This window comes from Acipenser ruthenus, chromosome 8 (assembly GCF_902713425.1).
Source record: "Acipenser ruthenus chromosome 8, fAciRut3.2 maternal haplotype, whole genome shotgun sequence".
In the NCBI taxonomy this organism is placed as follows: domain Eukaryota; kingdom Metazoa; phylum Chordata; class Actinopteri; order Acipenseriformes; family Acipenseridae; genus Acipenser; species Acipenser ruthenus.
Genome location: NC_081196.1, coordinates 41,805,473 through 41,877,561, shown reverse-complemented (window position 1 = coordinate 41,877,561; position 72,089 = coordinate 41,805,473). Strand labels below are relative to the sequence as shown.

The following is a 72,089-nucleotide window of genomic DNA, read 5'->3' as shown; positions in this document are numbered from 1 at the left end:
AGAACTTGCTTGTCCTCCCATTCTACCTTTGAGGTTACTGAGTCTGTAGCATCTAGATAGAGATGAATTGGTCCTAATTTTGCACATGATTTCTGCATTAATATTTGATCTTCAGTAAAAGCTATCACCTTGAAAGGTAGGTATCCAATGTCTGTTTTGGATTTTTTTTTTCATTTTCAAATGCAGCTTTATTCAAAATGATATCCATAAACGAATCACTGCTTAAGTTATCTTTTCTCATATATTCACTGGAAATGTTTTGATTAACAAACAGACGTTTTGCATAGGTCAGATTTCCAGCCTCTAGTGACTCCACATCTGCTTTCCTTAAATGTTTAAAGCGGTAGGATGATGGAGTATTGTGTTTTAAACTTTGACCTATTCATTTTCTGTTTGATTTACATGTGTGTCTGGTATGCTGGATGTCTTTCGAGTGGCAGAATGAACCGTAGCTGCTGACATCAATTAGTACTGTTTCCCCACATACAGGTTCTTTGGAGATTTTAAAATTGAATTTTTTGCATCCTGTAAATTTACATTAAGCTTGAGCCTTGAAAAAGAGGCATTTTCTTTTTCATGATTGGTCTACAGTAACATGGCTGTATGTGAACACAGGAACACATGTTTTATTCACCTTATAAAAATGTTCATATAGCACATCAGTCCAGCCTTTCTGCAGGAAACGGTTCTGAGAACCTTTCTTTTGTTATTTTTGGGGATATCTTTGACCATTCAGAAAAAGTGAGTTGGATAGTAAACTTAACCAACTTATTGGCAGTGAAACTATAGCCACCATCTCCACACTTTGTTTTTTCCTCCTATATACCAATAAATTCATCTTTAGATCCATTGTCTTTCAGGCTCACTGTGTAGAGAAGATTGGTCTTTACAATCAGGACAAAAAAAGGGACTGATATCCTTAACTTCTTCAAATATGTTATATATGTATTCAAGATGAAACCAATTTGTGCAGTTGTCACAGAAAATCATTTGTTCTCCATGCCATAGCATTTTACACCAGCAATAACAAGCACCATGTTTTGGCGTTACATTTTCACTTGCTTGATTTGAAACATTTGTTTGTATTAGGTGATCCTTTATTGCTTTATCATTTGAACGCATAGACATAACAGATAGCGGAATTTCTAGAGAATCCAGACTTTTACCTTCTAAATTGTGAGGTAAGGCATTAAAGTTATTTGCAGTGTGTAGTGTTTTGCAACTTTTTGGTGCTGATGTAATGAGGTCATGGACATTAAAATCTGTCACTGAATCTGTAGGTGAACATTGTTCATTTTCGAAACCATTAAAACCACTTTCATCTTCCTTCTCGTCTATTACAAATCTTTCAGAATGAGTGTCGCAGTCTGTTTCAACAGTGTGATTACTGGAGTCCTTCTCTTTGTTTTGCTTCTTTCTTTTATTTTTTTTAGCGACTTTTATTTACCCAAGAACTCGCTCTCTTATCCCTTTACGATTATAAATATACAGCCACAGGCGATTGTTGGCATTGTTTGCTAGCAGGGTCTTTGCTGCAACCTCCCATAATGATGTTGATTTCTTCCAGCCACATTTAAAATCTTCATGTTTTCCAATTGTAATTAAACACGTGACTCTTCTATCAGTAGTTATTTTGCACAAATGGTTATTTGTAATAATATTTATTATTATTATTATTATTATTATTATTATTAATTGTTTATTTAGCAGACGCCTTTATCCAAGGCGACTTACTGAGACAAGGGTGTGTGAACTATGCATCAGCTGCAGAGTCACTTACAATTACGTCTCACCCGAAAGACGGAGCACAAGGAGGTTAAGTGACTTGCTCAGGGTCACACAATGAGACAATGGCTGAGGTGGGATTTGAACCAGGGACCTCCTGGTTACAAGCCCGTTTCTTTAACCACTGGACCACACAGCCTCCATATTTGATTTATTACTTGCCGTTCTGCTTATTCTCCACCATTTACAAATTGTGCGTACAACATCATTGAGCACAAAACATCAATTTTGTTGACATGCTGACAAAACGTGTTCTCCAACAAGAAAAAAACAAGTAATAGGCCAACTGTTCTTTGGACTAAACTGTGTCAAACTAAACTGTGGGGTAACCGTTTTGGCAAAAATCTGTTTGCAATAGGTAGTCCTTGATGCTGTACTATTAACAGATTTTGTAAACCTTGCACGTTCCTTTGATTATCTTAACATATCTAGATACCCACCCGAATTTCGATGAAACTTTTGCAATGCATGTCACGTTACACACTAAATACTTATCACAAACGTTTTTGACCTAAAGTATTAACTTAATGATTTTTTATTTCAGTAAACTTTTGTTTCGACAGGTTATTTATTTATTTATTTATTTTTTAACTTAAAAAATAAGTACAACTTTCAACAGGAACTGTTTAAACTATATTGAAAGCATACTGCAATGGGACACTAAAATGGAGTGAAGGAGTTTGAGGAATCAAACAGTCGTGGTTTATTAATTATATTTGCAAATTAGAACAAAGCACCAGACGTGCACTTGTATTCAACAACTATACACAAGCTCACTGAACAACACTACTTCATAGAACACAGGCTGCCAGTCCGCGCTTCTATTCTATAATTACATATATCAACCGACATTCTTCAATTTCAACTCCCCCCTCCCTTCAAGGACCTGGTTGTGAAGCCATGCGCTTTTCGGCTTTCTGAGATGCTCAGAATCCACTGTCACATTATCTTGCATCTTCCCTGTATCAGGCATCCATTGCTGCAACCTCTTCCTGTTCCCGGATTTGCACTTACTCATCTGGCTCCACTCCTCCAAAAACCGACAGCCTTCATCAAGGCACTTTCAAAGTCATCATTTCATTCAACATGAGCCGCCAGTCAAATACGGAAACTATGTCCTACGATTAGCAACGTTTCAGTCAAAGTGTCCTCCTACCCCGCAATGGACAATACACTCATAGACTGCTCCTGATCAAATCAATAGGTTTTGCAGCAGCCTCAGAGCAACACATTTTCCATCCGCTCAGGTTCCGCAGCGGCCTCAGATCTATGGGAGCCAAAGGCAGCCCCATCTCCGGCTCCATCTAAACTGTCTTAACACTCAAAGACCAACATCCACCGCATTCAGCAGATCTCTGCTCTCTACAGCAGGCCACTGCAGACTACTGACAGCACTCCTTCGTTTACTTCCTCAGTAGTTTACTTCCTATTGCAGCATGCAAAAGTTGTTTTAGTTCACTGTTTAAATCTGCAACTGCCCTCCTCCAGAGCTTCCAACGCTCCAGCATTCCTCCAATACTCAGATCATGGCAGCCATCATGGCAGATGGGGATAGCCATCAGTCAAGGCTAATGCTAATCCCCATCTAATCAAAAAATATGGGATGCTTGACTTCCTCAGCAATCTAGTCATATGTCCGCTCATCCTCTCACATACTACAAGCATTAATAAATGGTGAGAGACGTGGTACGAGACTGGAAATCTGTCTTGATTATGAGTTAAGGTGTTCTACTATTAGGAGAATGACTGGAGTTATGAAACCCAAATCTCTGAATGCGAGTTCCATTCCAAGCAGACATGATGGTAGCAAACCGCTGATCGATCTTGTATTAACTAACACATAGGAATGTCGGCATCTCATCTGTCTGCCCTTGTTTCCAGAATGGGGCGCAAAGGGTGCTGAGTTTCCTCAGCAGTCGATTCATATATTCGTTCAGCTCCAGCTGCCACCTCAGCCCTCCTCAACCTCTGTAACACCGACATCTGTTGTTAGACTAAATACAACACTCTGCACTAGCCCCAGCAACCAAATCACCGTACACTACTAGATGGAAAACATTTACAACTTTCTGCACTCAAAACCAAACACATCCCATCCCGTTTAATGAGCAATGGATTCTAGCCTTCATCACCCATGCAAGGGATTCTCTTCACTTAGCCCCCACTACCATTAAAGCCTACATCTCCGGAATTCAGTATTTCTACCGCCTCAACTCCGTCCCTTCCCCAACACTCCTATCCATCTCATCAGTTCGCTTGACACTCGGAGGGATCTTCGAGCTCCCCCCTGCTACTCTCTCCCGGCTCCCTATATCAATAGATATCCTTCACTCCTCAACCTCTACCCATGGAAGTACTGTGTCTAACTGCTTTTTCAGATTCCTCAGATGCTCTGAGTTTATTGTCTCATCAGCCTCCACCTTCCCAGCGGCAGGATAGGAGCAGCAACCTCAGCAGCCGGCGCTAACATCAATCTCCACCTAATCAAGAGTATGGGGTGCTGGACTTCATCAGCAGTAGGGGTGTAAATCGTTTAGAGTTTAAACGTTTAAATGTTAGTAATGTGTCAAACGTTTTTAATTTTGCCTAATTGTTTAAACTTTGTCAAAAATGTGCAGGTCAAATATTAAGAAGCAGGTGTCTACAAATAACGGCTACTCAGTTTTTTTATTATTATTATTATTTTTTATTACTTCCTACCTTTGTCACTGGATATTCACCTCCCAATGTCCAGCATGCTTTTGGTCATGTGACTAGTCTGTTTCTACTGAAGCTGGATCTAGTGACTCTGCACGTCAGAGTTTTCTTATGTTTTCCGATCCCCAGGGCCGCAGCCTTCAAGATCAAGCCCTCTCTTCCACATAGGACTGCTCTCTGCTGGGGATCTCGTTTCTAGCCAGACCACAGTCTGTTCAGAAGTCTGGGCCACAGCACACTTCTCTCAGTCGGGCCCCCTTTGCCCATTACTGTCGCACTAACACCTCGTTTCTGCTTTCTCTATACTACCCTATAGTCCCGGCAAGTGCCCCTGTGAATGAAGAAACAGTTGCAAATATTTATTTATAAACTCAGAGGGTTTAAAGGATTCTGGTAGAAGGCAGTGCCAACTTTTCTGTAAGAACTGTATAATTAGAATGAGAAGGTTAATACCAATTACATTTCTGCATTCTTATTTAAGCTCTCATTTCAATCATGACACTCTTATAAGTTCTCATTTACTTCATATTCCAGGGTTTGGATTTTTGGAAATTGATGTGGAGTGAAATTGAAGGGTAAAAAAAAAACACACCAATATTTGCATTATAGGGCAACTTCAAGCAGTGGAGACAAAGTAAGTTAGTTGTATCTGTCTCTCTGTCTGCCTATCTAGCTGTGACAAACTTGAACAAAGGTAACATTTAACCATAAAAAAGCTTCTTTGCTAATATATCTGCAGTAAAACAAAACTGTAACTTTCATGCTATTAGAGCAACAACTGGATAGGGGACATGTTTGTCTCCAGGTAAACTACATATAGTTGTACCTATTATATAAATACCTTTTTGGTCTTTCCTTGTTTTTAGGTGCTGTTTCTTTAACCTCAATAGAATTGTAAACTTGGTTGCTTTTCTGCAAGGGAGAATCCGCCCCTAACCAATACGTCATCAGCAACCGCATAAAAGCTCCCTGTGTTATTCTTTCATGTCGCTTCTTTTTGTTTCGGCTGCTCAGTCAAGTGCTGGGATGCCGAAACAGGAGTTGACTGCTTAGAGCCTGGAGGATGGGCTGCCTTCAACCACGGATTCCCTGAGGTTTCACCCTAAAAAATAAAAAATATGGGAGTACTGTTTTTTCCTTACCTGAGTGCTGAGCGGTTCGTATTTAATTCTGCGGGGTGAGTGGTCAGGTTGGAGAGGCTGGGCTCTCTCCCCAGCACAGTCATGCTCTGGGGGGCGGGCCGTGTCTCAGCTGCTGATTTTCATTAAATACAATATTTGGGGGATAGGTGGCAGGAGCCACTGTGGAGTGTGTTAATTATTTATTATTATTCATTCATGGTTTGGCGGCCTCGTCTTTTCGGGGGGAGATGGCCACAGCCACTTCCTATCTGCAGCACTGGGATGCATGTAACTGTTCATGTTTTCCCAGCCGGCCTCATACAGGTAGCCGTCGGGCACCCACGAACGAGCCTCCGGCCAAATTTATCTTTCACTCAGACCCTGAGTGCCCACCACAGACATCGGGCCTGACTGCCCTTCACAGTTCATAAATCATCTGCAATTGCAATCCTCATCATTCATTCATTGCCATTCATTCATAGCGGATTCTCCGTGCTGAATCAGCCATTCAGCTCGACAATTTTGTAGTTGAATTACAGTATTCGGAATCACTAAGAAGAGGGGGAGTAGAGAGATTCTACTTGTCATGTAATATATATTTGAAGCGATATCTACAGTGTCTATCAAGTCCAGTCTTCCTAGACAGCAGTAATATGTACCAAAGATTAACAGTAAATAGATAACGAGAATGCATTTTATACTGTATCAATTTCTTCTCTAATCAAGCAGCATGCACATGTTTTACAAAAAAAAAAAAAAAAAAAAAAGGTTTAAAGTTCAAAGGAGTGTTTGGTAAAAAAAAAAACTTTCAATATGTATTTCAAACATGGTTTATGTGCTTCTACAGCAACAGCCTGCTGTAGCTATGGACCCTTTATGACACGTTTATCCATACTGTACCAGGATTTGGAATAATAGAAAGCATATCAGCAATATTCAATAGCAAACATAAATCATTATGCAATAAAACAAGCAAACGCTTGTCACGTATTTATTGTGTCTCATTGGCACGTTTCTAAAATTCTGTCGATATTTCTATTCCATTCATGCTTTATACACTTCTAAAAAACAAAGCAATGACACTGTGTATCTCAGTAAATCAACAAAAAGCATTCAGCTCTTAAAGAAACCTTAGTAAACCCTTTTATATGATACATGGCTTTCAGTGCAGATACATTTTTAGACAGTAATTAAATATGATCTTACCATTAAAAAAAAAAAAAAAGAAAAATTCTCCACAAAATGTGCCTTATAAATGTGCCTTTATTGCTTCAAAATAGGTTGCACAATCTTCTTGTTAATGTTTTAAACAGTCAGCCAAGAAAGATAAGATGGTAACAGACACAGCACAATTTTGTTAATATTCAACTACTAATGAGAAAGCCTTCTTGTCTTCTTTGAAGTCTAATCCTTGAGTAACGTTGTATCTTGCTCTTAATTGTACTGTAATTCTTGATATGTATTTTTTGTATAAAACTGTAAGTCTGGGTAAGGGCGTCTGCTAAGAAATAAATAAATAAATATTATTATTATTATTATTATTATTATTATTATTATTATTATTATTATTAATAATAATAATAATAATAATAATAATAATAATAATAATAATAATAATAATATAGGGGAGTCAGTTTGTTGTTCACCCAGAATACATCTATACAATCTATTATGCAACATATGATCTGTAACATCAACATTGTTTGGAGGGCAGGTAGTAAATCATAGGAGAGGAAGCATAACCTGCCATGCAGTACTGTTTTATACACATTTTTAAGATCTGATCCCCAATTTGTGCTTTATAATTACATCGATTTCTATAATTCTAATGTTTTATATAATAGCAAACTCCTTTTATAACTGCGATTAAAACAGAAATTCTAAATTAAGAAGTGTGTAATTTTCAGCTACCTGTATTAAATTTAAAAGGGACTTGTATTCATCAGTTATGAACTGAAATAATATGTACAGTGTTCGATTAAAATCTTTTAATTTAGTAATTTAGATCAATTGCAGGTTAACTGTTTACATTTTTAAGATTTTTACCTGCTTTTAACAGCTTAAAAACACACACACACACTCACACATATTATGTGTGGTTTAATTCTATTTAAGGACAAATACACAGGCAGTTGCACCTTGCATACCAATAGACCTTAAAAGGGTAGAATGCCTAGGCTTTCATTTATTACTGTCAACCTTAATGTCTCCATGTTACATGCTGCCTCTCCCCATTACAGGAATGTTCATCCTTATCCCTAGAGATATTCCTGCCTAAGCAAATATATTCTGACATTTGATTTATTACTGTAATCGTCAATACCCTTCACTTGTTTTGTGGGGGACTGTGGCAAAGTGGTGAGTGAATACAGGTGAGTGCAGTGCAGAGTGGATTCAGAACAGACAGACAATGATTTCCAGGTGCAAGGGTGTGTATTGATTTAATTAACAATGTCCAGAGCCTTATGGCGAACACCTGTAAATAATAATGATGGAGTGATACAGCGGCGTGTATCACTCGGTATTTGTAAATCCCTGGGCTTGACCCGCAACCAAAAGTCCAGTTTTACACACCAACGCTAAACACAAAACACAAATACAGTTCCTAGTGATAGTGAATAAGTACAAGTGGTGTATTACAGTTCTTCGTGAAATGCAGAGGTGAAAGTGATGTCCGGGTTTATGCTGGCTTTCGCTACAGCTCCGGATCGTGCAACTGGTAGTCTATTAAAAAACAGACGACAGTTAACAAACACTAACAAACACAAGCCAAAACTCATGGTTCACGATACTGCAACACAGACTCCTTGTAGGTTTAAAACACTAACCATTTACCAAGGACCAGTTCACTTACACTACACCCCCCTATTTATACCCTCGCTCATGACCCCTAGGTTAACGAGCGCATCCGCTCCACCAATCCTCGGATGCCACGCCATTTCCCGTCCGAGTCATTGAGTTTGGGTACCGTAGCTCCGCCCCCTTCCTAAATGACTGACTTCCACCTACCTGTAGGGACTATTGTAGGCAGTTAATATATTCTTAAAAGCAATAAATTAAGGGACCTCCAAAAACTGTAGGTGATAAAGAGGTACCTTCGAATGTCAAGATCTCGGTGGGACCTCTACAATAAATGGCGGATTTACATGTTACAACAAGCCAAAAACAGACCACATTCCAGACTGTTCAAAGTTCATAAATCGTGCTTGTTCAACATGAGCGATTGACTCAATACTGGGAATCTCAGAAAGATGGCATTTATTAAGCATGCAACAGAATCAGCTTGAAAATCACACAAAACAGTTACACAATTAATGTCACATTAAAAGCATTACAATGAAAACTAGGTTTAAAACAACAATTTACCAAATAAATATTAGTACATACTGACACAACAACAAGGGGTCACACAATACCTGAATAGATATTTAAGAGTATTATTACCTAGCCTGGAAAGCAGTCACTTTCAGCGTTCTGTTACCTTGTGTTTCTCTGAGTGTCAGGGCCCCCGACCTTGATGGATAAATACTGAGAGCTGAGAGCTGAGGGCTCCAGGTGCAGTCTTGTAGTTTCCTTGAATCTGAGTGAGCAGGGATCAGAGGAGCGGGTATCCAGTCAGGGCTCAGCGGAGCCGTCAGGACATAGTGCAGGGGGCATAGCACAGGGGCATAGCGCAGGGGCTTAGCATAGGGGGCTAGAGCAGGGGCTAACGCAGGGGCATAGCACAGGGGATAGCACAGGGGTAAGGAGCTAATGTTTACAGTCGGTTTTATACTTTTCAAACAAAGAGATTATTTGAATTCCCCACTGTATGCTTCGATTGGCTATTTTGTGGCTGAATGGGCTTGAAACCTTGATTGATCGCTCCCCCTTTCCTCTGTCTGATTAGTTCATTATCATAAACTGGAAAGGGGAAACTTTTAAAACGTACATAACTTTTGCTAAATAATTCTGATTTTATTCTGAATTTCTGTTATTTTTACCATAAGAAATTACATTTCTTTAGACACCAAATATGTCGGGTTGCGACTTTGGTTAGACATTGCAAAAAGTTTAATTCTCTTACAGATTTATTACCTGGGTTATTCTATACTTGTTAGGCAATTTAATAATAAAAACGCTTGCATCTTGTACTCATAGTGGTATTAAATCAATATGATGTGATACTTGTCTTAAATCTCTAAATCTATTAAGCTATTTAAAGTGGTCATTTTTCTCTCTTTCACACTCCTTTGTTAAGCCACTCTTCTCTCACTAGACTGGGTAATTCAATCGCAGAGACGGGTTTGATTAGCCTTTTGTTTCCTGAGTGCCTGATGCATTCAAGGTGTCAGGTTGATCGTTATCGCTAGGCAAAGCTAGACAAATTATATTACAGTTTATTCAATGTAGATTCCTGTTAATATACAATATTCACAACATTTGCAATATATTTGTGATGACAATGTCTATATAACCTACATACCCTAAGGAATAAATTGTTGTGCCATTTAGTTAAGGGTACTCTGTTCCTTTTATACAATGCCCTCACAGGTCAGGAGGGAGATCTAACACCAAGAATCATTCGATCTCTGTCACAGGGATCAAGCTGTTACATAGCTGTACTCCTCGTCAATTAAAGTAGGCTTTACAACAAATACTCTATATCAAACAAGCAAAAACAAATAGATAATAAGAATGCATGCTGTACTCTATGAATTGCATCTCAAGAGCTTGCGCAAGAAACATTAAAAAAATAGTGTCTGTTACTTCAATATGTATTTCAAACATGTTTCACATGGTTTTGTGTTAAAGAACATCTGTTTTTTTCCCCCCGCTTTCAGTGTATAATGTTTTGTTTTGTAGTGGTGACAGGTTAATGAGAAAGTAATTTAATGCTACAGTACACCACTTTATATTCATTTATTGCCAAAGCAGAACGACAAAGTGAGATTTTTGTTTTCCTGTACCCAAAAAAGGTGATAGCTAAAACTGGTTTGATCAGTCACCTGTAAAGTAAGTTGACAAGACCAGCTATAGCTTGTGCCTTTATCCGTGTAAGGCACTAAACAAAACTTGACTTACTTTATTATGTACAAATTGATAGGCGTTGTGTATATTTATAAATGCTTTTTATATAAAACACAACTAAGGAAAATTGCCAAATGTGAACACTAAAATAATGCAATTTTTGAGTGTCAAAAAATGTTTTCCTGAGACCTTTCTATGGTCTGAGAGGGGCAACTGGTTCATCCTCGTGGCCGTGGATTATTTCACCAAGTTACCCGAAGCATATGTTGTCCAGGACCAGAGCGCCACCACCTGTGCAAAGGCGCTCCTGAATGGCACGTTCAATCTGTTCGGGGTCCCGGAGGAGCTGAAAAGCTGCCAGGGGCAGAACTTCAAGGCGCAGGTGTTCGGGGAGGTGTGTTGGCGGATGGGCATTGGGAAAACCCGGATGCCGCCGCTCCATCTACAAAGGGACGGTCTGATGGAGTGGTTCAGCTCGCCATGTGGACCTCCAAGCACCAGCACGACTGGGACCAGCACCTGCCCCTGGCCCTAATGGCCTACCGGACACAACTTTCCAGGCCCAGGTCTGGACATCTTGCTTCTGGCAGAAGAAAGGATTGTCCCAAACTGGCCAGTCACTGGGAGGGCCCGTGTGTTGTGCTGGAGTGGCTGTTTGAGGTGACCTACCAGGTGACGCTTCGGACAAGGGCTCGGGTGGTCGTCCTCCACCAGGACCACTTGCCCCTCTACTCGGGCTCCTTCAGGACCCATAGGGAGCCAAGCCCTGGGCCACACAATCCTCTTGGCACCATTGCCAGACTCCCCAGCCGATGGCTTTGTTACGGACCTTGGACAATAGGTGTAACAAGCATGGCCGAACCAGTTTGTAATTTGCATTAATAACTGTTTAATGTTTATCAGATTCTCAACAGCAGGCACTTGAAGTTTTACATTTTAGGTAATATAATTAAAATTACCTCTTATTCACCTTCAGTATGAAATTAAGTCATCTCCTGCTGCACTGCTTATATTGTGTATCCCTGTAGGCTCTATCCTGTGGTTTTATTGTTTTGTTGAACATTTTCTAGCAGCACCACTGTTGGGTAAATTATAGATTACATGTCATTGGAGCCTTTATTATTTTGTACTGTAATTGTCCTGAGTTGCATTTGTTAAATTAGATTTTTATTCCTGTAATTCGTCTAAAATCCAGTGGGGAGTTCTTACCAACACAACAATATACTGTGACTTCAGCTACAAAAGTCTAACTAAAGTGGCTGCATGCCTGACTATCATGCTCGCAGTTGTCTCTACTACTGCAGCTGTAGTTTTCTGTCACGAAATTGGGCAAGGACCTGGACCAGCTTGTCATGTTATAAGGCCAGTGTTTTGTGAAACAAGTGTCTCTGTAAACTAAGTTCCCTCACACACCTCAGTACTTCCAAAATGTAGATTTTGGGGTATTATAATTAAGCACATTTTTAAAGGATGGTTATATTATTCATTATTTTTAAAGGATGGTTATATGATCAATTATTTTTAAAGGATGGTTATATGATTAATCACATAGGGCCATGTTGTGTAATGCACTTCTGCGGACCCCTGATGTGATAACAGGATAAAGAGTGTATAAATTTCTCGGGATTTACATATTAATGACAACCTAGGCTCGGTGCCCACTTTGAACAGATTTGGGAAAATGGTTAAAATCTCTATCTTGACTCATTTCAGCAAACAATTTTCTAGATAAATAACATACACTTACGTCAACAATCTTATCCTAGCCTTCGTCGCTGACAACAGATGCCCATCTTAAAGTCATTGTCAATGACTCATTCTGAATCCCAACTGACCCATATCAATGATCTAAACATATACATAGGTTGAGGTATTTTAGCAACATTTTGGCATCTTTCTGGCAATGCATTAATTATGTCAGCACCTAAATGCAACATATTAATAATTAGTGCAAAGGACAGCATGTTTTATTCCAGTGTGAGAGAGAGCACGGCCATCTCTCGAAGTATATGTGCACTCAAAAAACTCTCATCACACAATATGTGAATGTGCCACTTAAAACAAATAAATGTGTGTCTTTGTTTCTATTCCATCTCAAACACAAAAATGAAAACTTGAATACGTTAAAACAGACAGATTAGTCCCATGGAAAGGAATGTATCGATAATCATGTTTCTACATTTTGGTTAATTTCCCAAATAATGACATTTGATGTTTCTGACCAAACTGTTAAACTCTGGTGTACTTTTTATACGGTATACTTTTTAATGAATCTCAAAAAACAAATCGATGAGTGCAAGACCGCACAAGAGTTGCACAAGCACGTTGGTAGGAAGAGATCAGCAGCGCCTCTACTTTTGAGCTTCTAACTGCTGAGCCCCTCTGGATACATATTTCCAAAAGCTCCGTGTTTGGTTTCACATTGTATTCCTTAACTACTGACACAAAAATAAAACATGTCTTAATCACAAATTGATTTTCCATATTTATTTTAGTTAATTTTTATTATTTTTGCTGACTGTTGGCAGGCCACTTGGTTGTCCCTTGCGGGCCGGACATGGCCTGCGGGCCACCAGTTGAAGAGCCCTGTCCTAGGGGATGAACCCAATCACGCTCTGTTCACCCACCCGACTGCGACTACTAAATACCTGAATCCGTATTCCGCAGAAACAGTGCAAGGCTCTCGCCAGTAGAATGTGGTTATATAGGTTGTTGTTAATCCACCCCGGACTTTCTGGAACTGCATTGTCTTGCAGCAAGCTGATGGTAAGCCTTGTATGTGTCTTTTTGAACAAAGCCATGGAAACAACAGGTTTTCTTTTCTTTTTTTTGTTAATCTAAAACAAATCTTTCTCAATGAATTAGGTTTAAGAGATTTGACTTCAACATATATTGATTCCAAGTTATAAAGTTTACATGTAGAAAGAACCCATTAACATTAGGCATATTTATACAGGCAGGTTTTGCATATAAATTTAGGTTGAGGCAGTCAAACAACTCTGTTTCCATTTTTAAGCCATCACAAGGTCACCTATGCACTTTCCACCTGCACCTCCTGGAGTTTTAGTCTAATTTGTATCAGACTTTGACCACATCTAAGTGTTTTCAGTCATTGGTTCTCTATTGCTTTTACAGCACTTGACCTTTGTGTCACCCCTGCAAATAACTGTCACAATATTTCTCTACAACAGAAATATTTTAACCAGAAAACAAAAAACAATCAAACAAACAAAAGATTAGAAAGCTGATGGTAAGCCTTGTATGTGTCTTTTTGAACAAAGCCATGGAAACAACAGGTTTTCTTTTCTTTTTTTTGTTAATCTAAAACAAATCTTTCTCAATGAATTAGGTTTAAGAGATTTGACTTCAACATATATTGATTCCAAGTTATAAAGTTTACATGTAGAAAGAACCCATTAACATTAGGCATATTTATACAGACAGGTTTTGCATATAAATTTAGGTTGAGGCAGTCAAACAACTCTGTTTGCATTCTTAAGCCATCACAAGGTCACCTATGCACTTTCCACCTGCACCTCCTGGAGTTTTAGTTGTTTCAAGCTAATTTGTATCAGACTTTGACCACATCTAAGTGTTTTCAGTCATTGGTTCTCTATTGCTTTTACAACACTTGACCTTTGTGTCACCCCTGCAAATAACTGTCACAATATTTCTCTACAACAGAAATATTTTAACCAGAAAACAAAAAACAATCAAACAAACAAAAGATTAGAAACACCCTAAATCAGTTGTTAGTGTTTTTACAAATGTATCTTTTAGCAAAAAAAGGGGGGTTTCCTAACATTTTTTTGCTGTTTTAATTTGTATTAAATTGTGTGTCTGCTGACTGTACACAGGCCCTGGTAAGAAAACATTATTATGGCATGAACCTTGTTGATTATAGTGTGGCAGTTTAAATCATGTTAGCCTATAGTAAAAAAGAAAGAAAAGAAAAAAAACACAACAGTGAATGAACCACATTACACAATAGATTGTCTCTGTAAACTGTTTTAACAGATTCATGTTGGAGCAGTGATATCTTCACCGCACACATGGGCATAATTTGGCAGGGACTGCAATGCACAATGTTCCATTATGTTGACATTCACTAGCTGGAATAATCCAGCAATGCAGAGGCTATGTGGGACAAAGTAAAGATAAACAGACAACAGCATCACACAACTCATTTTCTAAAAATAAAATTGATTATCTGTCCAAAAAAAGGTTTCAAAAAGACATCATCAGCAAAGGGCAACAGTGGGCAGAAGCGCATACTCGAGGATCGTGATATCCGTGCATTAATTCAAAGTGCAAGGCAAAACAGGCAAGCCACTGCAGATCAATTCAATTACTGCAAATTTCAACCTGGGGCGCGAGCAGCCAGTTTCATCAAAAATGGTCTGCCGAGAATTCCACAGAGCGGGAAACCATAGTGGCCCAACGCCCTATTAAGTGACTTTACATTGGTGTTTCCATTTTTTGTCCACTACCTGTATATTTGAAAACTTATTTTATATGTGACCCACATTTTAAATCTTGGACAAAGGCATATTTTTGTAGGGATTCAAATAATTGTGAAAGTATTGTCAGTTGTAGGTATGAGCAGTTCATTTGTTGTTTTGGGTAGTATCTTTCTAGTTTCATATCATTTAAATCATGTTATTCTTTTAAAAAATATATTCTTTTAAAAAATAGATCCCTGTACTGTGTCTTACTGTACTTAATTTTGGGGGCAGTAATCCAGATTTTTGAGACTGTACATTAAGAACACATCTTACTGCTCTTCTTGACAGCTGTAGAATGTAAGCTTTTGGTTTAAAAGCGAGTTAATCTGTTCATTGAGCTTTAGGTCCTGGTTGTGATGATGGGGCAAACCTCTAACGCTGGGGAAAGCATAGCTTCCCCTGATTTTGAACCCCCCCCCCCCCAAAAAAAAAATAACTTGGTGACTTATAATATTATCATATTTTAAACAGTATGTAATTAATAACCTTTTAACATTTTTATGACATCACTTTTCATAACTTTTTATTACATTTTTATTTTTAATTTAAAAAAATATTTACTGATTCATACATTATATTGTAGATATGTTTATCTTTTATTTACTTAGATACGTTCAGAGGGCTTGGTTTGCCCTAGCTGTTTTATAAATCGTAAACAAGCTTCATATTGCAACCATAATTAATGTTTATGAATATAATAAAAACACTGCAATAACATATTCACATTAACAAATGGTGTTATGGTAAGACAATCGCTTGGGCTTTCGTTGTTTTACTATGTCAGTTTCTTCATTGGAGAGTGTTAAAGGAACCCCGCCCAAGCTCAAACTCCCTTCAAAATCACAAAAAGTGAGGGGGCACAAACGTAAAACGCTTTGCCCTTACATTAGCGTTTTCCTATGTTTCATGAAAACCGGGTCCTTAGAGTCTTATTTAAAGTAGGCTTGTAAACAAACCAAACCATTTTTAAGTAATCAACCATTTTGCGGTTATGCTTTCAATATTAAACTGCCAGAAGTCTGTTCAAAAGCTATTTTTACAGCAGTCTTCCATTTCTCTCCTTGGTGTGCAGCTTCAAGTTCTATTAGAAACAATTAATTTGTGATTTACTTTGTCGCATTAAAAAAATAAATAAATAAATTTTAAAAAATCCAGAATGTCCTAACAAATGGAACTCTCAAGGGCAATAGGCTACAATAAATGCTGGAACGCTTTTAGATTATGGGATAAAGCAGCCCACAGGATTATGGAGAAATCAGTTTGGACTGAAAATTCTAGCTAACTTGTTAATGACTAAATTGGCATTTGTCTGGTCTGGCCTGAGGAACTGAGCATGCTGTAAGTCTCTTTAATGGCTAGTTTCATAGACCCTGATTAGCTTGGACTACCTAAATTACCACAGAATAGTCTGTGAAACTAGCCGGAAGTGTCCAGATTGGGTTGATTATTAAAAAACAAAAAGCCAAGAAAAAAAAAACCAATGTGTTTACTTTGCAAGAGCAGGGTGATTTATTATAGTTTTAAAGTTAAGACTGCATCCACAAACTTCTTTTGTTAAACTATCAGATCCATAAATATTCCCTGTAATGTCAGAAACAGTTACTGTTTCTTTACAAATTCACATCTGAGTTGTCTTTATCACAAACACATAACTCTGACAGGGAAGAGCAACAAGGTGGTTGCCAAGGTTTCCAGATAGCATTACTCAACGACAGCTGGTTTGGAACATCACTCAGGGTTTTGGTGTGATTGGCAACAGCTTGCTGAACTACAGCCATAATTAGATGGAAATTTGGCTGTCTCTGGTGTTAAAGGGATCTCCTCAGACGGGTCCTTGGAGAGGTCAAAAAGCAGAGGCGGATCATGGTGAGTGATATAGCCCTTCGTACAAAGGCACAAGTGTGTATGGAGGCAGCTGTTTGAATTTTCTGGATAGAAATTGGGAGTGAAAAAAAATACTTTCCAAATGCTGTCACCTGTAAAAGAAAAAGGGAATAGAATAGGGTTAGGACTTGGATGGTGCACAGTTTTTTTCAGTTGGATCTAACGCCTCCAACAAGGGAAATAAGAACATAAGAAAGTTTACAAATGACAGGAGGCCATTCGGCCCATCTTGCTTGTTTGGTTGTGAGTAGCTTATTGATCCCAGAATCTCATCAAGCAGCCTCTTGAAGGGTCCCAGGGTGTCAGCTTCAACAACATTACTGGGGAGTTGGTTCCAGAACCTCACAATTCTCTGTGTAAAAAAATGCCTCCTATTTTCTGTTCTGAATGCCTCTTTATCTAATCTCCATTTGTGACCCCTGGTCCTTGTTTCTTTTTTCAGGTCGAAAAAGTCCCCTGGGTCCACATTGTCAGTACCTTTTAGAATTTTGAATGCTTGAATCAGATCACCGCGTAGTTTTCTTTGTTCAAGACTGAATAGATTCAATTCTTTTAGCCTGTCTGCATACGACATGCCTTTTAAACCCGGGATAATTCTGGTCGCTCTTCTTTGCATTCTTTCTAGAGCAGCAATATCCTTCTTGTAGACGAGGTGACCAGAACTGAACACAATATTCTAGATGAGGTCTTACTAATGCATTGTAAAGTTTTAACATTACTTCCCTTGATTTAAATTCAACACTTTTCACAATATATCCGAGCATCTTGTTGGCCTTTTTTATAGCTTCCCCACATTGTCTAGATGAAGACATTTCTGAGTCAACATAAACTCCTAGGTCTTTTTCATAGAATCCTCCTTCAATTTCAGTATCTCCCATATGGTATTTATAATGCACATTTGTATTGCCTACATGCAGTACCTTACACTTTTCCCTATTAAATGTAATTTGCCATGTGTCCTCCCAGTTCTGAATGCTGTCTAGATCATTGTGAATGACCTTTGCTGCTGCAATAGTGTTTGTCACTCCTCCCATTTTTGTGTCATCTACAAATTTAACAAGTTTGCTTACTATACCAGAATCCCAAGAACACAAATTCCTCCTTCCCAGTTTTGTTCCTTTCCCCCCCCCTTATTAAATGATATGGTTAAAATGATTGATTCCACTACCTTTAGAGATCTATCTATCTATCTATCTATCTATCTATCTATCTATCTATCTATCTATCTATCTATCTATCTATCTATCTTCATTAGAATAGCAGTAAATATATGAAACTACAGTTTTATGAATGTATCTCTTGATCTGGGCCACTGTAACATGTCTGTTGCTTGTCACAATAAGTACCACATATCTGCAAGCTCAATCTGTCATGACCTGCTTGCAAACTGAGAAGTGGTTTTCTGCATATATTTTCAGTGCTCAATGCAGCTACTGTGTTAAGAGACCAGCTAGTTGCACAGGCACCCGCTATTATGCCCCTTAGTAAGTCACTAAGGTACTCGGAATAGTTGCAAATTAGGACAGAATTGATATGGGCCTAGTGGAACACTACACACGACCCCATACATCTGCATACATTGCTGACAAGTGCAATTTCTAATTTACTTGCATTCAGTAGTTGTTTGGCCAGTCAGTGTAATGCAGCATTTGAAGACGTAGCTGTAAGTAGATAAAACTATCTTTATAAATGCCATTCCATCCACCATGAATGTCACCATTGATGGAGGATATTTCCTCAAGGCGAGCACCCTGGTCTGATGTAAAGTAGACAAGTGTCCTCTCATTTAGATTTAGATGATCCAAAGTATTCATTATTTGACCTAACAGACACAGAATTACAATTAACTTTAATTGGATGTACAAGCAAATAATTACAAAGAAGTACAGGATTGTTGGGACATTTATTTCATTTTGAATTAAATTACAACTAATCTGTACATATATAATACTCCACATTTAATGCAACATTGTTTGTTGCTTTCTTTGGAGTGCATATATATATATTCTTCCAAACATCCGAATTACTCCCTAACTGTGTAATTTAAGGGGATATCAAATACATAGAATAGAAATTACTGTTCTTCAAAAAAAGTATTACTACTTACTACATGGTTAGTTACATAATCTTCTCTGATGATGATATTTAGTTATTAGTTATTACTGTAGGTGCTATTAAGAGTATTTTTTAAATATATATTTAGAAGGACGACTACATCATTTTCATATGTTCTCCATATATTATAAAATACAGTTCAGTATTTATAATGATTTTACAAATCATTAATAAAAAAACATATTTTTACCCCTAAATTAAAATGTATTGCATTTTATAACAGGTATCCAAGTTTATGCAAAATTGGTGGAGGTATTACTATAAAATGCATGCATATTGTACATTTAATGTGTACAGTACCTGGCTACTAACAGTCGTGGTATAGTATATGTGATAGTCAAACTTTGTGAAAAGCAATCTGATAACAGCGAACAATATGAATGTAAATAGCCTCAAATAACAAGAGTGTCACACGTTTACCCCCCGGGTGCTGCTGTCAAATAAACACTTGTAGGTAACATGCTTTTCAAGGACCACAGATTCCATGCTTCACAAACATAGCCATCAATTCTCCTGACTGCTGTTCAGATGTCTTTAAATCATGCCATAATAGCTCACAAGCTACCCGACTGCTAATGCTGCTGTGCATTCAAAACCCCACAGGGCATTTGTCATCAGTACACATCACAGGCTACGAATATGTCTCTTCATGCAACCCGACGATGGGGGTGAGAACTGCAACGGAAGTGGCACGTGTCCTTGCGGGCGACTTGTGATTAAGGAGGTAGATTTTAAACTTTACCCTTATGTGAAATTGCAAACACAATCTGCAATTTGTGAAAGTGAGAAGTGACTGGTTTCTAATTAACAAACCAACACATGTGTAACTGCTGCACAGATGGAGCAATCCTTTTTAAATACTGTATATACTTTTGACTTGAATGACCCAAATCAAACCATGAGCATGTTTCTTTTTTCTTTTTTTTAAGCTTTTAGGGCCAGCACTTTAACTTTATGCTTAATAAGGAAAACTGTTATATCATTTTATACTATCTAGTTATTTTACCCCTGTTTTTCACCCCAATTTATAATAACTAATTACACTCCCTCAATGCAGCAGTTCCCCACAACAGTTCAGGAGAACTGAAGGTCCTACAAACAGGACAATTTAGACCCAGGAGCTTGAGACAAATGGAAGAATCATCATCTTACTGGGACAAAAATACACATTCTTATCTCCTGTAATCCTGTTACAAATCTTGTGTTAAGAAATGCAAATAGCACAACTTCAGAACAAAAAATAGAAGGCCCAAAGAAACTCGGTATATGTCCTCCAGAGGGGTCGGTAGATCGCTGACGTCCACTCTCAAGTTCCTGGGTGGATAAGGAAGCTGACTTTGTCATGGGATCGGAGGATACCCACTGAACCAAGCCAAACTCTATGTAGCTCAATCATACAAAAGCCTTACCTTACCTTAAGATCATAACATGAATCCTGCTGTTGGGAAGTATTTTAACACAAAACTACTTCTCTTATAATAATTATAGTCATTATTGCATTTTTTGATAATTGGTTTGGAGATAAGAATCATATATCTTTTACTTTACATATTTTGTTTTTACTTGAAATTCATATTACAGTGAAGCTATTGATAATTACGGTCACATTGCTGAGTGAAGAGGGGTATAAAACATATATTAATAGCATGTATCGTGAATCGTATTTTGTCATACTTGTACTTGCTAGAACCAAAGTCATTGTATTTATCTTGCTCTTAATTGTATTATTACTTGTACTGTGATTCTTGAAATGTATTTTTGTTTACGACTGTAAGTAGCCCTGGATAAGGGCGTCTGCTAAGAAATAAATAATAATAATAATAATAATAATAATAATAATAATAATAATAATAATAATAATAATAATAATAATGTAGTTCAACAAATAAACGTAAATTGAATTAATAGTAGCGGTAGCATATTGCCACAACTTTTGCACAGCATATGTGCTGTGAGGGAATCTTAATAGGAACAGTTAACAAATAATTACAATTACATTTAACCATCATCTGAGTAAAAAATGCAAAGATGACAAGTAGAATGTCCAGTTACAGTAGTTGTAAATCTGGATGGCCTCGATTAGGTAAATAAAATTTGAACGTTTCTGTAATATAATTCTAAAATCTTACAAAGTCGGTGTAAACCCCCTTTTTAATGCAATGTCCATTTAATTAATAGTATAGTTCTTAAAATGTGTGACAACCGAAATATTAGCATAATTAATTACTGTACAGTGACAGATCACTGCGCGACACAGAAATTTGTTGTAAACCCCACGTCAAAATAAAAAAAAAGGACAGGGGCAAGGTGATTTTTTTCAGGAATAATAGCACCACTGTCATAGTGAGCTACCTCTGTTTTGTTTGTATTCTTGTATTCATAAATTCATTAACATACGTTTGTCTTTTTAATGGCCTTTCTTGCCGGATATATGCATACAGATGATAATGAAGAACAACCAATGTGTATTTAACTGGACATTCTTGCCTTTTCTTTCAGTAAATTGTGATTCCTTAGAAATATATTTTATCCCAAACTATAAAACACTCAAATGTTAGATGTGTAGGAGTACTAAAAGAAACGAGAAAAAACATTCGCATTTGTTGTGGTGGCAGCAGATTTACATGGACAATGGCTATTAACCACTAAAGCCAGATCTGACCAGCATAGCAGATGCTCTTACCCCATGCTTGCTTTGCTACAGCATGCACAGATACTGTCCAGCTGTCCCAGAGGAATGCAATATTGAATTAAAACCACTGGGGAAATACAATTACTTCATTCTGTGTGACACAGTACATGCCACACTTTTTTTGTTCATTAATTAGAAAATGCATACCACTACATAAGTAGTGGAATGGAAAATGTTGTAGGGATATATTTACATTGACCTCGAGGGACATTTAACTATTAGGTTAATAGTCGGCACCCCATACATTACGATATGCTGAATTTCTCTTACAGTATATAACCCATGTTACCATGGAAATGGAACATAATATTGAAAAAATATATCCTTGCACTTTGTATCCTCATGACAAAGGATCTTGTACACTCCACTAATTTACTAGATCCTACATCATGATGCTCCTCTATCGGCAGATAATTTGTGATCACAGTCTCTACAAAACAAACACAGTACAACAATACATTCAAAATAAATATGTGGACATTCAGCCAAACAACACCATATACAACCAATACATAGGATAAACCTCACACATTTGTATTTGTGTTTATTGAAGAACTCGAAGAGACAATTTTGTTTTGTATTGCTCATATCAATGAGGTTTTTTTTAATGATTTGTTTTCAGTGGTAGAATGCTGAATTTTACTCACCCTTTTAAAAAAGTATTTTTTCAAGAAACACAAGTCACATTATTCTTTTAATTTATATATTTGTATTTTATATGGGTGGATGGATTTATACCATACTATAGTCCTGCATTTCAAAAGAGCGTAGGTCTACTCTCTGCAAAGGTTCTTCACACATCATAAAACCACAGACTCGGTTATCAGATATGCATTTATTAGGTGCTTTGTTAAGGGCTGGGTTGAGTTTGCGATCACCATATATTAAACCACAGTAAAAAAACAGTGACAGCTTAAAATAGAATTCATTAGAATGATATTACATTTTACCTTTAATGTATTATCATTTCTTAAAAGGTCCCACAAAATGGTACGAAACACAGGAGTTTAAACTAAGCTACCAGTATATGAGAACAGATTTACTTGTCATGGATGTATTTAGTGTATGTAATAATATTGATCTGCATATTAGGGTGAGGCTCCATACAAAACAAAATATATGCATGGATCCTTAAAATAAATAAAAGATCACTGTTGACTATTTATTAAATGTATGAATAAAAAAAAAATGAGGCCAGTAATAAATTGTTAGCCTTGTTAAGACAACTAGGTACCTAAGAAGCATCTCTATGTGCCTGTGGCAGGGTGAAAGCCCTGCCGATGCACAGGTGTAATATGTGTGTGGGGGGTGGGGGTTAAATTCCTCCCGCTAGAAAACATGTGGGAATGTCACAGATGTATAAAAAGGGTCATCACGGGTGTTGATGTTAGAGATAATGTGGAGAATTATTATTGTTGGTGAAGGTGAGGTAAGTGTTTGTTGGTGTTTGTGGGTATAGTTGGTGTTTAGGCGTATTTACATGAAAGCGACAGCTCGGCCTGAAACCACAGGGTGTAATTAAAGGTGTTTGTCCTGTTTTGTTCAACTGTTTATTTTGCCAACCGTGCCTCTGTTTGTTTGTTTTTGTTGTTTTCTTGTTTTTGTTTGTGATTATTTATTATTAAATATGCACACTAGCACTTAAACCTGCAGCTTCTGTGTTTGAGTCTCCCTTCCTGCCAGTAACAGCTTGGGCTTTGACGCCACCCTGTCACACTTGGAGTCAGCAGTGGGATAGCGCCCCTGGAGACTCAAAACACAACTGCAGGTTTAAAAGAAAGAAAGAAATAGAAAATGGACCGTGGTGGTGCCTTGCCTGTGGAGAGCCCGGGCACTACACCAGGTCCTGCCCCTTTCAGGGTGAAAAGGAGTTGCCACCTGCTCAAAAGAAGAAGAAGGGGAGGATTGGCCATCCCTGGAAGCGAGCAAACAAGCCGGTGCCATCTTCAGAGCACAAGGGGGAGGAGCCACAGTCCCCACAGCCGGAGTGTTCAGCGCCGCCAGCCCGAAAGCTGGAGGCGGGCATGTCTGCCTTCTACGAGGGAGGTGAGGGTAGGTTGAACGCCCTCCTCAACTACCTCAATGGCCAGGAATGGTGCCTCATCTGTGGACAGCTTGAGCACTAAACGGTGTGCTATCCCCTTCAGGATGAAGAGGAGGGGCCAGCATGGTCACTGCCAGAGTGCCCAGTGCCGCCACCGCTGCCGGAGTGCCCCGCGCTGCTGTCAGCATTGCCGCTGCCAGCGTTGCCACTGTCGGAGTGCACCGCACCGCTGCCAGCGTTGCCATTGCAGGAGGGCTTTGCACTGCTGCCAACATTTCCGCTGCTAGCGTTGCCAGGACTGGAGTGTTCCCCACTACTGCCAGTGTTGCCACTACCGGAGTGCCCATCGTCGCCACGTCCAGAGCAAGGGTTGCTGCGGCCACAGCCGGCTATAGAGAGGGAGGAGGAGGTGTCTGGACCTCCCATTGCTGGGCCTGGGTCCCAGGACAATGCTCCACCACGCACAATTGTTCATGTGGTCTCCTACTGCGCTCCCCCTGAAACCTCAGATGTCACTGGGGTTCCCCCGCCTCCTGTTTGGTCCCCCCTGATGGTTCAGACATCACTTCGCCAGCTCCAGGACTCTCACCTCTGCCTGCTGGTGCAACAGAACGGTCACCGGCCTACGCACCAGTCGCCCCTGCCATGCCGTTTGGGTCCCCTGTTGCCAGTTCGCGGTCCCTTAGCAGAAGTGCTGAAAGGTTGAATGACCCACCCACCAACCCGCCCACTAGAATCCCTATGGGGAAAGACGGACATGAGGGGAGGGGGTTGGTGTTTTAAGGGGGGAGGTGGCTGATTGCAGCCATCTGTGCTGCACACAGAAGGAGAGGTATGTGGCAGGGTAAAAACTATTGCTGGAAAGCTCTCTTTGTGTTTTATGGTAGCATTAACAATACAAATGTTATTGATACTTGTATGTCATTGGTCCGATCTGGGAGCCATTTCGGGTCAAATATTTGGTGACCTCTCACATAAAAACCATTTGGCCTACAGACATGAAACTTGGGGAAATCTTACATCTCTATAGCACCAACATCAAAATCCAAGAACCTTCGGTTTCAAGGGTGATTGACCTGACATGGACTGACCCAAAAGTCATTTTTATTTTTACATTGAATGTTCAGGACAAGGTGCAAGTGCAGTTAAAAGTGTAAAGGTGCAGATGTTTCAGTCATAATCCTCAGTGCTATGGGAACATGTGTCACAATTTAACAGACAAGGCAATTCATGCACGTGTAGCATCCCAGCTAAAAATAATTAGTGATTAGGTTCAAACAATTTAATGCACCTGAAATCAGACCAAATAGTTAATACATGGTTTAACCAAAATTTGAAGCATTTAAGACACTTAAAATACTGGAATAGGCAGAACTGAGGAGAACAAAGGTAAATCACAGCCAAGATACCTACAGACATACAGTAATATCTATCAATTGAAAATACAGAGAAGGGGATACTGCGTCCTGCGAGCCAGGCTGCCCCTCTGAATACATGCAAGTGTGCTCACAGGAAACAAGACAAGCCTCGTTCTTCATTTATACCATCAGGTATGCAGCGTGATTCACATGGTAAAAGCCTTTGCTCAAGATTACCACCCCTACGGATCTGTGATAGTCATTCAATGGCACAGAATCTTTTTGAAAATATATTCTGAAATACTTTTGCAGACATTTCAAATATAAACCAGTCTAAACGTTTTAAAATATAAATATCTACTAAGCTACCTCACAAGTCAATCTACACCAGCTGTCCTTGGCTTATTAGCAATGTCATTTATTCCACCTGTGCAACTGTTGTAGTAGTCAGGCTATTTAGCTCATTAACATGGTAAGTTTTGAATATACCAAAATCTAAATGCTCAGTTATTGGTACTTAAGTCCTGGCATTTATTAGAAGGTGCTATGTTAAAGTTATTATTTTTTTTTCAACATAAAAATGGGACCCTATATTTAGGTCTTTTACTGTATCTATGTGTGCAACCAGGTATAGTGAAAAGTCACAAACTGGAAAACCATTACATTGATAGGAAGCAAAAACTTGTAATTGAGTTTCTTAACACTTGCTTCTGACATACATGCATTGTACAAAGGAAAACTGTCTGAGGTAACCACAACTAACTAGATGACAATCTTGAGGCACGATTACTCTCAATGCTAAACACATCATTCTGCTTTCATACTCCCCCATAGTGTACTATAATTTTGAAGATATCATGGAAATGCTTACCTTTGTAAGAACTCTATAGCTCCATGCGTCATCCTCGGAGTTTGATTTTCAGATGAGAAGGGCTGCTGAACTATCTGATGGTTTTTCATTAGGAAACAGTTCAGATATGGAAATGTCACAACAAAGATTGCAAAGAGAACCAGACCAAGTGCAATAAGCAGAGCAGCATACAACACAACCTTCCTGGGTACAATGATAATCCCACAAGAATGAAAGACCAGCACTGTGATACTTAGAAAGGGTATGTGACCATGCACTTTTGAGAATACAGTGCCATGGTCAGGCTCTCAAATTGGTCACTGTAATTCCGTAAAAATAATTAAAACCATGATTGAGTGGATGGTGACAACAGTCATTGTTGCTTTCACAGTTCAAACCCAGGTGTCGTTTTCCTAAGGGGAAAAAAAAAACAGATTATACTTCAGTTAAGCAAGGAATATATATTCTTTTGGACAAGGTCAGAACATTTGTAATTTACTTAAAACTTTGACAACTGTATACAGTTCAATCAAATGTCCAAAAACAATATGTTATTTTCATCACAGTATTTTTTTTTTGTACTTTTAGAGCCATAATTGAAGTTTAATCACAGGATTAGTATTACTAGCACTGACAGGTTTGTAGCTCCTCAACGATATCCAAATATCATGACACAAGTCACTTTGAAAGTGTTGTAGGTAAATGAGCTCTCAAACTCAAGCTGTATTCATTATAGACCTTTTAGCTTTCTAAGTGAAATCATAAATAACACAAAGGTTTACCAGTATTATCACAAATATAAGGATACATGTAATGTAACTGTATTAATATATTCCTGATTGTAAAGTTGCTCCGTTATGAATCGTATTTTGTCATACTTGTACTTGCTAGAACCAAAGTCATTGTATTTTCATCTTGTTCTTAATTGTATTATTACTTGTACTGTGATTCTTGAAATGTATTTTTGTTTACGACTGTAAGTCGCCCTGGATAAGGGTGTCTGCTAATAAATAAATAATAATAAAGTACTGTATATAGAAATACTGTGTTTTCAAGCATTACCTACGAGCGCTGTGGAATAACCGTTTTGTTTTGGAAGTTTAGAAAATGTTATCTCCTCAGTTGGAAGTCCTGAAGCATCAGCAACTATATAAACGCCTGATCTGCCATAACCTGCCATTCCTAGAATACTGTGGTTATGAAACAATCCTCATTACTGTAGTCTTCTAGGATACGGAAAACATAAAGAAATACTCTATACTGCATAACAAAAAATTAAAAATATAACATTTATCCCCATAGAATTATGTGGGGCTTGTTGAAAAAATTACTATCTAAAATATTTCAAACTTTTAAAAATGGCTTTATTATATTGGAAATTCATTTGTTCTCCACTTGTGTCCAGTCCCATTTTTAAAACTCAAAACCCACAGCATTTACTTCTAGCTTAATCAGAGATTCTAGTGTTCACAGATACTGGCACTGGCATAATTGCAATATCTTTAGGGCTGGTTGTGCGTATCTCTGAAAAAACATCTCCCTCACTTGTATAAATAACTCTCGACACTTAACCAGCCCTAAAGTTATAGCTTGCTTGTATGACATGTGGAACTCTTTCAATAACTTTCATTTGGATTCCAAGTATGTATATACTGTTCACATTTGACATATAGAGATGCCATACACTGACAGCGTGCCATCTCAGCCTGTCACTGATTTGATTACCAGATGCAGCGCTTAAATGACTATTTATTATTAAAATCCAGGACCTTAAATATAAAGACCAAAGCACGAATGCACTGTATATAAGCTATAACTACTGGGAATGTTGAGTATAATTGGAGACAATGACCTCCTGCATTCCATCTTGGAAGTTATCCACAGAAGAGTTCTATCATCTCCTCGTACACTTGATATCCGCTGTAATTATCCCTTAAATATACCTTTTGAAAATGAGAAAAATATTAGGCATCAGTGGTTTATATGTTTTAAGATGTTTTGCATGAGAGGCTCCTATATACAACATCATTTTTCAACAGTGACATAGAACTGATTTCTTCCCTGGCAATACCTGATCGGATGGGGTATCTGCCTGTCATGAAGGCAGCTCTGCTGGGGGTGCACAATGGACCTGCAGCGATGTGCTGGGTCAGCTTCACTCCCTCCTGGGCTAGCTTGTCGATATTGGAGGTTCTGCAACAAGAAAAGTACTGTATTAATCTAGTCATAGCAATACAGAAACATACACATAAATAGTTTCTTACGATTTTTAAATCATGGGTGACATGTTTTTTTTTTTTTTTTGTCTAACCCAAGCAGTTTTGTTTAAATAGCAGTATTCATAACTGATTAAAATGTGGGTTTAAAGACAAAATTAATAACACACAAAACAAAATGCTGCAAACAAAATACAGGAACGATTGCAGCACAAAAAAACGAAAGAGAGAGAGAGAGAGAGAGAGAGAGAGAGAGAGAGAGAGAGAGAGAGAGAGAGAGAGAGAGAGATTCTATACATTGGTCTTTTTTGGTTTAATGCTATTTTTTCCTGTCAAAGCTGCAGCAGAGACAGCCTGGCACTGTGACGCCATTGGTCAGATGCCTAATTTTGGGAGCCAGGGTGTCGCACTGGATCTGGGATGTTATGCTCTCCCTTAAACTGGAAAAGTAAAATAGCTTCAAATGTAATTTCTTATTTAGCACACCTTTCCCTTGTTATGATATTTCCAATCATTGACCGTGCTCCTGGGTTCTGATTCTCCAATACTTATTATTATTATTGTTTTCAATATCTTCACTGAGTTTGAACTTGCTTTCATCTTATCTGTGGATAATTCTAAGTGCCTAACACTAAACAGACTTCCTGCTGCCAGTGAAACCATGTGACAATGTTACCTTTTAACTCTACAGGCCCAGCCTACTCTACATACTGTATCTAAAGAGGCTGAGTAGGTGGGACCAGCCAAGTTAAAAGACAATTGTGTCACATGATTTGAATAAAACTTGTGCATATATGTTGTAGTATTAACATAAAAGATAGATGCCACATATTTGTAACTTAAAAGGCTGGAGAAAAAATCTGCTCTAGGTTTTATAAAAAGTGTTTCCAGTACGCAAAAAGAATCAAGTACACTTGACATATTTTTAACTGCTTCTACAGTACTTTACTCAATACATACAATGGTCATTAAATAGTATACTTCCACACCCTCTCTTTGCCAGTGTGTCCTTTTTTGGGCACCCCAAAGGTCAGCATTCTAATAAAAGTGGGTAAGATTCTAAGGTTTTTGCCTGAAGGTGATAGAGAATAAACAACACGTCACACAAAGATGCAAAGTTAACAGTCTTTACTTATATATAACAAATAAGATAAACTCGTAGTATTGCCGTGAAAGGAAAGCCCCTAAGAGCAAATCTTGCAAGTTGTCTATTTTTTTCCTTCTCAGCCAGTGGTTCCCAAACCTTTTCTGCTGTGCCCCCTTAAGATATTTTTTTTTTTGCTCCCTACCACCCCCCACCCCCCCATTAACAGTAAAATACAAATATAATATGTATTTAAGACAGATACACCATATTACAATCACTATTCGTAATTGTATTAAGAACATAAGAAAGTTTACAAACGAGAGGAGGCCATTCGGCCCATCTTGCTCGTTTGGTTGTTAGTAGCTTATTAATCCCAGAATCTCATCAAGCAGCTTTTTGAAGGATCCCAGGGTGTCAGCTTCAACAACATTACTGGGGAATTGGTTCCAGACCCTCACAATTCTCTGTGTAAAAAAGTGCCTCCTATTTTCTGCTAACACCAATACAAAAAACTAGTCACTCAAATGTCGCGCTGTCATTTTCTCGTTCTTCATTCCACTTGAGAAAGTAAGGACATGGAGGACTTAAAGCCCATTTACTTGTTTCACAGCAAAACCATGTAAATTAAACCGATTTCACTATTATTATTACAGTATTGCTATTACATTATACCTGTTACGAGCCTTTACATGTTAATACAATTGCAAACAGTAATTGTAATGTTTATCCCACTTATTTTTTTATTATAACTTTATTAAAGATTTTATATAAGATTTGTTGAATAAAATGTTGTACCCTCGTTTGCTCGTTTTCTACATTCTGCACGCAAAAAAAATCACGTAAATGAAACTAAAAGCCAAGATACCCCGCTCTCCCATTTATAAACTGAAGCTGTATCTATATCTAGATTTGTATTTTATTTTATTGGAGCACAAAATGTGTCTGATATTAAAACCCGCCACTGCTATACTTTCAAATGAAGGAGGGCTGGTACAATCCTATAGGTCTGAAACGACACAAGCTCTGTGGACGGGGGTTGGTCAGATTAAACGTGATCCCTGCCTGGAGCTGATAAAGTCAGTCATCCTGGAGACCAACTGAGTCTGCCATTTACCGTGGAGCTTTTACAATCGCCAAGAAGTCTAAAAAAAAAAAAAGAAATTCCAGTCAGGTCTTGGCGCATCCCTAATAACATCTGAAAAACACTGTTCTGAGCTATGGCAAAATGTTGGTACTCTCCGCCATCTTTCAGATTTCTTTCGCATGCACTGCTTTCTGCTACAGCACGTGGGTAGACTAGATTAATCGATCAATGATTTTTTAATCGATCAACACCCACAGGCATGATTAATCGATTAATCTTTAATCGATTAAAGCCCCTAATTGTAAACCCTTGTCAAGGGATTCAGGGGACACACCAGGAATAAAAGAAGGGGGGCAAGGGTGGGAAAGTGTGTTTCAGTGTTGTAATGTTGTTGGTGGGCTGTGGGCTATTTAAAGGAAGCCTGCGAGCTCCTCGGGGCAGAGTGTGGGGAAGCTTGTGGTGAGATTGTGTACAGCTGTCAACTGAATAAAGAATTGCCGTTCTGGATTGAAGCTACTAGTTCTTCTGTTTCCTGAAAAGCTGGTACGCTACATTATAACAGGGACGTGTGTTTTCTTGATTGATCAAGTAATACTCAACATAATAATGTTGGCATTGGTATTATTTCAAAGGAATCTTGCTGCAAGAATAAGGTTACACTGTAGCTCTTTACCAGGAAACAGTTCATGATTGGGTGCTGGACAAGTTGCACTGCCAAAGCCTGTACTTACTGCAATTTCCTATAGGCTGTGCTTCTGTCTGTAACAACCAGCTGTGTCTGTGTCTGAACAGCAGAGTAAAGTGTTTCAAGAGCAACTTTAGATTTTCTTAAAGCATTTCAATGCTGTTGTTTTCTTATAAACTGGCTGATTTGTGCCAGACTGCACGGGTTCCCAGATCCAGTACCTTTTTCAAGGTCAACCCATTGGGACTAGAAACAAAACCCCTGCTAATTAGTATTGGGAAATTAACCCCTGCTAATAAGTATATTGGGAAAAGACTAAGTTTGGTTGATGGCTCCACATTGTTGTCAATTATTGTGCCAATAAGTGTAAGTTGTGATAAAGTTTGCGGTTTTGTATTATGTTATGGCTTCAATAAAGTGCATTCTCAAAATATTTGATCTTTATTTTTAGTGCAATGTGTTGCCCGTTGACACTGAAAACAATTAAACGTGCATACATACTGTATATTTATCCCAATGCAATATCCGTCATTAAAATAAGGACAACAAATATATACAAATAAATAATACATTTCAAAAAGCGTACTTACAGTACTTGTCAGAAGGCGGTAAATTTAGGAGCAGTCTAGGTAACATTGTAACATTGTAACATATTACAATACCATACCTATGACAGCTAACAGCTGTCAACTTGTCAACTGAATAAAAAATTCCTGTTCCGAACTGACGATACCTTCTATTTCTGTTTCCTCCGTTGCTTCTGGGGCGATTGACATGAAACATGTTAAAATATATATATATATATATATATATATATATATATATATATATATATATATATATATATATAACAAATGAGTAGCTGAGTTTTCACATATAGCAGGTATACATATATATATATATATATATATATATATATATATATATATATTAGATAGATAGATAGATGGATAGATATACTGTTTGTGTGCTTACAGCTGTTCCTGTATGCTTACATAAACTCAAGCAGAACAAGACACTCCCTAGTGTAAAAGGTCAAAAGTAGTCTCACGTGTTCTGGAGTTGCCCGTCATTATTTATTGTCTACAGGGAGGTAGCGAACCTTTCATTTTCAACATTAAATACTTTAGCTATATTTATCCTTTCTGAAAGCACACACGTTTAGTTACCAGATGTTGCGAGAAAACAGGGATTGGACCAATTTTCAGCCTTCGTTTTTTGTCCCAGTCAGTAACATTGTTTAATTGTCCCGGTTTGCTTTTTTGTATTCAAAATTTTTATATGTACAAAACTAGTCGTGTGCTGGGCAAGTTGACAGCACAGTATGTATTATACAAAAATAAAATAAAGAAACTTATAGATTACTTGTTTAATAATTCTGCTGTGTGTTTATTAATTAAAAAAAAAAAACACCGGCCATTTCTTGCTGGGGTATATTTTTTTTACTCTTTCCGCCCGAAGGGGTGGGGGCAACGTAAAGTGTCCTGAGGGCATCAGATGATTCTAGGGCATTTGCCATTTACTCCCACCTTTCAGTTCCACAGCTCGGCAACTCTACGAAATCAAGCCACCCTGTCCCTAACCCAACCCCAACCCTAACCTTAACCTTAAGCAACCCCTGCCCTAAAATCTAACCTCTAACCATTAAGAATCATCTGATGGGTGGGTGCTGATGAGGTATGAAATAGGTGGTGGTGTGTGTGTGCAGGGGTTGCATGGTGGTGTGTGCGTGCAGGGGTTGCATGATGGTGTGTGTTCAGGGGTTGCATGGTGGTGTGTGCGTGCAGGGATTGCATGGTGGTGTTTGCATGCAGGGGTTGTATGGTGCTGTGTGCATGCAGGGGTTGCATGGTGGTGTGTGCGTGCAAGGGTTGCATGGTGGTGTGTGCGTGTAGAGGTTGCATGGTGGTGTTTGTGTGCAAGGGTTGCGTGTTGTGTGTGGAGGTGAATTGGGGTGCAGGTTTGGCACGTAAGACGTGGGGGGGTGGGGGGAGACCAGGAGGATTGGGGAAGATGAGCGTGTGAGAGAAGGTTGTGTTCGGGGGATATAGAGAGATAGTGAGAAAGGGTAGGGTAAAAAAAAAACTACTACAATCATTTATTTTTGTTTTCAACTCCCAGTCCCCTTTCCCTCACTTTATGATTTTATTTTGTGATTATTTAATTATTGTAAAAATAAACAGCCTTCATCTACTCACGGTTGTAGTCTCATTTCTGTCCCAAAAAGAACCTGAAACGCTACAGTATATTGACGGGCATTACATAAGAAAATGAGATGTTCTTTATTTGGAATACCATGTCCCTTCTCAAAAATGTGTTTTAATATTAGCCTTTAATAAAGGAAAATGACTGCTTTAATGAATTTTCATGTATCTATTTCAGTGCAATGTAGTTTCTTCATTGTAATAAAGAAATACATTTTTTTAACATTTACATTTTATTTCTGTTTCTTCATAAAAAAAGAATGTTTTCTGGAGAGAGTAAAAAATACATTAACTTTGATTCATTTACTAAAGGTTACTCTTAAATGAATTCACGATCCAATTTATGGTAAACTGTGCATGCGTGACTTAGAAACTCGGCTGTCAGCAGAATATCCCAGAAACTGGGCTGAATTCAAAAAAGCAAAGCGGCCTAGAATTTTGGACGTTATCTGAAAACCAAAGCGGACCAGAATTTGGGATATAAATGAAAACAGGGGCAGTAAAACTGAGATTACATTAGAGATAAACTCATGTATCCTGTACCAAAACTGTAATAGTGTGGAAGATTGTGATGGGGTGCCAGCTCACCCCTATAATTTGTGTTATTATCATTTTTACTGTTGTTTTCATTATGATTTGCATCATAGTTATTGTTTGTTTTGGATTGGCAGGGAGGGGGTTAAATTCCCCCCTGCAAAATACATGTGAGTGTGGCTGGAGCCTTAATTGTTAATTATTGGTTAAATGGGCTCCAACCATAGACCATAAAAGGCAGGTGAAACCCTTTGTCAAGTGGAGTGGTTTGGTTTGGTTTGGAGAGACAGTAAGTGTTACCTCTAGAAGTGTGTGTATATAGATATAAATACTTGTTTTAATTTGATTTATTTTGTTCTGTGTTTTGTTGAGGACCTTTGTTTAGTGTTTATACCTTTGTTTGGCCCTTGTGACTTTCTATTTTGTGTTTTTTGTCAATTAAAGTATTTTGTTTCACTGCATTTTCTGACTCTGAGTTTTCCAGGGGGCGCTATCCTACTCTCACACCACTTGTGGCAAGATAGCTGCAGAGGAAAACTCAGTGTCAGAAAATGCAGTGAAACAAAATGCTTTAATTGACAAAAAACACAAAATAAAAATTGTGGTAATCTGCTTATTGTGGTAATCATTTACATACATACATACATACATACCAGATTATATATATATATATATATATATATATATATATATACACAGTGCCTTGCATAAGTATTCACCCCCCTTGGACTTTTCCACATTTTGTAGTGTTACAACCTGGAATTAAAATGGATTTAATTGGGATTTTTGCCATTTGATTTACACAACATACTTAACACTTTGAAGGTACAAAATATTTTTTATTGTGACACAAGAGTTAATTAAACAAAAAAAAGGACATTTGTTGGTTGCTAAGTATTCACCCCCCTGAGTCAATACTTGGTAGAAGCACCTTTGGCAGCAATTACAGCTGTGAGTCTTTTTGGGTAAGTCTCTACCAGCTTTACACATCTGGATCCTGCAATTTTTGCCCATTCTTCTTGGCAAAATTTCTCAAGCTCTGTCAAATTGGATGGGGACCGTTGGTGAACAGCAATTTTCAAGTCTTGCCACAGATTCTCAGTCGGATTGAGGTCTGGGCTTTGACTGGGCCATTCTAAGACATTCAGGTTCTTGTTTTTAAACCACTCCAGTGTAGCTTTGGCTGTGTGTTTAGGGTCATTGTCCTGCTGGAAGGTAAACCTCTGCCCCAGTCCCAGGTCTCTTGCAGACTGAAACAGGTTTTCCTCTAGAATTTCCCTGTATTTGGCTCCATCCATCTTGCCCTCAATCCTGACCAGTTTCCCAGTCCCTGCCGATGAAAAGCATCCCCATAACATGATGCTGCCACCACCATGCTTCACCATGGGGATGGTGTTCTCAGGGTAATGAGCAGTGTTGGCTTTGCGCCACACATAGCGTTTTGCGCTAAGGCCAAAAAGTTCAATTTTGGTCTCATCAGACCAGAGAACCTTTTTCCACTTGTTTGCTGTGTCTCCCACATGTCTTCTGGCAAAATCCAGCAACGGCTTTCTTTTCGCCACTCTTCCATAAAGCCCAGCTTTGTGGAGCGTCCGGGTTATAGTTGTCCTATGGACGGTTTCTCCCATCTCAGCTGTGGATCTCTCCAGCTCTTTCAGAGTTACCATTGGCCTCTTGGTTGCTTCTCTGACTAATGCCCTCCTTACCTGGTCACTGAGTTTTGGTGGATGGCCTTCTCTAGGCAGAGTTGCGGTTGTGCCATATTCTTTCCATTTTTTAATAATGGATTTAACGGTGCTTCAGGGGATGTTCAAAGTTTGGGATATTTTTTTATAACCCAACCCTGAATGGTGCTTCTCCAGAACTTTATCCCGGACTTGTTTTGATAGCTCCTTGGTTTTCATGATGTTGTTTGTTTAGATTTGCTCTCTAACAAACTCTGGGGCCTTCCAGAAACAGGTGTATTTAATCAGAGATCATGTGACACTTTAATTGCACACAGGTGGACTCCATTCAACTAATTAATTATGTGACTTCTGAAGGCAATTGGTTGCACCAGAGCTTATTTAGGGGTGTCACAGCAAAGGGGGTGAATACTTATGCAATCAAGACTTTTCAGTTTTTTATTTGTAAATAATTTTGAAAAATATGTAGATTTTATGGACAATTTTGTGTAGATCAGTGACAAAGAATCCTAATTAAATCCATTTTAATTCCAGGTTGTAACACTACACAATGTAGAAAAGACCAAGGGGGGTGAATACTTATGCAAGGCACTGTGTATATATATATATATATATATATATATATATATATATATATATATATAATGTTACACTGAGAGTCAGGATTAAGTCAATCATGATAAAAAATAACCATTTTGCGATTTGAACATTTAGATTAAAGAATGAAATGAAAGGTCTTATGAAATTATTTTATGAAAGGTCTTAAGAATTAAATGATTTTGGTCTTTGAGCAAATTATTTTGCTCAAATTGCAAAATGGAAAATATCAAACAAGCAAAGAAAAAAAACACAAAAGAAGAAACAGCTTCTTCGGTCTTTGAGTAAACAATGTAATCAGTTGCAAAATGTGTGCTTTGATAATTTGTAAATGCTCAAATTGCGAAATGGTTATTTTTGTCAGTGGTTGACTGAACCCTGACTTGGAGTGTAACATATATATATATATATATATATATGTATATATATATATATATATATATATATATATATATATGTGTGTGTGTGTGTGTTACAATACATTTTAATAAGGTCTACTGACAAATGTCATGCCAATATACAATATTACCACCTGGTTATTGTGCAGTATACAAAATTATGTCAATCTATGTTTTTTTTAACAAACTTTACCATGCTTCTCTATTACTTACATTATACCTGTGCTTTACCATGCTAATATCATTCTTAAATGCTTTTACTATGATATACCACAGTAGGGTTTTATAAATGGACCATTTTCTCTGACCCTATACTATATCTTAAAGAGTAAGAGGTTTCACATTTGAATATGTATTTATAAGTATTATTTTATCATCCCCTCGCGTTTGTTGTTGTTTGTAGTCATTTTGACTGGTTCTTATTTCAATGGATTTCTTATAAGTCTCTGTTAAGGTTCTTTCTATGAGTTCAGGATCTGTTCTTCTGCTCTGGTTGCCTGCCATAGAAATATGTTCTGTAGGCTCTACAGACCAAAGTGTCTTTATATTAGTAAACACCAGACCCTCTTGTGCACAGCAGTGTGATCGGAGCAGTTTGTGATCTGAAGCAAAAACACCTTTAGAAAGAAAACAAAAATAACACAGCATTTGAGTAATTCCAATAAGAACTTTACCATTCAGAACTTAGTATCATCAATGTATACAACATGCCAAGTAGTTAGATTTTTACCATTAGAACTGTGCCAGCTGAGCGAGTCTGCTGTGCTAAAGCAGAACAGTCGTACTTTAAGCTTAAGAGAATGCATTTTCATGGCATTTTTCATGTGATTTTCTATCTATCTGTTTCAGCAAACTGTTTTCACTGACAAACATCATGGCAAATTGAAAATCCTTCCAAAAATGAAACAGGATTCACCTGGCGTTTCTAATTTGAAAGATGCATTTTAACTTCAAACTGATCTCAATATCAGGTTATATATTATTTTTCTGACGAGAAAAGAAAATGAATCCTTTTTTCACCTTTCAATATCAAACGTACATCATCTGAAAATGAAACGGTGATCTTTGGACTAGGGCTTAATGCTAATATTAAAAAACGAGAATGACTTTCAGTGTAGGGAGGTCAAATTGCTTTGTAAAAAGGTTTCACTGTTTCACTTGAAAGGTCCCCACAAATCAATCAAAACGTGTAATCCTGAAGGAACAAAGCACTGAACATTATGTCTAAGCTGTTTACATTTCGGCGAGGTTCTAGAGGATCAAATCATTGAAGAAGCCACTAAAAAGTAACTTTCCGCTAATCAGATTTTCAGTCTTCTCTTCTCAGTGGTTTCGAACACATTGTTGATGGTTTCTGTGTACAACCCCCCACCCCCCACAAAAATAGTTGTTTTGTTTGGTTACACGTTCACAGTGTAATAATACAGTAATTGCACAAATGGTTGTGTAGTTACAACACAACTACATGTTTAAGTACAAAATCGTCTGTTGCTGCTGAAGTTGTCTGTTGCCGTTGTGAATGGCTTTTGTATGACACTGTATTTAGTATTGTGTATTTTACAATGTTAATTTTTACAATAACATGTTACAATTCTACAATAACTGTAGAATTGCAGTGTAGTTAGTGACATTTAAAGTAAATTGTTTTTTTTAATTTGTTTTCATTTCTGTGGTTACCAAAAGATAATACAATCTTTAAATTGTACAATCATACATAGTCCGCAAAGCCTACTTCGAGAGGAGGTGAGAAATTCAGTCTCCATGCCCATCCAGTTCTTGGATTGAGAATAAAGTACGGTAAAAACGAAGGGCCTCATTTATGAAAGGGCACTAAACATTATCGTGCACCACGATTGCAATTAGTGTGCATGTTCATGATTTCTGTATTTACTATTGCAATTGTATTGGAATAGTAGTGGGCTTACGCTGGCAGCAGAAATACTGGCTCCTCCAGACGTGTAGCTAGCTGTGGCAAGTGTGCGGTGCACTCCAGCCCTGGCGAGCATTATTTTAATATCTTACTTCTTACATTCCTCCTCTCTGAACAACCAACCCTGATGAGTGGCTGAGCAACTCTTTATATATACGTGGCCATCTCCAAATTGGTAATCACATAATTAATTTGGAAATGGCCACATCATGCACGCGTTTAGATGGATGAGGAATTTTAACCCCATCCATGCTGTAAAACAATAATAACAAAACATCAAACAATACATTTAAATCAGGATAATACAACACAAAATACAAATAAAAACAGGGGTGGGGTGTACCCAGTCACAGACTTAAATTAGGTTTTCCTTTTATGAACAAGAAGGCTTTTTCCCTGTCTGGCAGGTTAAAGTTACTGACAGCAACTATTCTCCCTGTTTTAGATTATTGTGGTTATATTTACCAGTTTGCTTGTAAGCAGTCTCTACATACAACAGATGTACTCTATAATTCATGTTGTTCTGGAGTGTTACCCTTTGACACATCATTGTCACGTGTACATAAAACCAGCCTGGCTCTCATCTGAACCGGAGGCTTTTTCATTGGTATTGTTTTGTGTTTAAGGTTTTTTAAGGCTTGGTACCTCCTTTTTTCTGGTAGAAAGGACTAGCATTGGCTATAGTTTACGTTCTCAGGATGTTAGTCGTTTGGCTGTTCCAAGGGTTCGAACACGTATGGGAGACTGATCTTTTACATATCAACTCCCAAAGACATGGAATTGTTTCCATTTATAGCTTGAAAATAGAATTTGAAAATCTTTCTATTATCTATTAGGGAATTGCATAGAACCTCCTGCCATTGCTTCTCCTTCAGTCTGCATTAACAAATAGCTATGTCTTATTTATTCTATTCTTCAATCTCTTTTAATAGAACATTGTACTATGACATTTCCCGCCAGAAGACTAGTCTGTCAAGTAATTTATTTTTAAGGTATTAAACAGCTCACAAAGCATTACTTATGCAATTATGTTTTTCAGTATTTATACATTGTATAGTAAAAATGTTAATTATTCCTAAAAAATAATTTATTGAATGTTAACCAAGGTAATAGTGATCAAATATTCAGTAACCATAAGAATACAATGTTTTGAATACTTTCAGAATTGTGTTATTCCTAAGATCTGACAATTCTTCTGATATGTAAATCAAAACAATAACACATGTTTCTTAAAATCTCCACTCGCACCTGAAGAAGAGACCTTGGACGCCTTGAAACCTAGTTATTGTGTATCATTGTATCTACTCTTCAAATCTAAAAGTAATTTGTGATGCAGGTCTATTAAAAGTTTAACAATATGAGCTGTCCTTGCCTGTAATTATTTAAATACTACTTTAACATTCAATTTCACCTCAGTTCTAGGTATCTAAGAAATAGGCTTCTTTTCACATCAAGTGGATAGAAAATCTTTTTCAGCTTCGGTTGAACAATATTCTGTTTGCAATAGAAAAAGGTCAACTCCCTATCTTGATGCTCTTGAACCTTCTTCCCATCTTTAATGTAACAAGTCATGTCTTTTTAATACATCAGCTGAAGAAAGGGATTGGCCAGACAGATGGGGCATTAAACTGGGTGATGTTATCTGTGTGATTGGATAAAGAGGGCCTCTTCCACATTGATCATTTATCTGCTGCCCCGTGTCTTTAAACAAGGATGTTTCATGGATTCATTGTCAGCACCTGGCAGTTTGCTGTCAATATAAAATATTGAATCTTTTGGACATTTTTGAGGGTATCTGCATTGTGTTTTTTTTGTTGTTGTTTTTTATAAAAGTGTTTTTAAGTACATTATATTATTTGTGAAAAAAACTTCAATGTGGTCTACAGTATTTAAAATTGAATGCACATTTATTTATTTATTTATATATTTATTTATGTATTTATATTTATATAGCGCCTTTGACCAAGGCGCTTTACAATTATTAAGCTAAACGGTACAATCAAGAGAAATGGCGGAAGGAAGAAGGTACGTTTATTGAGCAAGGGTGAGGGAGTGGTGCTACTGTGAGAACAGACGCTAGGGCAGTGTTGGGCAAACAAGCAGGGTCCTGATCGGGGGTTAGGGGCTAGGGCACGCAGTGGGATGGGCTACGGTGAAAAGATGTGATTTAAGGGAGGAGCAAAAACTGCGTAGTGTAGGGGACTGCTTTATATGGTGGGAGTTTATTCCAATGAAGGGGAGCCAGGAGGGAGAAGGAACGGAAATGGGATTGGGCACAGGGCGAGGGTGGGACCGAGAGGGACAACAGAGTTTGAGAGCGTAAGGGACGGGAGGGAGCATAGTAAGTGATAAGTGCAGCCAGGTAGGGTGGGGTGAGACCATGGAGGGATTTATAGACTAGAGTAAGGAATTTAAATAAGCAGCGATAGTAAACAGGGAGCCAGTGTAGCTGAAGGAGAAGAGGGGAGGTATGAGAGGAGTGGGGGATGTTGAATATGATACGGGCAGAGGCGTTTTGAATTTGCTGTAGTGGTGTGAAGGCATAGGAGGGAAGGCCAAGGAGAAGGGAGTTGCAGTAATCAAGACGGGTGAAGATGAGAGCATGAACCAGGAGTTTAGCAGCAGAGAAAGAGATGGAGGGGCGTATTTTGCGGATGTTAAATAGGTGGAATCGGCAGGTGCGTGTAGTGGACGAGATATGATCAACAAGGGAAAGGGTAGCGTCAAAGATGACGCCGAGGTTGCGAGCAGAGTTAACCGGAATGAGGGACAGGGGAGGAAATGAAATGGTGGGGGTGGGATGGGGAGAAGAAGGGAAGGGGAAGAAAAGGATTTCAGTTTTTGGTGGGTTGATGAGGAGGTAATGGCGTGCCATCCAAGATTGGATAGCAGTCAGGCATGCAGTTATACGGGGTGGAAAGGTCAGGGGTGAAGGAAGGGAAGGAAAAGAAAATCTGGGTGTCGTCAGCAAAGAAATGGTGGGGGAAGTTAAATGAAGAGATTAGAGATTCAAGAGGTGAGGTGTACAGAGAGAATAACAAGGGTCCGAGGACAGAGCCCTGGGGAACACCAACAGTCAGAGGGGAGGGGGGAGAGGTGAGGCTGTTGAAAGCAACAGCAGAAGTGCGGGAAGATATGTACGAGTGCAGCCAGCTAAGTTGTGTTCCAGAAATGCCGAGGTTGGAAAGGGTGGAGAGAAGGATGGGATGATCGACTTTGTCAGAGGCAGAGGAAAGATCAAGGAGAATGAGAATTGAAGAGAGGCCAGCGTGGGAGGAGTTGGCCAGGTGATTCTGGATGGTGAGGAGGACAGTCTCTATGGAATGGGAAGGACGGAAACCAGATTGGAATCAGGGGTAGAGGGAGTTGGCGGATATGTATTGTGATAGGCGTACGTGAACTAGACGCTCAAGGAGTTTTGAAAAATATGGAAGGAGAGAGATTGGGCGGTAGTTGGCAGGGCAGGCAGGGTCGAGAGTGGGTTTTTTTAACAGAGGAATGATGGTAGCTGATTTAAAAGCGGCAGGGCAGATACCGGTGGACAGGGAGGAGTTAAAGAGGGAGACTAGATAGGGAAGGATAAGAGGGAGTAAATGGGGTATTCAGGGGGGAAGAGGTTGGGTGGGCCTTGGAAATGATGGAATAGAGTTCAGAATAAGATGTGGGGGGAAAGTCAGTAAAGGGGGCATTAGGAGCAGATGGAGTTAGAATGGGGAGCTGGGGATGGGGGCTAGTCTGGGGGAGAGTCCGGAGTTGTAGACGAATAGTACTGATTTTGGTTGTGAAATAGTAAGAGAAATCACTAGCAGTGAGGGTTGGGAGAACTAAAGATTGGGGTGGAGGAGGGGGGCGGAGTAGTTTACTGAGGGTTAAGAAAAGCTGCCGGGGATGGGGAGCCAAAGCAGTGATGAGAGTTTGGAAGTAGTCACATATGGATAAGTACTGTACTGTATGAGTTGTCATATTTCAATATACTGTGGCAACTCTGAATATGCAGTTAATCTATTTCTCTGAACCCAGAATATGTTTATTAGCTGTTTTAAGCAACCACAGAAAAGCTCTGCACGCCACAGGCCCCAGGCCCCTGGTTTAAAAAATGGTACAGTAATGTATAAATCTGGAAGTCTCAGCTTTTGGTATGACATCAACAACTGGACACACTCATAGCCTCTATCACCGTGGCAGGCAGGGTTCAGGCAGTATGTATGAAGAATCGGTAAAGCAGTTTAGGTCAGTGACATATAGTGGCAGGCGTTGAAGTAAGCATGGCCGCCAAAATACAAGAAGGGTTAAACATACTGGAGCACTGTTGAATAATTCTCTCATTTTGCATGCTGTGGCCTTTGTCCTACTATTGATTGTGCTCAGTAATGAAGTGCGGATTAAAATTCCAATGTCCCTGTTGCACTTGAGGATGGAGTCACGCACATGTGCAGAACAACAGAATTAATGTATATTGTGTCTACAGTCAACAGAATTCATAATTAAATCAAAAGCATATCCCACATTACTGGATTGTGTAACTTATCAGCAAAGCATATTACAAACATGCACAGAGACAAAACAGCAATGGTGAAGTCAATTGTATTAGTCATAAATTACGGAAGATTGGTAGGTGACATTGCTATATGATGTTCTCACATTGTCACAGCTTCCAGTGTGTGCTTAGAGTCCCTCATTTACACACAGCTGCATTCTTTCTTTATTTATTTATCTATTTATTTATTTATTTATTCAGGTTAAAAATGTGGGTTTATAATGAAATTTAAAAACAAACAAAAAAAAACAAACAAACACAACAACAACAGGGAAGGAGCAAAACGGACATTAAATAAATAATTGCCTTTTCCAAAATATGGTTTTAGTTTTACTGTTTATTGAGACATCTACTGAGCTACATTTTTACATGCGCTTGTAAGGTAAAATAAATCTTAATGTAAAACATATTTTTAGTATGGGGCTCTATACCTTAGTTTAAGTGACAGATCTCTCATCTACTGGTAAGAGAAAAAAAAAACGCTAAAGAAGAAGAACATTGCCATCTAGTGTACTAACTCACAAAATACAACTGCAGATAAAACTGAGGGGAGCCATGGGCAGATGGACAGGGGGACAGGATAGTTGCCCTTCTCCTTAGACAAAGACGAAAAACTGGTGGAGGCTGAGGAGGGGGAGGTGAACTCTGACACACAACAGGGACGAAGGGATTGAGGTAAGATGTAAAACACTTTCTAGCTGATCATTGGAGGTGTTGTTTATCAAATGATGAATGCAATACTAGCCAGTTGACTGATGAATGTTCTGGTAATGGAGGTGCCTAATATGCTTGATGTTTACAATTTTAATCAAGCTTAAAAGAGTGTTCCCTCCCTGAACCACCACTTTGTGGAATTTCTAAAAAAAAACATAAAGCTTTGCACACCAGCCTGCGAAAACATAAAACTGTATCAGTTGATATAGTTTCTGCCCTGATCACCTTTCATAGTGCTTGCATCTTCTCCACATCAACTGCTGCTCCACCTCTGCAATGGTCTCCCTCTGGGAGTAAGTGAAGCCACTCTGGCCTCGTCCTCCGCCAGGAAGCTTCTCCACAAGCCAGAGGGGACCCCCGGCCAAATCTATCCTAACTCTCACCCGGATTCCCATTCTCTACCCTCTAGATCCCCCTTGGGGCAAGTAACGGTTGCTTCCCAGCTTTGGAGGCTGATCGGTTCTGTCTCACCTACCCTGTACATTCTGTGCGTCCTCTTAATGGCATTTGTATAAAATCAAGATTTCATCTATAGGAGGCTAGGAGTATAGATTAGTGCAAAATCCCCATAACCCCATATTATGAATAAGGATCCTAGAAAGAGCAACTTTATTGAAGGCAAAGAAGCTGATGGGTTGATTTGATCAATTCATACCCCTGGCATATGTACAAATAAATAGTCTCTTGAATATCAGTACCAACACCAAGGTGTTGACTGGATGCATTTTTAAATATATTAAAATCCATATACAGTATTTTGATAACGTAATGTATTAGGACCCATCTCCAATGGCTGGTAATGCAGGAAGACAAAGTTAGTTTTTTGCAAGCTCCGACTAAATAAGCCAAAATAAAGCAATAAAGACATGGGTCCCAACAACTTGCATCAAAATTGGAAAAGTAGTTCTCCAGATAAATGTAAGTATGAACAGGCACTTCCAATATATCCCCATCATCAGAATAAATTAAAATAAATCCAAACTTAAATTGTGGATTTTGCCGGTTGGTTTTTAAAGTTATTCTGAGGCGAAGTTGCAGAAGTTTCTGTTTATTAAGTACAGATGGTGCATGCAGTCTTATTATCATAGGCATGTAAGCTCCTGTAGTTTATACAGATGTAAAGGTTTACTTCTAATTATAAAGTAATAACTGTATCTTTGTGTCAGACCTAGTGAGTTTCCACACTCTTGACAGATCATCAACAAACCCATTTGTGCTATTGATGTGTACATCTGTGTAACAATCTAAATTAATGCTGACTTTTTATATTGCAGCACACCACATGAATAATCCCCAACCCCCCACACAGTTTGAATTCTGTTTATACTGTCAGGGCGTACCTTTTTTTTCACAAAATCTTTTGTTAATTGGAAAACTTAGATGGATCCCTCTGTCAGAGCACACACTGAATGTCACCCCCACTAGGAGACATATGTTTTAATTGCCCCATGAATAGGGTTTCACACACCAATTATTGTCAATGCAAAGAGACTGAAAAATGTGTTTGAAGCAGAAAGTGATTGTCGGAGCTCCAGGGTGCATGTATGACCCCCAATTCTGTGACTGTGGACAGAGGGAGCTCTGTACTTCATGGTGGGAAAAATAATAAGAGTACAGGACTTTCATAAACGATAAACAAACCTCACTAGATATACAACACTATTCATATGAGCGCAAACTGGGAATATGCACCATTGAAACATGTATAAAAATAAAATACAGATTACACTGAACTGTGGTACTTTCTAGTATCTACTTTTACTCCATGAGCTAACAGTTCTTTAAAGGTGTTATGAAGGGAATGAAATACTGACTTGATAAATCTCATCTGTGGGGCATTTCCATTCACTAAGGTCTTACATGTGCAACTTTGATAGATAAAGCAAACATGCATTTTTGTTAAAGATATACATGTCCTATTTTCTTCTGAGAATGTGCTTTTAAAAAAGGAAAGCAAGGTATATGACACCTTTAAACTCACCCCTAATATCTGTTATGAAAATGCAAAGTTAACTGAGTTAAGTAGGCATCCAGGGTCACACTACTAAATAAAGTGACAGTACAGTTCACTCATTGCCAGTAATTTACATGACTTTTATGAGTAAACAACATGCTGGGATGACTAGGAACAGCATGTCTGGGCCAAATGGTCTCCATTCTACGTTTGTAACTTTTCTTGTATTCTTTTAATATGAAATAAACAATGAATATTCGACACCTGAATGGCCCTATTGTATTAGTGACCCTGTGTATTTATGATAATGCTGTCCCTTTCAATGCATCATTGATTAAATTAGCATTGAGTAATGATATTTTTATGGTTGAATTTAAATTGATTGTATGTAACAAAGCAATTTCATAAATCTTATCTCTCATGCACTTCCTTTCTGAAAGATTAAACATGTATTTTCATTTTAAAACATGATATCTGTTACTTTAAAATAATGTTCAGTTTGCCTGCCTTGTCTTACAGGAAATCAGTTGCTGCTTTGCTTCACACTGTAGGTCAGTTCAATTCAGTTCTGTCTTCTGGGTCAAAGCATCTTACTGGCTGCAAAGCATGTTATCAGGGAAAGCAGCAGGTTGGTTACTGATAGAACGGGGTGGGATGTTGGGACAGTGTCACCCTCCAAGTGAAATGATATTAAAGGTTTGCTAAAACAAAGGTTTCTTCAAAACTACACATTTGAGACCTATACAGTGAATGGATGTGCATGATGTGGACAATTTCTGGAATCGTTTTGTTAGCTACATTTATTTTTAAAAGCAATCACTGAAGGAGTTTAACTCAAGGTATCATGTGCATAGAAATAGTTTTATCCTTATATTGTAATATCAGCAGAGATTTGTTTTCCTTTTAAAAAATATGGGGTAACCCTGTTCATGATTATGAGCTTGAATAGACCACACACACCCCCTCCAGTTCTAAACAGGAGCTGCAGTTCTCTCCAGTTTCTTCTGTCAATTGCAGTAGTGTTTTATAAAAATACTTTCCACTTGCTGTCGGTCACACTCTGGATGCTTCATATTATGACTGTCCCAGCTTTCCCCGGAGGCCTCTTCTACAATCAACATCCAATAAAATATTTATACAGTGCCTTACAGGTCAAAGACATCTCAAAGCACTCACAATGCAATACTGTTATAATTACAATGACTTCCACTTCAGCATCCACTCGCCTCTATTTTTAGTCAAGAAGAAAACATTCTGAAAACAGCAACACCCCGTCCCTCCAGATCTGTTTTGAAAGATTTGTCTATTCTGTATAAATATGAGAATTTCATCAAGCATTTTGAAGTGATGAGTCTTTTACATTTTGCAATTTTTTGTTAATAACACTTATTATCATTCTGTTTATACATCAGTACACTTTACCACTGTACAATATATATTGCATTACGTATTACCATATCTCTCACAAAACATATCCCATAGCATGTCCTATAGCAATTTGATACCTTTCTAAGATATCACAGCAAGGTATTTAAAACTTTCTATGTATGGATGTATCTTTAACATGTTACACATTGATAGGCTTTGTTCCTAGTCATGAAAAATGTCAATATCCAAGAGGACTGATACTCTGACTTGATGATTACTATAAACTACATGCATTCAATACATGCTCAGATTTTAAAATTATCTGCACCAAACATAGGGCACTGATAAGACAGGAAGCTGACAAAAGGATTCCATTTCTGTTACATACCTATCTGATTTGTAAGTCTCCCTTTATTATTATGTAGCAGCGAGACCCTAAAATGAATACATCTTACCCATCTTTCTTTCTATTTGACTGTGATTTTATTGAGCACAGATGTTTAATTGAGCAATGTGAACTATGGTGTCTGCAGCAACATTCCTCTACTTAATCAGAAAAAGGTGACACCATAATAGTCTTGTCAGACCAGCTGGTGAGCTTCAGTACTCTTTATAGTTGACATTTCTAAAGAAAATGATAGTGTCACATACGGATGTTGACTCACTGGAGACAGGATTCCATTTTATAAGACAGAATATTAATAAGACTCCAGCTTGGACTGCGGTGTCTGGGTTACTAAACCCTGGATGATTAGATAATGATCACAGCCAGCCGTCTTTAGAGTGTCTGTGTAAAATAAATATTTCAAAGCGCTCCCTCCTCTAGTCCTTACATTCTCAATGTTGTTTTATAATGCAGTTTTGCTTTTTAAAATAAACTACTCTCTTTTTTGTTGCAGTATAAAGTTCATCCATCTTGATGTGTACATGAAAGCAGATTCGTCAGGACTTGCATAAATAAAACCATGTAGTGCAGATGTAGTAGGCCCTCTTAATCCCCTGAAGAATGCAGCACAGGCCTGCCCCAAATCCTTTTTGTTTTCAATTTTTTGATAATTAACCACAGCAGCAGTTTAGCGCCCTGTGTGCTTAAAGAAAGGTACATTTTGTTGTGGGGTTATGTCCATTATTGAGTATTATTAGTATTAGTAATATTTTTTTATGTGCATGCTTCAACTTGCTTAAAAGCTGCAAGCAGGTGGTGCAGCAGAATGTTTCAATATCTTCTCATGTCATTAACCTGTGAATGTTCAATTGAGTTTGGTGGTCTTAATCTAACCCTCCAGTGGATTTTAGCCACATTACAGAATTACCACATAGTATTGCACAATTGACAGCCTCTGCTAAAGGGTGCCTAAATGGTAAGGGTTATTCACGACAGGACTGAGGTATGATGGAAATGTCTTCTGACCCCTGTTTGTACCATGCTTCACTGTAGCCAGTGCCATTGTCCCTGACCTTTCATGACCATTGCATGCACAGACTATTAATATTAACAAGAAATTAACAATTAAAGCATAAGTGTGATTCTAAGCTTAGTAGTCATCTACATGAGGGATGTTAAAATGACTGTAGCTTACAAAAAAATAATTCCTTACATTTTCCACGTCATGTACATCCATTCACTAAATTTGATCTGTTTAGTTTTGAAATAAATCTATGTTTCAGCAAACAAGTTTTCAAATAAATCTATGTTTTAGCAAACATGTATTTTCATTTTAAAACAGTACTGGTACTACATTAAATACATCTTTATGTGTGGTCTTGCCCTCAGATAGTCTTGTGTTTTTTTGGTCATTTCACCTGGTGAGTACAATTATCCAACCTCTTAAGGCCTTCTTGCCTGTCAGTAACTAACAAGCTGACTGACAAGCTTTGCAGTCAGTAAGAAACTTGATCTTGAAAAAACTGCTGAGGTGAAATGGCCCAAAAAGTGACAATGTTACAGATTTCTTGGATGGCAAGATAAGCTAACTGTGGAGCAGTGTGGAGTAGTGGTTAGGGCTCTGAACTCCAGACCGGAGGGTCATGGGTTCAATCCCCAGTGGGGGACACTGCTGTTGTACCCTTGAGCAAGGTACTTTACCTAAATTGCTCCAGTAAAAACCCAACTGTATAAATGGGTAATTGTATGTAAAAAATAATGTGTAAAAAAATAATGTGATATCTTGTAACAATTGTAAGTCGCCCTGGATTATTATTAATAATAATAATAATAATAATAATAATAACTGAGAGCTTTCTTTTACCAAGTTTAGAACCAGATGTAATTTGCAATAAGTATTCTTTCCAAGCTGAAGTGGTTAACACCTACAGCTATGGCCAAAAGTTTTCCATCAACTGGAATTCTAGGATTGAGAAAAAACACCGGTATGAACATAATTTAGATCTTTTTATTTAACATCATGTAATCAAAGAAACTACAAAATGATATTACAAGTCTGCCGGAAGCCATAATAGTATTTCATGTTAGATTTTGTATAGTATAATATTTCATGTTAGATTTTGAAATGTCACATTTTTCAATTACTTGTCAGTTTTTCGTTAAGTATATGAAAAACTACAAAGAGGTATGTAATTCAATACGTTAACGCAACATTATTCAGCAGGTTTCACTGGACTTTATGAAGCAAAATGTGTTAATTTTATGGGGTGATGCAAAACCTTTGGCCATAGCTGTACATAACACTTTAAGTAAAAAAAAAAAAAAAAAAACGTTAACAAGAGCACTGTACTACACTGAGACAACTGCAGCATTCACACAAGCATGGCATGTGTTAACCAATTCCACTGCTATGCAAACCTACTCGCTTCTGAAAGTTCCTATTTGTTAAAGACTTACAGGAAATTGTGTATTTAACCTCAAGGATACCGTTAGGTGGTTATATGTAAATGAGTGTGACTAATACTAACTAACTCAGAAGGTGGCAATGGAATTTAAACAATATTTCCAAAATCCGCCTGCCATTTAAAGTTTTGTTAGCTAATGTTAGCCATGGTGCAGACCTTAGGTCAAACCAAAATGTTTGTGATTGTTTATAAATGCTCTGAATACTTTTCCCTTTTTCTATTTTATTTTAAACCTTTTAAACACAAAACCAATGCCAAGCATAGTCTAATTTATATATATATATATATATATATATATATATATATATATATATATATATATATATATATATATTTGATGAATAACAAAAGTGGAGGGGCAAAATATATAGGTTTGACCCCCACCCCCATATTCAAAGTGGGGGGCACGTGCCCCTTCTGCCCCATGGGCTGGGCGCCTATGTGTACGATACTGGTAAAATGTGTTTCGGTTTAGAATATACACATATGATACCACTTAATGTCCTAAATCACTTTTCAACACCAGTACGTTATCGATACTGTTGTGATATACCTGTCCACATTTAAGCTGGTTTATAGTAATACACTTACGGGATACATTTTTCTATTGAGTCAATGGAGCGGTGTCGGGTTAAGCTGCTTGAGCTGCCTTTATCAATGTTTAAAAATATAAAAAACTTGTGAAGTCTGTTTTACTCTTGCCCAGTGTGTCTTGACAAAAAGCATAACCGTGGTAATGAAGACATACCGTAATTGATACAAAAAATGCACTTTTCTGAATGCAGTACCAGGGATGGTGCATGCGCAGCAAAGACAGATGTGCGCTTCACACAGTACAGAGTAGACAGGTGCAATTATAACATTTGATTGGTGGTTTGAGTGGTTTGCAGTGTGCCGGTGTAGTGGTGAAAAAGAAACAGAAGACAGACAACAAAGTTCACGATCCAAACAGGTTTTATTTTGTAATCCTGGTCTGGCGACCACAAAGAATAATCCCAAACAGTGTTTCAACACAACGGGTTGCAGTCCCGAAATAATAATACACAGTTTGAAAAGAATATAAACACAGTAGAACACACACAAAGAAACACACGTTTACAAGTCCAGACTGAGTGCTGTAGTGCTCGTGGTGAAATACAATTTGTGTACAATGGTGCAGTGTTGTTCGGGTTTAGTGCTGGCTAAGCAACAGCTCCGGATCGTGTTAGCCATCTAATAAGAACAAACAAGTAGATTTTAGACACGACAAAACAAACAAACCACTCACGGTAATTCACAGTACTCCTTTCACGGTTCATCTTAACCATTACAAAGGAACAGATCACCTTGCTACATCCCCTTTTGTACTGTCAGTTACTCTCCCTTGGTTAGCAAGTGCAACCGTTTCTCCTCCAGTCCGAGGTTGCCACATCGCTTCCCTTCCAGGTTGATGACTTGGTGCACCGTAGCTCCATCCCCTTTCTAGATGGCTGACTTCCACCGATCCCCGGGAATGAATTGTGAGCTCATCCAGTCTGTTCCTTTTACACAACGTCCTCACAGGTCAGGAGGGAGATTTATAACCAAGATTAATTCTTTCTCTGTCACACTCATACATGATTTTTAACAGTAAGATAAAAATAGTAATAATAATTAATGATGCAATAATAAAGAATAATATGCATAGCTTATCTATAACCTCAAATTGATGATCTTATATTGATGATACACAATAGATAAACATAAAATTGTTAAGCAATGCTGAATCTATTTACCGTATTACCTGTTATTTCCTTAATGTTTCCATTAGCGGTACGAGACTTTGGGTTATATTTAACACATATATGTGCTTTTAATTATATAAATTAAATTAACTGATTCAATTAGGAAATGTAATAATGTTAGCCTTTGGATTGTGGATTAGAAAAAAAGTGCTTTGCTTATCAGGGGGCTTGAAACTTTTCAAAAGGGGTATTTGATTTAGCATTTTTCTAAGCTTGACATTTTATAATTCACACAATTTTAAATATAAAATCGAGAGAAATTATTTGTACAAGTATCTGGCAAAATAAAGTTCTTAAAAAACGGGTTGGATGCTGCTTAGCAATAAGAACCACCGTCATTTCTATATTCCTATTGTGTCCTGTTTTTAAAATGTAAGTATTTGTTAACTAGGGTTACCTGTCCTGTTTATTCCCCTTTTGAGGTAGGTGTCCTTTCTATTCAAATATGCCTTTCATAGACACCATCTCTGGAGACTATGTGTGTTTGTTTGTGTGCCAGTTATGTTAATAATACAGTATGCCTGATTTTGGAATCTAATGTGAAGCTACAGTATTAAGCCTCAATTTAAATAATGAGTGAGATCATGTTCTGCTTTTTTTTCTTTGTTTTTTGCTGGACTTTGTTAAGGAAGTGATTTTTTTTCTTGTTGGAATCAATTTTCTCAGCTCTTATTATCACAATCCACATTCATCTAAATAATAATAATAAAAAATGATTTCCATCACAGTAAAGGTTCATGGGCCCTAGTCACTAAACTGTAGAACTGTTTTTTGAAGAGTGCTCCTTACTGTTTTGTGATTAGAGCCCATATTAATAATGTTAAAAAAGAAATTAAATATAATGCTTTTAAAACATCTCCTTTAGACCACCATCAGTGTCTCAGTGAGCTTTACCAATGCCAATCTTAGCTTCAGCATCTTGGGATTTTGTATCTGAATTAATCTCATTGGATGTGCATCTGTGGTTTGTATTTGGTTCAACAATCTCATATAAAGCAGTTCCCCAGTCCCAATTCAATCAGCTCTATCAGTAAACATTAAAGCCTTATTATCTTAGAAAATGTGTGTGTGTTTACTGTTTATTCTGACCACAGTGACTTCCTCATTGACGGGTACAGTACTTGGATTGCATGAACTCTGCAGTCACTGTTCACCCACAGTGCTTGCGATTATGTATATCACTTAGATACTGCGGGCAGGATTTTCGTAAATGATAACTCCAGTGTTAATCAAGATTTTCGTAAATGATAACTCCAGTGTTAATCAAGATTTTCGTAAATGATAACTCCAGTGTTAATCAAGAAATCGGTATGTAGCATTGATTTTGGCATTTTCACACGGTCTTTTGCCTATTTCGTAATTAAATAATCATGCTTATGTGATTTCCGAAATGATGTTGATTTCTGAAATAATGTTACTATCTTAACGATCAGGGCTTCTTGCAACTATTTTTTTTTGTTTGTGTGGGAATTTAAAAGTAAATCCGTGTTAATTGTCATAATTTATCAGGAGTTAATTTGCACTTGGAAAAGAGGGATTTAATTAACGAAAGAATATATAACTTGCCAACGATACAGAGAAAGAGTATATAGGACCTGGGTTAGTTTCATACAGACTACCTCGATAATTCACTATTTGTAGTTTTGAAAATATTTTAGCCTTTTCTATACTTGTGGTTATGAATGAGATTTATTCACTTATTTTAATTATTTGGAACCTTACTGAACATTTGTTGTATTGCTAAAATGATATACCGTTATTTGCACCCAGTGTAATACTACCAAGAAATTATCAATGCAACTGTAGCCTATTTGAATTCTGCATACATACATTATATGACAACTGACATCAACTATAGATTTTATTTGAATTATACAACTGAAATCTTGGTATAGAAAATAGCATATTAGAGATTACAATAAAGTTTCCTTAGGTGATTGCTGATTGCAATGCATCCTTGGCTTTTAACACCTGTGTCTTATCCACACAAGAACAAAGAACAGACGTCAAGGACACACAGATCCACTAGGAATGTGATCAAGATCACTGACATGGATTTTGCCTAAACGTATTTGCCTAAATGGATTTTGCCAACACTTGATGTACAATGTCCACTTTCACCTTCACATGTTTGTATGCATATAAAATGTTCTTATAATACTGTAAGTGTTCCGTGGCTACTTCTAATCATGTTGAGTTTATTTATCACAGAGGCGAGCAAAGAGTAACAGAGAAAATGCATGATTAGAGGAATTCACCAAACAGTTAATTATAAACAAATTGTGTATTGGGTTAGGGTGTTCTTTTGTAATTTTAAAAGCTTAATAAATATATAATGAAGTGTTACATTCATGGTATAGATGTATAATAACCAACAACTACAAACACAAATGGCACTTAAAACGTATGTATTTATATAGAGTTTACAATTGTACATACTAAAATACATACAAAAGTCTTCATAAGAAAATAAATTCTAACCAATATACATAGATGGCTCACGGTATTTTTTCCTTCTTAACCAAAAAAGATTGCAAAATGCACATTAAAAGAGTTGTATATAGTAGACTGGCAAAATATCTCCCCAAATGAGGGTAAATGACTAATGGGGTTTAATTTTTTTTTTTAAATTCATGCCGTCCGATTTTTACCTACACGCCAGATAACAGTAAATCAGCATTTTATATATGAAGTGTTCTAAATAAATGCACATTCTGCATGACAAAATGCACAATTTTAAATGAAGTTTACAAATTTTACACAAAATAGATATTCCCATTATTTTTTATTTCCATTTGGCTGCTGCTCGTGCAACATGCATTTTGATTAACAAGTTCCCATTATTTAGTCGTTGAGACAGGAAGTGATGTACATGACCTGCGACAATTAAGCTTTTTAACGAGAAATGCGTTCATTAATGACCTCATCGACTCAATTTCAAAGCATTAACGGATTGATTTAATGAACACATTTCATTTTGCTACTAAAGCTCTCGTTACTATACCACGAGTTTGATACAATAACACTGGTTTTTGAAAATCCTGCCCTGGCAGTCTTGTTGTAATCAAAGGGGGTCACGGCTCAGATAAAAGAGACCTCACAGAGGTTTAACGTTACCCACAGAGAACACAGTGACCTTGTGCTCCTGCTAACACTGAGTTTGTGGATCAGATTACCAAGCTTTGAACAGGCTGCCAAACAGTACCATTAAACAAAAAAAGCTTGCTGTCTGCTGATCCGGGATTGATTTATTGCATTTACTTATTTATTTTATTTCTAATTAGGCATGTATGAGATACATTGTCTTTAAGAAGACACCCAGGCGAACTTGGTGAAGCGTGATATTTTTAATCCATAGTGAAATGATTCTGAAACTATGCCACAGTTAATAACACATTTATAATAATAATAATAATAATAATAATAATAATAATAATAATAAAGTAAAAGGGAACAGGAAAAATAAGTACTGGGAATATTGTTCAAATTTCCCATTCTCAAACAGTATTCATTTGACCTAAAATTACTATTCTCACAACAGCACTTTTTGAATGCATTTTATATCAGATTCCTATAACTGGTTATGAAATGCCCTGTATTCTAAACAAAAAAACACACTAAACAAAATTGAGCAGTACTCATTTTGTTTTAGTAGTATATGCCCGCAATATATGTTGTTTGATTTTTGGCAAATTTGATTTTAGAAACTTTATAATACAATTCTTCAGTAACTGCCCTCAGACAACCCCCACTGGGTTTTAGAAAACAACAAAAAACAAATCAGACATAGAAAATGAGGTTCCATCTGTTACAGCTCATTCACAACCTCAGCTGGACCCATCAACAAAAACTAGACAGTGTCTGGGACATAAAACATGCATTAATTAAAACCAGCAAGTCATTTGAAGACCATGCCAAATCTTTCAGGTTCTATACTCTGATCCATAAAAGTACTGTATTAAACAGCAGAGGGCACTAATGTCACACACAATTAAACAAACCTTCCTTTTTTATACTACAGACACCTTAGCTATAGTGCTTGTATTAAAGATGTAGTGTCCCACAGCCAGGGCAATTATACATTACCAGTACAAACAAAAACTAAAACTTGATTTATGTTAAAGAACAAGTAGATTTAAATGTTATATATGTTACTGTCAAAGCTTGAAATGCAGACAATTTGTGAAAATGACTTTGGACAAAGCCCAAAATAAAAATTAAAATAACTTATTTTGGGGTTAGCATCGATGTTGAAGCTTTGGACGAAACTACACTCGCCCAAATTAATGGCAAGGGCGAACCAGATTCGCCCAGCATCGATTCTGAAGTGTTGGATGAAACTATACTTGCCCGGGTAGCCCCGAAATTCAGCGAAAAATGTTGAAAAAACAGGTTTCGCCCAATCGTCTTTTTCAAGTTCTGGGCCAATCTAGATTTGCCCTATTGGACGCGGGCTAGTGCACCCAGAAGCCCTTGGCGAAAATAGATTGGCCCGGGCAAAACTAGACTCGCCAGTCCACCGGGTTTCGCCCTTAACATTTCTCGAAAACAAATAATTATAGGAAAAATATTTTTTAGCAAAAGTTTTGCTTTTGTGGATGAGGAAAAAAAAGTTACAAGAAATATAAAATATTTTTTTTTTTGCAAAACTCCAAAAATGCTAATTCAAAAGTATTCATACCCTGACATGGAAAATGAAATTAATAGTTAGTTGAGACACATTTAGCAACAATAACCTCTTTTAAACGATTAGGATACTTGTCAATGAGCTTCTGGCATGATTCTTGACTGTTTATTGACAATTCTTCAATGCAAAATTGTTCCGGTTCATTCAAATTCCCAGGACTTCTCTTGTGCATAGCCTTGTTCAACTCATACCAAAGATTCACAATCCAATTTAGATTGTTACTTTGACTAGGCCATTCCAGAACCTTGATTTTATTCTTCTTTAACCATTCTGAAGTAGATTTTGATGTGTGATTTGGATCGTTGTCGTGTTGGAACGTCCAGTTGTGCTTTAAACCAAGATTTGTAGCGGAGGGTTTCAAATGATTGGCCAATATATTTCGGTATGCTATGGAATCCATTTTACCATGTATTGGAACGAAATTTCCTGTGCCATTAGAGGAAAAACAGCCCCATAGAAGGATATTACCACCTCCATGCTTAACAAGTAGGTATGGTGTTGTTTTTGTTGTATGACTCCCCAGACTTTCTCCAAACATAACGACTATCAGTGTGACCAAAAAGCTAGATTTTTGTTTCAACACTCCACAAAACCTTTGACCAGAACTCATATCCATCATTCAAATGCCGTTTTGCAAACTTTAAGCGATTGTCCTTGTGACATTTTCCTAAGAGTGGCTTTTTCCTTGGCCTGCGACCATTGAGACCTTCAGCATGCAATACTCGACCTATGGTTGAAATGGAAACCCCACTCCCACTTGCAGCCATATCTTTGACAGTCAATCTCGGATTGTTATTAACCTTCCTCACAACTCTTCTACTTGTTCTTGGTTATGATGGTACCATGAGTATTGTACTTCTTGATAATAGAAGCAATAGTTGAAATTGGGATACTCAAATGCTTGAAAATCTTCTTGTATCCTTCTCCAGTTTTTTGACAATAAATAATGTTCTATCTAAGGTCTTCAGATAGCTCTTTACTTTTTCCATTATTGACTTATTGACTTAATGACAGCAATCATCCTATGCCTAACCCTTTTATACTCTCTAAGAATGTTCACCTACAATCCAGCATTTTCTAGACTTTTCTAGAATTAGGTTCTGTATTATCATATTGAAATTTCTAGCACCTTGTAGACAATACTATCATAGCATCAAAGGGTATGAATACTTTTGAATTAGCATTTTTTTAAATTGTTATATAATTTGTATTGTCTCCTTAACGTTTTTATGATTAACAAATATTGCACTAGATTCTTTTTTTTAAGTCCCTTTAAGAAGACCCTTTAACAGATTTTCCTGTGTCTTTAAATACATGCGTGAGCCATCTTACAAATTCCGTGGATCTGCAAAATGTTACCTGTTTCCAAGAAATCCAGAATAACCATTGTACCGCCACTTAGACAGCGTGTTCACTAAATATCTTGGCATCCTTCTATAGTTAATTATCCTGTGTTAAAAAAAAAATGGTGTTGGTTAGTGTATATTCAGTCACCATCTATAAACATCTTACTCTCTTTTAATGTTATTTAAAAAGAAATGAACAGAAAGCATCAAATGTAAGCCATGGAGTGAAACACTTTAATTACATTTAGAATTTCTGAATGTCACTAGTGTCATCCAACAAACTCCAGTACTGTTTATATGTACCAGTAGAGCTGTTGTCAACAAGTTTTTCAAATATATTTTCTCTACATATTCAAGCTACAGAGACTTTCATCTCTCAGTAATATTGCTTTCATGGTTTTTTGCCTGATTCATAAAAAGCCTCAGGGATTGTATCATATTTACTCATTTTCTGTTAGATATATTTTGAGCCAAGGGGAAAAATGCAAGACCTTAAAGAGAGCTTTGTGTGTCCAAGGTTTGAAAATCCGGTTTAATGAAAATATTAAAAGCATAAGAAGAAATTCATGGGGGCCTTCTTCAAAGAGACAGTGTTCATATCATGTGTTTCAGCCATTCTACTGCATAGCAACCTGATGTAATGTCCATCGTAAATGTAACATTATGAAGAGATTCCTGGACAAAATAAAGGAAAAAAAAGGAAAAAAAGAAAAAAAAGATAATAGCCCACTCCCTCCAGTTCTTACTGTAAATTTTTCATATTTAAATAATCTGCCATATGTTGAGTTTCATCCTGGTTTTATTTATGTTGACTAGTTATTTATACATGGATTTACTATAAATTGATCCTTCTTCTTACCAGATTATTTTCAATGACAATGATCTGTAATTGCAGCACAGGGACAGCCACAGTGACATACAGTAAGTCATTTCTAGAATGGTACCACAGTGGTAACATTTGAATATCTGTACAACAATGGCATTAACCAATAATAACTGGAAAACCATTGCGGCAGTACTATGGTACTATACAGTATTATGGTACTATGCCATTTGTAAATCACTTGTGGCATAATGGTATACAGTACCAATGTTATACTGTTAGGATCTCTATACACTAACTTTATGTCACCGTGATTTCTATATAGTAAGCACCCCCAATTGTTTTGGGATACTGCATATTCTTGCTTATCAAAAAGCAATCTTTAGTCAAACTAGAGAATATCTAAAAGGAAAATATATGTATTTTAAGAATATCTAAAAGGAATATATATATATTTTATACATTTTTCCTACTTTAAAACAAAATACATAAATAAATATATATATATATATATATATATATATATATATATATATATATATATATATATATATATATATATATATATATATATATATGTGTATTTTGTAAAGGTTACAATTCCAAAAATGTATTTTATGCAGTGTTTTGATTGACTGTACAGCATTGTAAAAATGAAAGCAAGGATGTTCACAATTTTGTTGTTACAGAATGACAAACTGTGATTGATTCTTAGGGACCTTTGAAGGCCATTCATAGAGAATCCAACCCTTTCACAAAGCAATTTGACCCCTGTGAATGGTAAGACATTTTCATTTCTTAAAATTGACCATTAGCATTCAGTCTGGGCCCAGATATTACCCAGTGTCTACTTTTAGATCATGAAGCAATGATATTTAAAGGTGAAATGAAAGCCTTTGTATACTTTTAAAAAGAATGTTGACAATAGAAAGTCCATTCTGATTAGTCTGTTTCAAGCTAAACTATTTGCAGGAGGTATAGAGTCATATGTTTCAGCTGAGATGCATAACTAATTTAGGTTTTATTATGAAATGTCAACCCCTATTGGTTTACCCCTTCTGATAATGTTTCACTTTTTTGATTAAATAACTGTCAGGAAACTCAAAACAAACAGTAATGGAATCTCATTTAATATATCAACTTTAGATATCCTTACAAATGACTTTTACTGTATACAATGTAATACATTTAGAAGTGTCAGTAAACCTATCAAGTCCAAAGTGAACAGTCATTTCATAGGTATGACAGAGTTTTGAGCTATATGCTACTCAACAGCAAAGTGAGTGTGCCCAGTTAACCAGAACTATTGATGTGTCTATTTCAAATCAGGACAGACAGTGTTCTTGCTGTTGGTTTTGTCTTGTTTTGTATATAGACAAAGCATCAGTGCATGAAATGAAATCCAAGAAAACTAGAATCCATGGATAGAGACTGATTTATCGGTTGTCTCAAAACATATATAACAGTGGGTAAATGTTTTTTTTTTTTTTTTTTTGCAAGCCTTGACTACTAGAATTATCATCCGAATCCTGAAACTACTTTTACAACTTGATTTCTAACTTTGTCCAAATGTTACGTCAAACTAGTATATGGCCTTAAGAAAGAATTAAATGCTAAGAAAGCTTGAATGTATGATGTAAGCCTATAGCATATTTCATTTCTGGTTATATAAAATATGCTATGAGGTGACTTTAAACCCAAATAAAGCTGAGATATATCTGAAAGATTGGTGGCGTTATTTTTGTCTTCATTGTGACACTTATTTGTTCTGAGATTATTATGCTATTCATGTATTCAGTTTGTTCATTCATCATTACACAGGTAGTGTCAAGGCATTATAAGCAAATGAACGTCTTTCTGTCAGAGTTATTCTGCTGAAAACCCTTCTCTTTCAAACTAAAAGCCTGCGATCTATAGATATCCCAGCACTGAGTGATGGCCTGTCATGGTGCTGATACCCTGCAGGCTGTGTGGAAGTGCTGTAAGGCAGAGTACATCCTGGCTGGCTGGTGCCTCTGACAGGCAGTTTGTGAGAGAGCTCTCCAGTTTGTCAGAGCTGACGGACATTGGCCTTTTATTGGAAGCTCTTATCAGAGAGGGGGATCAGCACACAGGGCAGCCTGGGCTCCGAAGCACCTGGCCTGGATGGCATTAGAAGTTGCATTTGGAGAATGGCGATGACATCAGCCTTCAAGTATTTACTGGGAAATATGACAGGGTGTTGGGGTGGTTAAAATGTCTGCCCTTTGAAGCACTGTGGGGATATCTTTCATCCCCGTTATTCAGGCATTGTTGCTCAGCGAGACCTTTCCTGACCTTTTGAGGAGAATAATAAACTTGGCAAGTGTCCACTGGCAAACCTGCTGTTTCATTCTTCTGCAATTTTACATGATCAGATTCAGCATGAACTTGAAAATGGGAGGCTGAACCAGTATCAATCTGTAGTTTTTCATACATCCAATTATAGTTTTACTAACAACAAAACCATATATTGATGATAGTTATTAGATATGGCATCATTTGATTAATAGCTAGATTTGTAGCTTATCTTACACGCTCCAAGGCGATTCCAATATAGAGAGATTGCTGCTAATATTATCTACACTAATATGTATTACCATCACTATGTAGATCTAAATGTTCCTACATGACACATGTATTTGATTTTAATGATATTGTTTTTTCAAAGCATTTGTAAAAATAAAACTGGATAGAATGTTTAATTCTTTCAAAATTACTTTTCCTGAGCACAGTTTTAATAATATACATATGTGCCCATTAAAAAAGAAAATCTGAGCAATATGATGTCCATATGATTTACTGGAATTATTTTGTGAGAACTTTAATAAATTATTATTTATTTAATTCATACCATAATGAATCTGCAAATAGTGGAGGTTTAGCAGACTGGAGACATCGTGTTATTGCTGCTTGATTGGATGGTCAAGGATTTGCAGACATTCGTTACAAAAGACTGTTAATACCATAATCATAGTAAAATACTAATATCCATCATAACATCCTAGAAATTACTACTGGAAGGGCAATTTTCTGGCCAGAACATGCTGATGTGAAACACTAGGATTTCTCACTCCCCATTGTCCTATTTCAGCTACTGTAATGCTCTGCAACATTACACATGACGAAGATCATTTTAAGGAACTACAGAAACTGTAGGTTCAAGGTTATATCAAAGCCTTGCTTCAATTCTTTATCCAACCCTTTTGACATAAATGTATCAACTGCACAAAAGTAAATGTCTTGAAAATATCAAATTTTAAAGGTAAAGACAGAGACATTCCAATTCCAATTTTCTTTTTGGTCAATCACTTGCATGGGTATTTCTTGTCGGTTTAGGAATTTTGCTTCAAATACATTGTCTGATTCTAGACTTTAATTGGATTTTCCACAATTTTTTTATAACATCATATTGTACACATGACAGCTCTGGTCTTAGATATTTTAGTGCATTTAAATGCTCAGGATACCCTTAGGGGATACCCTTTTTCTCTTTGTTGTATACGAGCGGTGTTTAGAGATATGTGTCAAAGTAGACAGTGACGTTCAATGTCCAACATATGTACCTGTTATCAAGTCGCACCCCCCTGTTGTTTTTTTTCCATTAAATCATGATGATATTCTTCAAAAAAAGAATCCAAATTTAATGTTTCATGGCCAAGGAAGCAAAAACAAATAATACATCTAAAACACAAATCTGAAGTCCCTGGAATTTGTTTATCTGTGGAAAGAAATGGTGATGTTCATCCCCAAAGCAATAATGAAAAATAAACAACGGTATTCTAGGAAATTGACATTTTACTGGTAGCTGTTTTTGCTTTTTTATAGCCTAGTTCACTTAAAGACAGCACAACAACATTTGTAACCAGTTTTTGAGGACATGGTTGTAGTCAAAGTCAGTCCTGTGAGAAATAGCTGGCAACAAAAGTACATAAAAACTGTTTGAGTAAGCATTTATATGTTCTGCAACCCGCAAAATTATCATATGAACTGCAGACTATCAGCAATGCCTGAAATTGTAATATTTTCCAAAATTCTGAATGATGTAAGACGTTTTGAAAGTGAAAAAAATACCAGAATAAAAAGACCTTAGAAAGAGTTTATTATATATTTTTGAAGCAGAACATATACCTGAGAGAGGCTTATCTTTTTACTTATAAGTTTTCATTTTGGATTCTGTGAGTATACTGTAGGTTTCAAATCAAAAAATCAAAAACTAATGGTGTAACCTGTTTATGATTTAATTCTCAGTTTTAATATTGGGAAGAAGCATATTTTTATGTTCCAGTGTGTTGCATCCCATTTATTTATGTTTTTGTCACATGCAAGTTTTAACTATACTGTATAGAGTTCAGACTGTTGAAAATATCAATTCCCAAAGTGTTTGTTTTAAAATGCTAACAGTATATGTTAACTCTCAACTATACTTGACTATATGGCACCCAATTGTACCAGTACTTGCATCATCTTGTACTTGCACTGAACTGCTCCATATTTTGCCATATTCTACTACTGCTCTTATATCTTGTACTTGATTTTACTCTTAAAGTATCTGTATTCACGTTTTTTGTAATTTCTCTTACTTAAAATCGTTCTTATCCATTTATCATACTTGCTACGTGCTCTTAATGGAATTTATTCTTATAAGCAAATATTTTTTACTGTACATTTAACTGCTCTCAGTCAAATTCACTTTTAAATATAATTATTTAGTGTATTCTTTATTTTGCTCATTTGAATTTGATCTTATTTTCTATTGATTTTACTGTACTTGTATAACTGCTCCTACCTGTAATGTGATATTTTGTAATGTGATACTGTTTGCTATGGTAAGGGCGTTTGCTAAGAAATTAATAATAATAATGCATTTTTTTCCAAGATACTATACTGCTACAGAGCCAAGGGTCAATACAAATAATCTCTGCTAACACCCTTTAGTGAGAGTATGCTCTAGTTGGGTGAGTAGCATCCAAGCTGCCTCCAGGCCCATACGACAGCAGTGGGATCAATTTTACAGTAAAGCTTTTTCTTCCTTTTTAATAGACGCCCTGGATAAGGGCGTCTGCTAAGAAATAAATAATAATAATAATAATAATAATAACTCCTGAAGACACAGGTTGTACCGTGGAACTCCAGCCCTGCTGTATTCGATTAGCTGTAATGTCTGCAGACGCTGTGGTTAGTCCCATAAGTGTATAACCTATCCTAGAGGCCATTTTGAAACTCCTCCTTCAGGTAAGTTCTGAAATTGGTGCAAGCTAGCAATCCCAATTGACATTGTTGTCATCTTGATGTGCTGCTGAAGAAAAAGAGCAGACCTGATTTCCAATCGCTTTCAAGTCAGTGCCAGTGTAGATGAAAAACGTGTCTATAGTGATATTATGGCAAGCAGGTTTCAAGGGTGGATAAACCTGTGTTCCTCCAGCTAAATGTATCTTTAGAAAGTAAAACAAAAATGTGTTGGTTTCTGATACAGTGCACAAAAGATTTATGGAAAGATTATCAACAGACACTAAAGAAACAGGTTTCAGTTTAAAATGAATTTTAACTGGAGAAAGAGTGGCATTAGATGTACAATAGCTTTCTGACTGGGGGGATGTTGATCGTGGGATATACATGGTGACCAAAGACAACAGCTCTCATAAAAAGAGTAAAGGAGATCAAAGATTTGCTCTAGTCAAAAAAACAATGCAGAATGTTACCGCAAATAACTATTTAATTTCTCAAGAAACTGTGGGTTTAACTCTGGTTATCAGCATGTCATACCTTCATTTAACCCTGTTAAATCATATCCGTCAAACACAGGTTTAATATAACAGTCTGACCCTGCTAGGTGACCCACCGAGATGAGATGAAGAGTATCAGAGATCTGTGGTCAACAAAAATTCCTGGTGGAATTCTTAGTTGAATTACCTTCCAATCGATTTGACCTCAGTAGAGTTTAAATAGTGCAGAATCAGTGTAAAAATCCGTGGCTGTAAGGTTAAAGGAAGAAAACATTGGGCCATTAACTTATGGTAAAATGATTTGTTACTGAGTGAATAATATACTCCAAGATCTTTCTACATTTTTATAAATATAATTTAAACATTTCAAGCATCAGTTGTATAGTAGAACAATTCTATTTAGCCTTGATCATTTTAACCAAATAACATATTGGTATGTTTTTTATTAATATGTCATCCAACCCATAAAACATTACATTTCAATCTTCTGACTTTAAAAGTGCCAAAATATACTACTGAAGAGAAGCAAAACATTGGCTTTGACAGCTTGGTGCCATGTGCAGTTTTTTATTTTTAGGACGTATCAGAATATTGGCTTCCAACTTGCTGCAGTGATTAATCTTAAGAGGTTTGTTATTTATGTGTTCTTAGTTGAATTGTGACATTATAACTAACTATCTTTGAAATTCAAACTGTTTTAGATAAACACAATATCTGAAACCACATTTCTTCAGTGTATAAGGAAGTGACCTAAAAAGGCATGCTTAACTTCTTAGTGTAACCCCACAGATTGCCTCAGCCAATCAGGTTCAGAGGAGAGTTCTTTTTAACCCAGTAGATGCTGATTAGTGGGTCTTTAGAATCTTGAAACTCATTTTAAAAGCTATTTAAATCTAAAGTACCAAAGCAATCCAATACAAAATATATTTAAAAACAAACAATCTTCATACTGTAAAGCAGCTGCACTCTCTGCTATTTGTTGTCCCTTTAAAAGCAGACCCAGGACACAGGATTTGAAGTTTTAAAAGCACTGACATGCTATTTTTAATAAACAAAAACCAAAATAAACACATAGCTCCTTTGGAGCGCTAACTACACACTTATGCAGGTCCCTGACTAGCTTGAAGGACAGCTAAGCTATTTACCTGGCATAAAGCAAAATAAACCACACAGGTTTCACACTACCTTTTCTTTCTTTTATGGTTGAACACACTCCCAACCTGCCTCTTGCCTCTTGCCTCTTGCCTCTTGCCTCTTGCCTCTTGCCTCTTGCCTCTTGCCTCTTGCCTCTTGCCTCTTGCCTCTTGCCTCTTGCCTCTTGCCTCTTGCCTCTTGCCTCTTGCCTCTTGCCTCTTCACTCTTCACTCTTCACTCTTCACTCTTCACTCTTCAGCAGCCCAGAACAGACTGGCTGCTTTCTTTAAATACCCTGCACCTGGCTCTAATTTACAATGATAGTCAGGTGCAGGGGATCATTACTAATCAAACAATTTACAATTATAATTAAACAATAAAACACAACAATTAAATGCATTTGCACATTGTTTTCATGCAGGGAGGATATTAACACAAAATCACAATACACAAAACACAAAACATGTGTTAATTTTACAGTAGTGTAACAATATCCTCTGCAGCGTTCTTTACCGGTACTATAGATAACTGACCTTCATTAAGCACCCAAGCTCGTCCTTGGGGAGCAGTCAGTTATCTAGCAGGGAATTAGTGCTGAGTTGGACAGTAGCGTAACTGTTATTGACTGCAATTTCCAATAAGTAACAGGACAAAAGTAACAGGCACAGTCAAATCGACTACCATTTTTTACCACATAAGGGCCCATAAACATAAAAGACGGCGGTAATTTCCAGCCATTAAAAAAATTGATTGGGCAATATTTATTTATCTATTTTTTTTACTTTTTTTTAATTTAGTAATCGCCACTTGATTTTTACCCAATTTTTCTCCCAATTTGAAATAGCCAACTATATTATTTTTAGGCTCAGCTCACCGCTACCACCCCTGCGCTGACTCGGGAGCGGCGAAGACGAACACACGCTGTCCTCTGAAACGTGTGCAATCAGCCGACTGCTTCTTTTCACTCTGCAGGCCTGCCATGCAGCCACCTCAGAGCTACAGCATCGGAGGACAACGCAGCTCTGGGCAGCGTACAGGCAAGCCTGCAGGCGCCCCAGCCAGCCTACAGGGGCCGCTTTTGCATGGTGAGCCGAGGGCACCCTGGCCGACCTATCTCCTCCCCATCCGGGCGACACTCGACCAATTGTGCGCCACCTCTTGGGAACTTGGTCGGCAGTGGAATAGCCTGGACCTCCAGGCTATAGGGCTCATCCTGCTCTCTATGCGGGGCACTTTTACCAGATGCGCCAGATTGGGCAATATTTAACACTGATTTATAAAACTACTGCCTGGTTATTTTACTGGCCAGTAATGGTTTTAGATGTGATTTATTGCCATAGATTGGTTTGACACAATCTCTCTGTAACAATTGTCAGAGGTATGCAAATGAGCTGTGTCCCTTACTTAAGACATCACTTGCATACACTGTCTGTTTACACCATCACGTTTTCCGAAATATATGGCTTCAGGTGAAAAAAAAGTACAAATAAAATACACACACACACATATTTATAGTGCTCGGTTCATTTTAAATGTATATATGATTGCGCTGAAATAACATTAGTGTGTTCTCCGTACATATTATATTAGCCTATGTAAAAATATACCCAATAGAATTAACATATTTTAGTTCATAAAGTCGAATGAAACCTGCTGAATAATATTACGTTACCATATTGAATTAGATGCGGCTTTGCCGTTTTCCATATACTTAACGGAAATCTGACAAAAATAAAAACAAATGACATTTCCAAGTACTGTACTACCTATTATGGCTTCCGGTAGACTTTTGCAATATTATTTTGTAATTTCTTTGGTTACATGTTTTTAATTATTATAATTGTCTCAATCCTAAAATTCTAGGTGATGGTAAAATTATTTGTTACTGAGTGAATAATGGCGCACTTTCTTTTTAATTTGGCCTATAGGCTACTGGTAAAACAGAACAAATGATGCTGCTGCATTACACATACTGTACAATGCTAAAGAAAAACAAAAAAACATGATGCTAAATTGAAACTAAACAATTTTAGTACATTTTCTTTTACTGTAACCTACCGCATTAACACGTTATGATACTATACAGTACATTACATATACTGCACACACTTTACAGAAATAAATCATTTTTAAATGTACATAGAAAACTGTGCAGCGTACAGGTGGCTACAAGTAACACATAGCCTACCTACTACTTTGCAAAAAGCAATTAAAGACTTGCATTTCGAACCACTGGAGTCGTTTAGTATTTCTGAAAGCATCTGGCCCTTTTCCAACCTATCAATCTCAGTTTGTCGAGTATGTTTATATGCCCTCATTTAATCATGTTCTTAATTTTAGCAATTTGTTGGATTTATTTTCATCCAGTCAGTATAACGATAATTTTTTTTCAACGGGTCTCTTTGGCTAATGCAATTCCTACACGTCACACTTAATTGGTTATAATCAGCTGTTCGTAAATACAGGGTTCTGTGGCTGAAAAAATCTGGCAGGAGATGCAGGTGGTACTGTAAAAAGGAAGAGAATGAATACTGCCAGAAGCGCTGGCAAGATGAACGTCACATTGTGAACAAATCTGCGGGGTCTTCTCTTCTGGATCATGTTCCAAGATATCTCCCTCCTCTTGATGTACAGTCCACACAAGCACACCGAAACCTGGCATTATCTTAGAGCAAAGAATAGACTACAAACATGATTTATATGTTTTCCAACCAGTAAGTAACCTATGATGACAGAAATTAACCCAGATGACTTAACAATGCAATTTAATGTATGCGTTACAAATAACAAAATACTTAAATTACATAATAATTGGTTTAAATACATGTTCCTAAATTCGGAATTATGCTAGGAAATGATACCGTTAAGAGGCATCTCATTCTCCGCCTGGTAAAGGTCAATTAACAGCACAATACAGATTTATGAATCAGACAAATATGCTTATGAGAAAATTGGTCTCTATGGGCACATTATTTTAACACCATGATGAGTGGGGTTTTTTTTTTTTTTTTACGGTAAATCTGGTTTATGCATCACCCGATGAAAAACGGTCATGTTAAACACTATTTCTGGCACCATAAAGGAGACAATACGTTTTATGCACATGGGCCAAGAAGTTCTAAGATAGCTTTGCTTTATTTATTTTTAATTGCACAGTATTTGGCCAGTTCTTAATTAAAGTTTGTATTTAGTTTGTTTTTAACTGTACTGCATTCTCTTGTGTAGATTGCTATTGACAGATCATTAGTGAGCTTTTGGCAACAAAATTATTGTCACAATGTCTGAAACGGGTATGAAACTTGAATGTGATTCATGATGAAAAACAGCCTGAAGAACATTTTTTCTTCAGATTCAACAGGATTCAAAAAGACATGTCAACCACAAGTAAATACAGTCTTTATTGTTGGAGACTTAAAATATGGCAAACAGCTACCAGCTGTTATCACTGTTATCACAAAGAATATAGCAACAACATCTGCATTTTTCTGCACTTTCTTTCTTTTGAACATTAAGGGATATTATCAAGATTATTGCATTTTCCAGGTGTTTTAATCATATTGGGCCATACAAGTCACACACAAAGCATATAGGATTTTAATTTTTTTAAGCTAACATTAACATTTATCTTAAAACAAATTATAAAAAAAATAGCAAATATATTAAATGATTACTTTTCACAGTTTTTTTACAAAGGAGGATATGTACAACATGCCCCACATGTCGACCTGTTCCTATCCAGTTTTAAATAACTTTAGCATAACAGAGGCAGAAGTGTTAAAGGGACTAGGAGCTCTTAAAATAAACAAATCCCGTGGGCCGGATGAGATCCTCCCAATAGTACTCAAAGAAATGAAAGAAGTTATTTACAAACCGCTAACCAAGATCATGCAACAGTCTCTTCAGACAGGCGTTCTACCGACAGACTGGAAAATTGTATTCACAAAAAGGGAGACAAAACCGAACCAGGTAACTATAGACCAATAAGCCTGACTTCAATTATATGTAAACTTATGGAAACTATAATAAGATCCAAAATGGAAAATTACCGATATGGTAACAGTATCCTGGGAGACAGTCAGCATGGTTTTAGGAAAGGGAGATTGTGTCTAACTAACCTGCTTAATTTTTTTTGAGGATGCAATATCGACAATGGACAATTGCAAAGCATATGACATGGTTTATTTAGATTTCCAGAAAGCTTTTGACAAAGTTCAGCATAAAAGATTAATCCTCAAACTGAACGCAGTAGGGATTCAAGGAAATGCATGCAGATGGATTAGAGAGTGGTTAACATGTAGAAAACAGAAAGTACTGATTAGAGGAGAAACCTTAAAATGGAGCGAGGTAACCAGTGGTGTACCACAGGGATCAGTATTAGGTCCTCTGCTATTCCTAATCTTCATTAAGGATTTAGATTCTGGTATAGTAAGCAAACTTGTTAAATTTGCAGACGACACAAAAATAGGAGGAGCAGCAAACACTGTTGCAGCAGCAAAGGTCATTCAAAATGATCTAGACAGCATTCAGAACTGGGCAGACACAAGGGAAATGACATTTAATAGAGAAAAGTGTAAGGTACTGCACGCAGGCAACAACAATGTGCATTATATATATATATATATATATATCATATAGGATAAATTGAAGAAGGAATCTATGAAAAAGACCTAGGAGTTTATGCTGACTCAGAAATGTCTTCATCTAGACAATGTGGGGAAGCTATAAAAAAAGGCCAACAAGATGCTCGGATATATTGTGAGAAGTGTTGAATTTAAATCAAGGGAAGTAATGTTAAAACTTTACAATCATTAGTAAGACCTCACTTAGAATATTGTGGTCAGTTCTGGTCACCTCGTTACAAAAAGGATATTGCTGCTCTAAAAGAATTGAATCTATTCAGTCTTGAACAAAGAAGACTACGCGGCGATCTGATTCAAACATTCAAAATCCTAAAAGGTATAGACAATGTCGACCCAGGGGACTTTTTTGACCTGAAAAAAGAAACAAGGACCAGGGCTCACAAATGGAGATTAGATAAAGGGGCTTTCAGAACAGAAAATAGGAGGCACTTTTTTACACAGAGAATTGTGAGGGTCTGGAACCAGCTCCCCAGTAATGTTGTTGAAGCTGACACCCTGGGATCCTTCAAAAAGCTGCTTGATGAGATTCTGGGATCAATAAGCTACTAACAACCAAACGAGCAAGATGGGCCGAATGGCCTCCTCTCGTTTGTAAACGTTCTTATGTTCTTATAATATGGACTGAAAAACTGCACCTAAGACTGAAATGAACACAGTTTTAAGAAGTGTCTTGCTGGTAACATCAGCTGGCACACAGTATTCAGTTAGCAGCTACACAAGCAAGCGAGCTCGCCTGAATCATTCTTTAAATTCTCCCACAGTGAGACGATCTATAAACATAATTTCAGATACCCACTTTAAAACAGCAAACAACATCTTCATTTTTGTCCTGAAAACTTACACACAACAACAAAAAGACAAGTCTCAACATCACCCTGCTGTATCCCAAACAGACTTAAACAAACTTAAATCATTGGTACTCAGGACGCAGGTATCTCCCAACCCATTTTATAAGGTATTTAAGAAGCTATTGGGCACCAGCTGAGAAAGACAGGAAGTCCTGGAGTTACATCCTCTTTGCAGTATCGTCATCAACTCGTAAACAAAAAGGCAGAAACAAACTCCCCTATTCACCAAACGGTGCCACCTACTGCACAGTCTGTCCAACTGTGTAACCAGCCATTTAATTTAGAAAATTACATTCCCTGGTACAGTCAACTTCATGAGACAAATTCTGAAAATATTCTGATAATTGTTTAAATTTATTTGAATTTATTTAATTTATTATTAAAAATAATTTGTTTATCTATTAAATTCATTGGAACTATTACATTTATTGGAACTATTTTTCCTAGCGTAGTAATATATTTAGGACAAAATAAACCTATATTCATTTTTAAAGAAAAATGTGTCTATATATTTATTTCTAAAGACTAATAACCCATTTTATAAGCGCAATAAGACACTTCCAGGGGCTAAAGGCTGGGTGTGCGGTTATTCTAGCACAACCAACACCCTGTCGTGCCTTATTGCTTACATATAGTATATGCAGTAAGTGATACTTCAATATTATTGAAAGGTATGTTGTTTAAAATTTGAATATGAAACACTATAAAACTTTTTTTTTTGTTTGACTGACATATACAAATACCCATGAGTCATGCAAGGTTCTTCTGTCAAGTGCTGGAGATGAAATAAAAACAATATTGCATAGACACTAAAATGAAACTTTAATCCACAGCATTTATCCAGCAATTTGTCCATCTAATAGATAGAAAAGTCCTGAATAACAATCCATCCAAATTAAATGTATTATGGTAATTATGTAAGACCCAGCACTGAAGATAATATTATGCAATGCATTCAGTAACGAAACACAAAAAGGCAGTTATAAAAATGATTTGGCCCATAAAACTGTTTCAAAGCTAGAAACTCAAAGTTCATTGGATTTACTGATATTTACGATTGCTATTTTTTACTTTTTAAATACTAAATCTGGTCACATTCTTGTTACCAGAGCAAAGCTTAATAAATATCTCCCCTTATATGAACAGAACACTTTATCTATAATTCCTGCTGTGCAGAAACATTTTCTTGCTTGTTTTTAG

General features: G+C 37.1%; 1 pseudogene; it reads right to left on the bottom strand.

The window, feature by feature from the left end:
- Nucleotides 1-26,078: 26,078 nt before the first annotated feature.
- LOC117406522 (steryl-sulfatase-like) lies at nt 26,079-44,127 on the bottom strand (annotated as a pseudogene).
- Nucleotides 44,128-72,089: the final 27,962 nt, after the last annotated feature.